The 72,089-nt window shown below is 40.3% G+C and overlaps 1 pseudogene; it reads left to right on the forward strand.

Annotated features, from left to right (window-relative positions):
- The first annotated feature begins 16,987 nt into the window (after window positions 1-16,987).
- Window positions 16,988-18,982, forward strand: LOC101411570 (60 kDa heat shock protein, mitochondrial pseudogene; annotated as a pseudogene).
- Window positions 18,983-72,089: the final 53,107 nt, after the last annotated feature.

Below are 72,089 nucleotides of genomic sequence, written 5' to 3' on the forward strand. Positions count from 1 at the left end.
TTACTTTAGGTCAAACAGCATTTTAAAGTGATGTTATTTTATGTTGACAGGGATATTCTGCTGATCCGCATTGAACCTTCCGTTTAAGGTCATTTTCCAGTTGCATCATCAGTTGGTAGTTGATAGTGGTCCCTCGGTGCCAGGGAGGCTCATCCCCGGGTGTCATATGTCCCACGCTGGGGGGAAGGCATTGCATTTACATGCTGAGTTTGGCTTCAAGACTGGCCACATTTGAGTAACATGAAGGCTGACAGGAGGAAATTCCCAAGCACAATGTTGCTCTAGGCCTTGTTCTTATTTTAGGCTTATCAGCTCACAAGCATAGTCATTAGCATCAGGGGCTCACTGTTGAACCCTCACTCCCTCCCGGTCCCCGCCGCTGTACCTGGGAGACTGTCACTGCTCCCCTAGGGACCACGACAGAGCACCACTGGCCAGGAACCCAGTACACCCCCTGCTTTGGTTTTTAATTGTTGCCACTATGAGTATATCCAAACATTATCATGCACCCTGGACATATGTTCTGTACAGCTCCCTGTCAGCCATATATCACCTGTCATTGGTATCCCATACCAGTATCCCTCCATTGCCATTGTTGAAACACTCTGTGATCCAGAACTCCCCGAAATTTGAAGCCCAATATAATGTCATGGTCCCTTACTAGGGAATGGCTTATAGCGATGAGTTTACAGGTTAGATAAAGAACTTGGATAAAGTTAGATAAAAAACTTAGATAAAGAATGTTGACTTGAAAAAATTCTACATCCTATCTTTTTCTTTTTTTTTTCCCCCTAATTATTGAGCTTCTCTTCACAGGAGTCCTAGACCACAGCAATGCATATATATAATATACAGCACTCCCATACATCCACCACAAAACCTTTTTCCTTCCACAGCGATACTCTTACACCCTATTCACATGATATTTACTTAACGTGATGTACAGAGTCTGAGACATTAGCTTTCTAACAAGGTGACATCTGTGCTTACATTATGGTGCATACTTTAGGATACACAGTTCTTTACATTCTTAGTTATCCTATGTTTTACATTATGGTTTACATTATCAGTCTGTCATCTCCTATATGTTATGGTGTAATATTACATGTTTTATATCCATCCTTGTGTACTCTCAAGAAACTCCTCTCTTACCCCCCATTTACCTTGGTTCCACATATTTAACGTCCATTTTCCCTTCCACCTTGGTGCCCACAGTGACAGCCAACCTCCGTTTCCTGAGGAGCCACTTCCAGAGATAGATGGAATAGTGTTCAGGGCCTAACTTGCTCAACTGCCCCAATGCCTTGGGAGCCACCCTTTCTCTCGAGGGATACAGTTCCCTCTATTTGATGGCATTAGTCCTCCCCAGGATGTGGTCCACCAGCACTCTCACTACTTGGGTTTCTACCCCATGGTGTCACCCACTCTGGCAGAATGAGCATTTAGACATTCCCCAGGAGCCTGTCCTGCATCAGACCCTCCCCTCCGAGCATTCTAAACAGGTAACCCTCTTTATTATATTTTGATATGATTTTCTCGGCATTTTACTCTCCACCAACTCCTGACCCTCTCCTGTGTTCGTATGCTACCCCTCCCTCCCCCCACTTTTGGGCAATGTTACCCATCCGTCCCTCCCCAGCCACCTTCAAACCCGCAAAGCCCCAACCAAAGGCAACCCCTTGCCCCCCTTTTATCTCTTCTTTGTGTTCATACTTACCACCATCTCGTCTTAAATTCCACCCCTGCAGACATCGGCTCATATCCTTCCTCCACCCTCCGATTTCCTGTAAGCCTATCTTTCAGTCTCTTGCTATCTAGAGCAACTTGTTTATTTCATATCATTGAGGTCATGTAGTATTTGTCCTTCAATGTCTGGGTTGCTTCACTCAACATAAGGTTCTCAAGATTCATCCATGTTATCACATGTGTTTGTAGTGTGTTTGTTCTTACAGCCGAGTAGTATTCCATTGTGTGTATATACCACATTTTATTGATCCACTCATCTGTTGATGGGCATATGGGTTGATTCCAACTTTTGGCAATAGTGAACAATGCTGCTATGAACATTGGTGTACATATATCGGTTTGTGTCCTTGTTTTCAGTTCTGCTGGGTATATACCCAGCAGTGGTATTGCTGGGTCATATGGCAAATCTATGGCTAGTTTTTTGAGAAACCACCATACTGTCCTCCAGAATGGTTGGATCCTTCTGCATTCCCACCAGCAGTGGATGAGTGTTCCCCTTCCTTCACATCCTCTCTAGCACTTGTATTCTTCTGTTTTATTCATAGCTGCCAATCTTATGGGTGTAAGATGGTATCTCATTGTGGTTTTGATTTGCATTTCCCTGATAGCTAGAGATTTGGAACATTTTTTCATGTGCATTTTGCCATTTGTATTTCTTCTTTGGAGAAGTGTCTTTTTAAGTCTTTTTCCCATTTTTAAAATGGGTTGTTTATCTTTTTATTTTCAAGATATAGAAGTTATTTATATATGCAAGTTATAAGTTTCTTATCAGATATATGATTGCCAAATATTTTCTCCCACTGTGTGGGCTCCTCTTTTACTTTCTTGAAAAACTCCTTTGAGGTGCAAAAGGCTTTAATTTTGAGGAAGTCCCATTTATCTATTAGTTCTTTTGTTGCTCGTGCTTTTGGTGAGATATTCATAAATCCATTTCCTATTACAAGGTCCTGTAGATGTTTCCCTACACTGCTTTCTAAGGTTTTTATGGTCTTGGCTCTTATATTTAGGTCTTTGATCCATCTTGAGTTGATCTTTTTATAAGGTGTGAGATGGTAATCCTCTTTCATTCTTCTACACATGGCTATCCAGTTCTCCAGACACCATTTGTTGAATAGGCCACTCTCTCCCAATTGAGAGGATTTGGTGGCTTTATCGAATATTATGTGGCTGTATATGTGAGGTTCTATATCAGAGCTTTCAATTCGATTCCCTTGGTCTATGTGTCTTTCCTTATGCCAATACCATGCTGCTTTCACCACCGTAGCTTTGTAGTATATTTTGAAGTCAGGTAGTGTGATTCCTCCAATTTCGTTTTTCTTTTTCAGTATGTCTTTGGCTATTCGGGGTCTCTTTCCTTTCCAAATAAATTTCATAGTTAGTTTTTCTAGTTCCTTAAAGAAGGCTGCGTTGATTTTTATTGGGATTGCATTGAATGTGTAGATCAGTTTTGGTAGGATAGACATCTTAATAATGTTCAGTCTTCCTATCCATGAACAAGGAATAGTCTTCCATTTATTCAGGTCTTCTTTGATTTCCTTGAACAATCTTGTATAGTTCTCGGTGTATAAATTCTTTACCTCTTTAGTTAAATTTATTCCTAAATATTTGATTTTTTTATTTACTATTGTGAATGGTATTTGTTTCTTGATTTCCTCCTGATCTTGCTCCTTATTGGTGTACAGAAATGCTACTGATTTTTGCACATTGATCTTATAACCTGCGACTTTACTAAACTCATTTATGAGTTCTAGAATCTTCGTTGTAGATCTCTCAGGGTTTTCTATGTATAGGATCATGTCATCTGCAAATAATGAAATTTTGACTTCTTCCTTTCCAATTTGAATGCCTTTTTTTCTGGTTCTTGCCTCAGTGCTCGAGCAAGTACTTCTAAGACAATGTTAAATAGGAGCAGAGACAGTGGGCATCCTTGTCTTGTTCCTGAATTTAGAGGGAAGGAGTCTAGGAATTCTCCATTGTAAACAATATTGGCTTTAGATTTTTCATATATACTCTTTATCATGTTCAAAAAATTTCCTTGTATTCCAATCTTTTGGAGTGTTTCTATCAAGAAAGGGTGCTGTATTTTGTCAAATGCTTTTTCTGCATCAATAGATATAATCATGTGATTTTTTTCCTTCAATCTGTTTATATGGTGTATTACGTTGATTGATTTTCTTATGTTGAACCATCCTTGCATACCTGGGATGAATCCCACTTGGTCGTGGTGTATAATACGTTTAATGTGTTGTTGAATACGATTAGCAAGTATTTTGTTAAGTATTTTTGCGCCTAGGTTCATTAGAGAAATTGGTCTGTAATTTTCCTTTCTTGTAATGTCTTTGTTTGGCTTTGGTACAAGGGTAATGTTGGCATCATAGAAGGAGTTGGGTAATGTTCTTTCTGTTTCGATTTTTTGGAATAGTTTCAGCAGGATTGGTGTCAGTTCTTTCCGGAATGTTTCGTAGAATTCACCTGTGAAGCCAACTGGCCCTGGGCTCTTCTTAGTTGGGAGATTTTTATTAACTGATTCTATCTCTCTGCTTGTGATTGGTTTGTTAAGATCATCAATTTCTTCTTTCGTCAATATGGGCTGCTTATGTGTTCCTAGGAATTTGTCCATTTCCTCTAGATTGCCATTTTTGTTGGAATATAGTTTTTCAAAATATCCTCTTATGATAGTCTTTATTTCTGTGGGGTCAGTGGTGATATCGCCTTTCTCATTTCTTATTTTGTGTATTTGCATCTTCTCTCTTTTTTTCTTTGTTAGTGTTGCTAAAGGTTTGTCAATTTTGTTAAACTGCTCAAAAAACCAGCTCTTGGTCTTGTTTATCTGTTCAAGTGCTTTCTTATTTTCTATTTCATTTAGTTCTGCTCTTATCTTTGTTATTTCCTTCCTTCTTCTTCCTGTTGGGTTACTTTGTTGATGTTTTTCTAATTCCTTCAAATGTGCAGTTAGTTCTTCAATTTTTGCTCTTTCTTCTTTTTTGATATATGAATTTATGGCTATAAACTTCCCTCTCAGTACTGCTTTTGCTGCATCCCATAAATTTTGGTATGTTGTGTTATCATTATCATTTGTTTCAAGGTAGTCATTGATTTCTTTTGAGATTTCCACTTTGACCCACTGTTTTTCTAAGAGTGTGCTGTTTAATTTCCAAATCGTGGTGTGAAATCTGGGTCTGTCCCTTGCAAATCTCCAGCTTGACTCACTGTGGTCAGAGATAATGTTTTGTATGATTTCAATCTTTCTGAATTCGTTCAGCCTTTCTTTGTGGCCTAGCATATGATCTATCTTGGAGAATGATCCATGTGCACTTGAGAAAAATGTATATCCTGCTGTGTTTGGGTGTATCGATCTATATATGTCTATTAGATCCAGCTCCTCTAATATACTATTCAGATGTTTTGTTTCTTTGGTGATTCTCTTTTGAGATGTTCTGTCCAGAGTTGATAGTGGTGTATTAAAATCCCCCACTATAAGTGTAGATGTATCTATTCTTTCACTTAGTTTTTCCAGCGTTTGCCTGACATATTTAGAGGCACCCTTGTTAGGGGCATAGATATTTATGATTGTTCGATCTTCTTGACAGATTTTTCCTTTCACTAAAATGTAGTATCCTTCTTTGTCTCTCAGAATTGTTTCACATTTAAAGTCTATTTTGTCTGATATTAATATAGCTACTCCTGCCTTTTTTTGGTTATTGTTAGCTTGTATGATTGTTTTCGAGCCATTCACTTTCAATCTCCATGCGTCTCTGGGTCTAAGATGTGTCTCTTGTAGACAGCATATGGATGGGTCATATTTCCTTATCCAATGTCCCAGTCTGAATCTTTTGATAGGTGAGTTTAATCCATTGACATTCAGTGTTATTACTATCAAGGAATTATTTGTGTTAGCCATATTTTGATTGGATTTGTGTTTGTCATATTTTGTTTGTATATTTTTTTTGTCTTTTTTGTTGTTGTTGTTGGTCTTATACTCTCCTCCAACTCTGCCTTCTCTGTTTTTTCCTTTCTTCCTGCAGAACTCCCTTTAGAATTTTTTGAAGGGGAGGTTTCTTGTTGGTATACTCTTTCAGTTTCTGTTTGTCTGCGAATATTTTGAACTCTCCTTCATGTTTGAATGCTAGTTTAGCTGGATAGAGTATTCTTCGTTGGAAATTTTTTTCCTTTAGTACCTTGACTATATCATACCACTGCCTTCTTGCCTCCATGGTTTCAGAAGAGAAATCAGCACTTAATCTAATTGAGCTTCCCTTGTATGTGATGGTTTTCTTTTCTTTTGCTGCTTTTAGGATTTTCTCTTTGTCTTGAGCATTGGATAATTTGACAAGTATATGTCTTGGGGTGGGCCTGTTGGGGTTTATGACTTGTGGAGTGCGCTGTGCTTCTTGGATATGCACATCTGTCTCTTTCAGTAGATTTGGGAAATTTTCAGCCATTATTTCCTGCAACACTCCTTCTGACCCCTTTCCCTTCTCTTCACCTTCTGGAATGCATATAATACGTATGTTTGAGCGTTTTGCATTGTCATTCAGGTCCCTAAATCCTAACTGGATTTTTTCTATCTTCTTATTGACCCCTTCTACTATCTGTTTGATTTCCGATGTACTGTCTTCCACATCACTAATTCTCTGCTCTGTCTCTTCTAGTCTGCTGATATTTGCTGCAAGTGTATTTTTGATTTCTTGAACTGTGGTGTTCATTCCCATCATATCTGTTATGTTTTTGTGTATGTCTGCAATTTCCCCTCCAAGTGATGTGTTCATGTTGTTAACCTCTTTCATTACTTCGTCAAATTTGTCGGTGATAAATGTTCTGAGATCTTTCATTGCTTGTGCCAAGTTTTGCTCCCCTTCGTGATTATTGCTTTGTTGATTGGATTCAGCCATGTTTTCCTGATTACTGGTTTGGTTTGTAGATTTTTGTTGCTTTCTGGTCATCTCTTTATTTTGACGGATTTAATCAGTTCCTTAGCTTCTTTGTGTGCTCTTGGAGGTTAATTAGCTGTTATTTTTGCATAGGTGTTATATGTTCTCTTTGTCACTTTTTTCTTCTTATTCTAGTTTCTTGTTGTTGGTTAAGTTCACTTTAAAGGAAAGTATTAGTGTTGGGGAAAGGCAATTGTGTAAGCAAGGGAAAAGTGTAAAGTAGTATTGGTGATATATGTTAACAAAGCAAGAATATGAGATCTGGGAGGATGGAGGTTAGATTCATGTAAATTTTGTAGAGGTATAGCAGTAGGTAGAGTACCTATTATGAGGTAGATGATGATTGAATATGGGAGGAATATGGTATGAGCTAAAAAGCTATTGATTTTGTGAGGGAGGGAAAGAGAAAAGAAAGGTAATAGTTTCAAGAGTGGATAACAGACAGAAAACAAAACATAGGTATTAGAAATTAAGACTTAGACCCTTTTTGGATTGAAGAAAGGGAGGTGGGAGGTGGAATATAGGAGAGCCAGTAGATGGTGGTGGATATCAAGATGTAGGGGAATGAGGATAGTGTAGGTAGCCTAAATCAGTTCACACAGAAATGAGGCAGTGAAGGATGAGAAAACCCAGCGAATGTGAGGTGTTTCCTGCCGCACCTATTGTATAATTGAGTTAATATAAACTAAGTAGAATATGAGGGACAAGAGGGAGAGAGACAACAGAATAAAAAGGGAAAAAAAAGGGGGGGGGGGGAGGAAGGGACGAGAGGAAAAGAGTGTGGCCAGGGGTGGGAACAGGTAATGGAAAGAAAAAATAAATAAAAAAAACAGATATACAGGAACCAGAATTAAAACACCCACTACACAGCACCTACCACAAAAAAAAAAAAACCCTTAAATAACTGAGTAAAAAAAGACTTTGGGGGATACGCTGTGAGAGAAGACTAGGGGATAATGCGGTGTTAGCAATCAGGAAATTGAAAAAAGTAAAGAATAAGTCAAAATGAAAATAAAAACAAAACAAAATGAAACGATAAAGAAAAAACGCCAACGTTGAAGGCTAGGGCATTTAAGGACCTCAGATGGACCTCAGTGCGTGATGGATTCAGGGATGGAAAGTCTGAGATATTGAGGACTCAAGAGGTGTGAGTCTCTGTAGTGTGGGCCACCAGAATTTGGGGAATTCAGACCTGGCAGCCTCCAATCTCGTCAACAGGAAGCCTGGGAGCCCCGCAGTGTAACACAGCCCTCAGGGATCCCCACAGCTGGGTGCCAACCCTATGCGGGAAGTCAGATCCGCAAACTCTATATTGTGACTGAACCCTGCAATTCACTTTGCTGGGCTCATTGGTATGTTATCTTTCATTTGAGCTTTTGGACAGCTCCCGTCCTGTGATTCCAAACCACTGCCACTAGAGGGCGCCTCTACACCGCAGCCACTTTACTAGTACAGATCCGAAGCCCAGGCCAGTGACGCGGAAAACGGATTCCAATACCAGAATTCTCAAGCTTTGCATAATATTCCCTAATCTGCTTCCAGACGTATCCCCCCCCCCCCTTGCTGCAGCCTAGATCAATTTTCCAATTACTTCTCTTTATTGCCTACAGCCTATTTGGGTTGGAGAACGGTTGCCGGGCTTTTGGGGGCGGGGCTTCAGGCGGAAGCACTATTGTTTATATTCGCACTCAAAAGTTTCTCCCGCTTCACAACAAAACACCGTCTATCTCTGAAATCGATCCACAAAGGCGATCTGTCACATCAACCTGTCAACAGCTCACCCAGAGCTCCCGAACTCCTTAGCCCTTCAGAGTCATCTAAAAGCGGTGCCACCGGGCTGGACCGCGGTTCCCCCCACCCCCAACAGGGAGGAGCCCGTGCAGAGGGTCTCACCTGCGGGCAATAGAACCCAAATTATATCTACTAGACCAATCCTCTCCATTACCTTTCCACCCAATCGATGTCCCGACACTTCTGCCCTGCAAAAATCCCGAGAAAGCCTCGCCTTGGAGAACCTGCCACCGCGCCCAGCCGTCTCTTCCCGGGACAGACCACAAAGGCAAGTTTAGTCAGCGACCATCTTGTCTCCTCCCCTGATTTCTTCTTTTACCCATTGCTCGTTAGAGTATTTTGTTCAATTTCAACATGTTTATGAATTTTCCATTTTTCCCTCTGTTATTGATCTCTAGATTCATTCTGATGTGGTCAGAGAATATACATTGTATGATATCAATATTTTTTAATTTATTGAGGTAAATGTTCTAACCTAAAGAGTGATCTATGTATGCTTAAGAAGAATGTTTAGGTAAGCAAATGTGGCTCAAGCAATTGGTATCCCATCTACCATATAGTAGGTCCAGGGTTCAATAACCAGGGCCTCCTGGCAAAGACAAGCAGGCCCGTGTGATGTGCTGGCCCATGCAGAGTGCTGGCCTGCAAGGAGAGCTGGCACAGCAAGATGATGCAACAAGAGACACAGAGGAGAGATAAGATATGCAGCAGACCAGGGAGCTGAGCTGACACAAGAAAATGATTACCTCTCTCCCACTCCAGAAGGTCCCAGGATTGCTTCTCAGAGCTGACTAATGAGAATACAAGCATACCAAGAACACACAGTGAATGGACACATAGGGCAGACAATGGAGAGAAGGGGCAGTAATTTAAAAAATGAATGTTTATGTGTCTATTGGGTAAAGTGTTCTATATATGCCTGTTAATTCTAGTTGGTTCAGAGTATCATTACCTTTCTTAAACTAGATATATTATTTATTTAGATGTTGCAAAATGTTTTTATTGTTGTATCACTATAAAACAAAAAAATTGGAAAACCTTTTTTCCAACTGTCTCTTTTCCAATGTACTACTTTATTCTTTATTACTTATATTAATTAGTTCTAATTTTTCTTACAATTTTAACATTTTTAATAATATGCTTTAAATGTCTATATTTGTTTTATAAACTTTAGACAGTAACTACTGATACTGAACCCAAAAAATTCAAGAGATCTATGCAAATGTTTTCCATTCCATGTATATCCCTCAATGTTCTGATATGTTCTTCTCATGTTGTTCATTTAAACTGACACATTAATGCCAACAATATATTTGTTTCTTCTGTCATGTCTGCTCCATCCATTTTATTTTTAGCTCAGGTTATAGTGAAGTTGTTTCTGAATGCTGCATCTCAGTGTTAGTTTTGTTGATTTTGTTATAGTGTTTAAAATATTTCCTCACTTAAACTGTTTGTCTTGAAAGAGAGCCAAACTGAAAAATTCTATTATGGCACTGAAGAAGCATCAGTAAAAGTTCGAAGAATCTTAGTACTAAAACACGATCCACTCTTCAAGTGAGTCAAAGCTTCCTTACACATCATCTGCATGTGATATTACTTCTTTCCTTTAACCTTAAAAAGAAAATAAAATGATGGGGAATTTTCTTGCTCCTTCTGTCTGAAAATTTCGATTTCTGTTGTTGAAAAACAAACACAAAAAAACCTGGAAGGAAAATAAGTTAAAGTAATTGTTGCCTAATTGTTCTGTAATTAATCTTCATTTAACCAGTCTTCCCATTTCATTACACTTTAGACAACAATAAAAACAGGAAAAACAAGGTTTAAAATATAGCATAATAAAAATATTTCCCAAGGGCCAACTATAGAAGGTAATTAAACATGCCTTTTACTTCTCACATAGTATTGGGAGAGAATATAACATTTTTACAGATAAGGAAACAAGTTCAGAAAGGCAAAAGGAATTTTGTCCTTACAAATGTCACTCAGCTCAGATTTGGATTCAACACTATGCTTACCAAGGTATTTCTTTTCTAAAACCCAACAACTTATTGAGATGCATATTACTTATAGGTCCATCTTCAAAATTTACATTTTTTAAGTCTGTAAAATTATGGAAAGATAAATAAAATCTAAAATTATTCACAATAGAAATTACTTGCAAAAACAGGAGGTTGAAAGAAAGGAATATTAGAAAATGACTTAGGTAATCAGAGTATTCTATACCTAAAGTTTTGATTAATTTCAATGCAATGGTAATGACAACTATTAATCCAAGAACAAAGATGTGGGGTTGAATATTCAAAAGCAGTGATCATTTAGCATGACCTCTTGAAGTTTTGGTGAGAACTCTGTTACCAACTCTAAATAAGCAGCAAATAGCTGTTTAGCATGGGCAAAGTCCTTAATGGTACTTCAGCACAAATATTTTTCCCTGATGATGTAAAACAAATCTCCTGTTAAATTGTCTGTAATTCTCAGGATAACACCACAATAAAGGGTAATTACTTCCCACTTATTAGGCATTATTTAGAATTGGTGCTCTGAGGTCAGACCAGTGCCATCTGGCCAGGAAAAGTGCCTGGTTTATCTGCATCAGCTTGTCTGGGGTTTAGAAGTTGAGGGTCTCAAGCTGACTACCCCAGATCTACATGGACAAGGAATCATATTTGGTGGAGTACAGCTGCTGGCCTTTGGGGTAGAAGTGGGAGAGCTGCAGCCAATTGTATTGGAGAAAATTCTTGTCTTTTCCCTTATTCACATATTTCTCTGCATTAGTTTCCAGGAAGAATGACATGTCCTGGTAGCAGGCATCTTCATCGAAGAGAGCAGGCTGGTTAATTAGGAATCAATAGATGGATCTAAAATCTTCCAGGAAAATGAGGGATGTCATAATCCCTGATTCCATTTCTTGCCTTTTGGAAACTTTTGTATCTGATATCAAATAATCAAAACTTTTACTTTTTCCAAGAAACTCCTTAGTGTTACCCTGGAAGGGATGTCCCATGTCCAAGCTCATGGATTTCCTTGCTCAGGGGCTGGTTTGACCCACAACTGAATGGGTGGCTGCAGGGTAACCTTAAGAGCCTTTGGGAGGGGACCATGGCCAATTTCCTTGGCTGTCCTATAGCTTCGGTCACCACGATGAATGAGATATGTATCCATATGAACGTTTTCCATTGAAAAATCAGTAAGAAACAGTCTTTCTATGTTTTAAGCTGCAGAAACTTCAAACCACTTCTTATTTTACTATCTTTGTTTTTTTAAAATGTTACATTAAAAAAATATAAGAGTTCCCCATATATCCCCCAAAACCTCACCCTAATCATCCCACATCAACAACCTCTTTCATCATCATGGCATATTCTTTCAATTTGGTGAACACATTTTGGAGTACTGCTGCACCACATGGATAATGGCTTGCATTGTAGTTTACACTCTCCCTGAGTCCACCCAGTGGGCCAAGGTAGGAAATACAATGTCCAATGTCTGTCCCTGCATTAAAACCTGGGACAAATCCAAGTCCTGAAAATGCCTCCACATCTTTTATCTTCTTCCCTCCTCCTACCCTCAGCAGCTACCATGGCCAGTTTCTCCACATCAATGCCACATTTTCTTTGATTACTAATTATAGTAGTTCATGAATAGAATATCAGTAAATCCACTCTAATCCATACTCTATTCCTCCATCCTGTGGACCCTGGAATGGTTGTGTCTGTGGTCACCCCTCGGGCTGAAGTGTGTTTTGCTGGCCTGGCGAGGGGAGCGGCCGCGGTAGGCCTAATTCCGCTGCCCCCATAATAGGGTGGTTGGTCGGGCCCACCGCCACCCCTGAAGGAAGCTCAGCATGGGCGCAGAGTGCCCTCGGGTCTCCCCTTCTCAGCAGCCATGCTTCCGCGGCCGCCCCTCCTCCCAGATGGTGCCACCCGATGCCTTGTGGGGCGGCACCCTTCTTCTTCCTTCTCCCTGTGCAGGCGCAGGGCGGAAAATTCCAGTCTGCCCTTTTCCCTTCCCCCGACAGCAGCAACAGCCAGGCATGGGCAGGAAACTCAAGTCTGCCCTCCACCCCAGCAACAGCAGCCACCAATCCCTAAATCCTGCCCCTTCCCCCAGCAACAGCGACAGCCAATCCCTAACCACCACCCCTCCCCCGACCAGTACCGCCCACTGACCTTTCGCCGGCAACCAATTAGAACAGGGTGTGGTTTCGACCAATCAGCCTTCCCCAGCCCCTATAAAACTGTTGCCTCTCCCTCAATAAAGTGGACTTGCGTGTTTACCTTGTCTCCGTGGTAGTTCTTCTGCCGTGCACCCTCCAGTCCTGAGAGCCCCCAACAAGGGCCTGGCCTCCCTTGTCCCCAGTTCGTCGCCTGCTTCTCCGGGTGACCCCTTCATCGCCTGCTTCTCCGGGCGACCCCTTCGTCCCTGGCTTCGCCGGGCGACCCCGTCAGCCGAACCGCACAACCCCTGTGAGACCGATCCCTCGTCTGCTGCCGGACCGACCCCTCGTCCCAAGTGCGACCGACCCCTCATCCCAAGCGGGACCGACCCCTCGTCCAGAGCTGGACCGACCCCTCGTCCGCAGCCAGACCCCACCTCTACCAACCGAGCAAACCGTCGCATGTGTCCACTCCACATCTATATCAAGACAGGGGAAGATTCCACATGGATGCTGGATGCAATTCTCCTGCTTTCAGTTTTAGGCATTCTTGGCTCCCTGGTGTGGCGGTTGACCTTCTTCATCTCTCTGTTAGCTGGCCAGGGTAAGTCCAATAAACCAGAGGGTGGGAATTACAAGTGTGCTAAGGCTAAAGGCCTGGTTATCACATGGACAGTGCAGAGTTTAAAGTTTCCTGAGTATACACCAACCCCTGGACCAACCACAAGTCGAGTAAAAGGGACAGAAGAGGCATGTGTAGAAAGGACACATCTGAGTCCAACTCCATCACACTGAGGAACACAAACTCCAAAGTGGGGCCAACTGACATGGCAATGAACTCCAGAGGCATCTGCCATGACCATAGAACATGTGGGTCTCTGTAGTCCTCAGAAGAACCAATACCTGGGGTTGAATCTGCTTTGTAAGTCTCTGGACCCTGCCAAAAAGTGCAAAAGCACCACCCTTCTGATAACCTCCCTATTTTTTTTTTGGAGACTAATAACCATATAAACTCATTTATTTTTCCATTTCTCCCTTTTATTCAAGGTCAAAAAGCAGTTTTTAACACTTGATATTATATATAGGCTAAGATATTCTGCTGGTCTGAATTGACACCTTTATTCAAGGTGTTTTTCTAATTACATCATCAGCTGATGCTTGGTAGTAATCCCTTGATGCCAGGGAAGCTCATCCCTGGGAGTCATGTCCCATGCTGGGGAGAAGGTATTGCATTTACATGCTGAGAGTGACCATATTAGAGCAATACGGAGACTTTCAGGAGGTAACTCTTAGGCACCATGCAGCTCTAGGACTAGTTCATATTTCAGGTTCATAGTCTTGTATGCATAGTCATCAATATCAGGGGATCATAGTTGGACCATCATTTTTTATTGTTCTTTGCCCTTGCATGTGGAGGATTGTTGTTGTTTCATTGGGGAATTGATAGAGTTCCCCTAGCTAAGAACTCAGCACTCCCTCCACTGTCATTTTTAACTGTAACTACAGTGAAAAAATCCAAACATTTTTATGTTCCCTGTATATATGCCCTGGAGAACTTCTTTCCAACCATGTGCTCCCCATCAATAACACCCCATACCAGTGTTACTCTCCTGCCACAGTTAATCTTTCTGTGGTCCAAAACTTCTTTAAAAATGAAGCTTAATATACTGCCAAGTTCCGTTAATAGTAAAATTGAATATAGTGATGGATTTAAAGGTTAGATGTAGAATACGTAGTAATTTAGAAAAATAAAGTAAAAATAAAATGGAGCATCCAAAATGAAAAAATGAAAAAGCTTTGTTTTTTCACACTTTGCCTTTCATCACTTCAATAGGTGTTGCCCTGTGTGTATACAGTGACAAGGCAATTTCTTTCATTTCTTTCTCAGTGTCTACATCGTTTCTTTTTTTTTTCCTAATAGTTTTGTCTTCACAGAAGTTTTAGACCACAGTAAATCACATATACAATATAGGGTGCTCCCATACATCCAACAGCAAACACGTTGTCCCTTCCTCAGCAATGATCTCTTTACATGTTCATATATTTCTTGCAGCTGATATACAGATATTGAACCAAGCTTTAAACATGGTTCCATTTGGGCTTACATTATGGTTCATATTTTGACTATACAATTTTCTAAATTTTTAGTTATTTTGTGTTTTACATTATGACTTACATTTTAGGCTATAGATTTTTACACTTTTTTTTTTTGTAATTTAACATGTCCTATATCCATCATTGCATGATCTTGTGGAATACTTCCTTTGCCCCACAGTTACACTGATTCCTTCTATAAAATACCTACCTCCCCCTCCCCTCAGGGTCCACAGTGACAATCAATCTTCATTACTTGAAGGACCATATTCACAAATACTTGCAACAATGTTGAGGGCTTGACATACTGAACTGCCCTATCCCATTGGGAGCCACCAATTCTCTTGAGAGACCCAAATTCCCTCCGAGAACATCAGTCCTCCCCAGGATGTGGTATACCTTCACACTCATTGTATGATTTTCCACCCAATGATCTAACCCACTATGAAAAAATGAGTGCTCACACACTACTTAGAATCCTACCCAGTGTCAGATGCCACCCCTAAGCATCTTGAATAGGTAACCTTCCTTATTTTATTTTCCAAAGAGTTTTCTCAAAATTACAAGTTCAAACACATACCTGAGAGTCTCCTGGGTTCAAACGTTCCCCCCGTCCTATCCCCAATTTCTTGGGCCATCTTACCCCAATTTCTTGGGCCATCCTGTCATCCCTATCCCCTCTACAGCCCATAAAGCCCTAAGCCAATGGTATCCCTATTGCCCATTTTATCCATTCTCTGTACAAATACCTCCAAATTATAATAGATTTCACTCAAGTAAGTATAACCAAAAACGTTCCTCTCTTCCATCTTGCTTTAAGCCTATCATCCAGTCTTTAGCTCTCTGAGACAGATTGGTTTAGTTATTTCATATCAGTGAGATCGTGTAATATTGGTCCTTCAATGACTGATTTCCTTGCTAAACATAAGGTGCTCAAGATTCACTCATGTCATCACATGTGTTTTTATTGTATTCCTTCTTATAGTTGAGTAGTATTCCATTGTATGGGTATGCCACATTTTATTTATCCATTCATCTGTTGATGGGCATTTGGGATGTTTCCAACTTTTGCCAATAGTAAATAGTGCTGCTATGAACACTGGTATGCATACATCATTTTGTGTCCTTGTTTTCAGTTTTACTGAAGTTGCTGGGTCATATGGCAAATCTATAGTTAGTTTTTGAGAAACTGCCAAACTGTCCTATAGAATGGTTGGTTCCTTCTGCATTCCCACCAGCAATGGATGAGTATTCCCATTCCTCGACATCCTTTCCAGCAGTTGTAGTCTTCTGGTTTTTGGATAGCTCCCAGTCTTATGGGGGTAAGATGGTATCTCATTGTACGTTTAATTGGAATTTCCCTAACAGTTAGTCATTCGAGCATTTTTTCATGTGCTTTTTAGCCATTTCTTTTTCTTCTTTGGAGAAGTGACTGTTTAAATCTTTTTGCCCATTTTATTAAATGGATTGTTTGTCTTTTAATTTTCAATATATAGGAGTTCTGTGTATATGCAGGATGTTAGTCTCCTATCAGATATATGGTTATGAAATATTTTCTCCCATTGGGTCGGTTGTCTTTTCACTTTCTTGACAAACTCCTTTAAATTGCAAAAGGCTTTAATTTTGAATAAGTCCCATTTATACATTTTTTCTTTTGTTGCTCATGCTTTGGGTGTGAAGTTCATTAAGCCATTTCCTATTATGAGGTCCCGTAATGCTCCTTACATTGCTTTCCAAGGTCTTTATGGTATTGGTTCTTATATTTAGGTTTTTTATCCATCTTAGGTTGATTTTTTTATTAGGTGTGAGATGGTAATCCTCTCTCATTCTTTTACATGTAGATATCCAGTTCTCCAGCCACCATTCTCCCACAGTTGAGTGGTTTTGATGGCCTTGTCAAATATCATATGACTGTATATATGAGGATCTATATCAGAACTCTCAATTGGTTTCTATTTGTCAGTTTGTCTAACCTTGTGCCAGTACCATGCCGTTTTCACTACTGTAGCTTTGTAGTATGTTTTGAAGTCAGGTATTGTGATTCCTCCAATTACATTTTTCTTTTCAATATGTCTTTCGCTATTCTGCAACTCTTTCCTTTCCAAATAAATTTCATAGTTAGTTTTTTGAGTTCATGGAATTATGCTGTGTTTATTTTTATTGCGATTGCATTGAATCTGTAGATAAGTTTTGGTAGGATAGACATCTTAATAATATTTATTGCCCTCACTCGCTGCTGAAGGCCTTCCTCGCTACCTGTACGGCCTGCCGCTGCCCCGCAGAAATGCTTCGATTACCCACAGTCCTTCACCAGATGAGGCCAGTGTCCAGGGCATTGGCTCCTCATCTCATTCGGGCATATGCCAAAGATGTGAAATTCGGTGCCGATGCCCGAGCCTTAATGCTTCAAGGTGTAGACCTTTTAGCTGATGCTGTAGCCGTTACTATGGGGCCAAAGGGAAGAACAGTGATTATTGAACAGAGTTGGGGAAGTCCCAAAGTAACAAAAGATGGTGTGACCATTGCAAAATCAATTGATTTGAAGGATAAATATAAAAATATTGGAGCTAAACTTGTTCAGGATGTTGCCAATAACACAAATGAAGAGGCTGGGGATGGCACCACCACTGCTACTGTACTGGCACGCTCTATTGCTAAGGAAGGCTTTGAGAAGATTAGCAAAGGTGCTAATCCAGTAGAAATCAGGAGAGGTGTGATGTTAGCTGTTGATGCTGTAATTGCTGAACTTAAGAAGCAGTCTAAACCTGTGACAACCCCTGAAGAAATTGCTCAGGTTGCTAAAATTTCTGCAAATGGAGACAAAGAAATTGGCAATATCATTTTTGATGCAATGAAAAAGGTTGGAAGAAAAGGTGTCATCACAGTAAAGGATGGAAAAACATTGAATGATGAATTAGAAATCATTGAAGGCATGAAGTTTGATCGGGGTTATATTTCTCCATACTTTATTAATACATCAAAAGGTCAGAAATGTGAATTCCAGGATGCCTATGTTCTGTTAAGTGAAAAGAAAATTTCTAGCATTCAGTCCATTGTACCTGCTCTTGAAATTGCCAATGCTCACCGTAAACCCTTGGTCATAATTGCTGAAGATGTTGATGGAGAAGCTCTAAGTACACTTGTTTTGAATAGGCTGAAAGTTGGTCTTCAGGTTGTAGCAGTCAAAGATCCAGGTTTTGGTGACAATAGGAAGAACCAGCTTAAAGATATGGCTGTTGCTACTGGTGGTGCAGTGTTTGGAGAAGAGGGGTTGAATCTAAACCTTGAAGATGTTCAGGCTCATGATTTGGGAAAAGTTGGAGAGGTCATTGTGACCAAAGATGATGCCATGTTCTTGAAAGGAAAAGGTGATAAAGCTCAAATTGAAAAACGTATTCAAGAAATCACTGAGCAGTTAGATGTCACAACTAGTGAATATGAAAAGGAAAAACTGAGTGAACGTTTAGCAAAACTTTCAGATGGAGTTGCTGTGCTGAAGGTTGGTGGAACAAGTGATGTGGAAGTGAATGAAAAGAAAGACAGAGTTACAAATGCACTCAATGCTACACGAGCTGCTGTTGAAGAAGGCATTGTTCTTGGAGGTGGCTGTGCTCTGCTTTGATGCCTTCCAGCCTTGGATGCACTAACTCCAACTAATGAAGATCAAAAAATTGGTATAGAAATTATTAAAAGAACACTCAAAATTCCTGCAATGACCATTGCTAAGACTGCAGGTGTTGAAGGATCATTGATAGTTGAGAAAATTATACAAAGTTCCTCAGAAGTTGGTTATGATGCTATGCTTGGAGATTTTGTGAATATGGTAGAAAAAGGAATCATTGATCCAACTAAGGTTGTAAGAGCTGCTTTATTGGATGCTGCTGGGGTGGCATCTCTGTTAACCACAGCAGAAGTCGTAGTCACAGAAATTCCTAAAGAAGAGAATGATGCTGGAATGGGCGGAATGGGTGGAATGGGCGGAATGGGCAGTGGTATGGGAGGTGGCATGTTCTAATTCCTAGAATAGTGCTTTACCATTATTAATGAACTGTGATGAGAAGCTCCAGGCAGTGTTTCTCACCAATAACTTGAAGTCATTTGAAGAAAATGACAGAAGAAAAGGCTGGTTGATGTCAGAAAATCGCTATAACCATCAGTTACTGGTTTCAGTTGACAATATATAATGGTTTACTGCTGTCATTGTCCATGCCTACAGATAATTTATTTTGTATTTTTGAATAAAAAGACATTTGTACATTCCTGATACTGGGTACAAGAGTCATGTACCTGTGTATTGCTTTCAAATTAAATCACTGAGGCATTTTTACTGATTCTGTTAAAATCAGGATTTTAGTGCTTGCCATCCCTAGATGAGAAGTTAAGAAGCAGCCTTTCTGTGGAGAGTAAGAATAGTTGTATACAAAGCAGAGAAATACCCAATTATGTGACAAACTTGTGTAATAAAAATTTGTTTAAAGTTAAAAAAAAATAATATTTATTCTTCCTATCCATGAACAGGAAATATTCTTCCATGTATTTAAGTGTTCTTTGGTTTCCTTGGCCAATATTGTATAGTTCTCTGTGTTTAAGTAATTTACATCTTTAGTTAAATTTATTCCTAAGGATTAGATTTTTTAATTTAAAATTGTAAATGGTATTTGTTTCTTGATTTCTTCTTGAGATTGCTCATTATTGGTGTACAGAAGTGTTACTGATTTTTGACGTTAATCTTATAACCTGTGATTTTACTGAACTCATTTATAAGTTCTAGAAGCTTTGTGGTAGACTTCTCAGGATTTTCTGTCTAGGATCATGTCATCTGCAAATAGTGAAATTTTGACATATTCCTTTCCAATTTGGATAGCTTTTATGTCTGGTTCTTACCTCAGTGCTCAAGCAAGTACCTCTAACACAATGTTAAATAGAAGGGGTGATAGTGAGCATTCTTGTCTTGTTCCTGATCTTAGAGGGGGAAATTTTTGGATTTCACAATTGTAAATGATGTTAGCTATGGGTTTTTCTTATATACCTTTGATAATATTCAGAAATTTTCCTTCTATTACTATCTTTTGCAGTGTTTTTATCAAGAAAGGGTGCTGCATTTTGTCAAATGCTTTTTCCGCATCTATAGATATGATTATGTCATTTTTCCTTCAAACTGATTATATTGTATATTACATTAATTGATTTTCTTATGTTGAACCATCCTTTCAGACCAGGAATGTATCCCACTTGGTCATACTGGTCATACTTGGTCATACTTGGTCATTCCACAGTGGTCAGAGAAATTATTTTGTATGATTTTGATCTTTCTGAATTCATTGAGATTTTCTCTGTAGCCTAGCATGTGGTCTATCTTGGAGAATGATCCATCATGTGCACTAAAGAAGAATGTATATCCTGCTGTATTTGGGTGTAATGTTCTTTATATGTCTATTAGGTGCAGCTCTTCTAATATATTGTTCAAAGTCTTTGCTTTACTCATTCTTTTTTGAGATGTTCTGTCCAAAGTTGATAGTGGTGTATTAATGTCCTCCATTATGATTGTAGAGCCATCTATTCTTTCACTTAGTTTTTTTCCAGTGTTTGCCTCATGTATTGGGAGGCACTCTTGTTAGGAGCATAAATATTTATGATTATTCTTTCTTTTTGAAAGATTATCCTTTTCACTAATATGTAGCATCTGTCTTTGTCTCTTGCAACTGTTTTTCATTTAAAGTCTTTTTTGTCTGATTAATATAGCTACTCCTGCCCTTTATTGGTTCTTGTTTGCTTGTAAGATTGTTGTCCAGCCATTCACTTTCAACCTCCTTGAATCCCTGGGTCTAAGATGTGTTTCTGGTAGACAGCATATAAGTGGGTCACATCTCCTTACCCAGTCTTCAAGTCTGGGTCTCTTGACAGGAGCATTTAATCCATTGACATTTGGTGTTATTGCTTTCAAGGAATTACGTATATTAGCCATATATTTTAAACTTTGTGTTTGTCATATTTTGTTTGACGTTTTTTCTCTTTTTGTCATTTTAGTTGCTCTTTCACTCTCCCCCAATTCTGTCTGTCCTGATTTTCTTTCCACCTTCAGAACTCCCTTTATTATTTCTTGAAGGGCAGGATTCTTGTTGGCATACTCTCTTTGTTTTTGTTTATCTGTGAGTATTTTGAACTCTTCATCATTTTTGAATGCTAGCTTAGTTGGATTGAGTATTCTTGGTTGGAATTTTTTTTTCTTTTGGTACCTTGACTATGTCATATTATTGCCTTCTTGCCTGTATGTTTTCAGTTGTGAAATCATCACTTAATCTTATGGAGCTTCCTTTGTATGTGATGGTTCTCTTTTCCCTTGCTGCTTATAGTATCTTCTCTTTGATTTAAGCATTGTATAATTTGACAAATATATGTCTTGGGATAGGCCTATTGGTATTTATGCTCTTTGGAGTGTGTTGTGATTCCTGGACGTGTACTTCCATCTCCTTCAATAGGTTTGGGAAGTTTTCAGCCAATATTTCATCCAACACCCCTTCTGTCCCCTTTCCCTACTCTTCACCTTCTGGGATGCCTATAATGCATATGTTTGTGCCTTTTCCATTGTCATTCAGGTCCCTAATTCCCTGCTGGATTTTTTTTATCTTTCTTTCAATCATTTCTACTATCTGTTTTATTTCAGATGCACTGTCTTCTACATTAATAATTCTTTCCTCTGCCTCTTTGAATCTGCTGTTATTTGCTGAGAGTGTATTTATGATTTCTTGAATTGTGCTGTTCATCACTGTCATATCAATTATCATTTTGTATGACTGCAATTTCTTCTGTATTCTCTCCAAGTGTTTTCTTCATATTCTTAATCTCTTCTTCACTTCTTCAAATTGACCCCTAATATATGTTTTGAGAGCTTTGATTACTTGTTCAATGTTCTGATCATCTTCCTGGTTTTTAGTTTGTTCATTGGATTGGGCCATGTTTTACTGATTATTCATTTTGTTTCTAGGTTTTTGTTGCTGTCTGGTCATCATTTTTTCTTGGTGGTTTTATTCAGTTTCTTAGCTACTTTGTCTATTATTGTGTATAATTTGTTGTTGTTTTGTGTGCATGTTAATTCTTCTCTTTGTCATTTTGTTCTTATTCTGTTTCCTTGTTGTTGTCTAAGTTCACTTGAAGGAAAATGTTAGGGCCAGATGAATCCAAAGGAGTAAGAAAAGAAAGTGCATAATTGTAGTATTGATAGTAAAAGTTAACAGGGATCCTGTGAGCTCTAGGAGAATTGATATTATATTCATGTAAGCTGTGTAGAGTTATAACAGTAAGAAAAGTGGAGGGCCTAGAATGAGACATTAAAATGAATATGAAGAGGAATGTAGTATGAAGTAAAAGGCCAGTGTGGTCAGGAAAAAGGACAAGAGAAAAGAAAGAACAATAATATAAAAAGTAAATAAAGACAGAGAATAGAACAAAGGTATTAGAAATAAAATGTCAGAAAAAATTGGGGGCCAAAAAAGAGAGGTGGAATGTAAGAGAAACAATAAAAGATGGAGGATAAAAAGATGTAGAGGAAAGGGGATAGTGTTGTTAGCCAAAATCAGTACACACAGAAAAGAGGAAAACGAGAATGAGGAAACAAAGCAAATATGAACTGCTCGCTGTAGCACCTAATATAAAAAAAAAAAAAGGAGAGAAAGAAAAAAAGGGTAAAAAGCAGGTGAAGTAATCAAGAAAAAGAAAAGAGAAAAAAAGAAAAAAGGCCATGAAGGGATAAAGATGAAGGAAAAACAAGAAAACAAGCCAACAAAATATACCAGACAAAGTTGCAAGCAAGGAATCCTCTTTACAGTTAAATAAAATGATTAGGAGTCTGACCTTCCCACTTTCTCCCATCCTAAGTTCCCTCTCTCCCAGCACAGCAAGAAAGCTGTGTGAGGGATCCAGTACAAGATTCAAGTGGGTCTTTGGTGAACCAGCTCACCACAGAAACCAATGACTCAATTTCCAGAGAGAGCACATCCAAACCTCACCAGGAACCCCAAATATGCTATAGAATGCTTGGAAAGCACATCCTACAGTCCCTCTCCTTAGCTGTGCTACAGGAGGGCTAGTTGATTTTCTGACTCCACCTTCTCCCAGACCACGTCTCCTATCCCAGTGCATTCAGGTAAATTGGGCTTTCTCAGCAGATTCACCTCTCCTTTCTTCCCAGGCTCTCCCCAAGCCAGCTGGTATGCTACTTCAAGTGTAAAAAAAAAGGAGGGGACCAGAAAATTGAAGCCACACTTGCCCAGTCCCTCTGTTGACTCTCCCACCAAATCCCTCCCACTCACAGAGTCTGTCCAAAACTGGAGGGCTAGGTTAATCCTGAACCTCAGGGAGTGCTGGATTCAGGAATGAGAAGTATAGGATATTGCAGGCTTGGGGTATGTGGGTCTGTGGAACATGGGCTATGGGGTCTTAGGGAATACGAAACTGGGGATCATGCATCTGGAGAGCATGGGGCTTGGGAACACTACTGCACAACCAAAATTTGCAGGGAACACTGCAGCCATCAGCCCTAGGGGGAAGGGTCACCCCTCCCCACAAGTTCTGATCTCAGTGCTATAAACTGGCAATTTTACCTTTGGCAAGCAATACTTCTGTCACAGTCTCTCCAGATCCATGTCCAGAGACTTCCTGCCTTGCAAGTCCCTGGAACAGCTTGCTCCAGGAAGATTCCAGCCTTACACAACTGGTCCTATGCAGGAGAGATTATGAGGTGCTCTCACTCAGACACCATCTTGTCCCACCTCTCAAAACTCTTCTGACACTGTTAGTAAACCTTCTAAATAAACTACACTTTTGCTTCAAATTTGTCATAATTTCTGTTTGTTAACCAGAGTTAACAATGTATGCACAATTCTTACTGTTCTGGCAACAATAGCAGGTGAAGGATGTCTGTACCCTTTTAAGTAGTGTCCAAAGAGTGCATAAAGTTAGAGTTGAAATTGAGTACAACAAAAAGATCCATTTGCTTGCAATGCCATTCCAAGTGATTCTGCATTTACATAATTACTTCTTAAGGACTCTTGTCATTGAATATATGGAAACTACCCAAAGTGTGCAGGTTTTGTTCAATAAGTGCTGTGCCTGCTGAGTACAAGTTGGCCTCATTGGGTGGTGGCACAGCCACAGATACAGAGGGAAGAGCTCTGTGTAGAGGGGAGTCATTTTTAAGAAGAGACTGTAATTTGGTTGATGCAATTACTGTAGCTTCTATTTGAGTGGCTGTTGTACGTGTCAGGTACTTTTTGAAGTAATGCAAAGTTATGCAGTGTTTCAGGGACATCTTTTCACCAAATCTTGGTGTGCTGGGTATGGAGTCAGACTGCAACAGCTCCCATTCACTTCTGGATGTGAATGGATTTACATTGCTTGTGTGTGAAGGTCTCCACACAGCATTTGATTCAGGACTATGTGAACTCTTCCTTTCCAAGTCCAAGACAGGAGGTACCTGAAGAATACCAACTGGGTGATTTTATCTACTGGAAATCCTTCAAAAATTGGTGGAAGACACCCTTGAACCAGTTTGTAAGGGCCCTCACATGGTCACTCTTTGGGCCTCAGCTGCTGTAAAACTAAATTCCTTCCACTCCTGGGTTCACAACCCCCATGTTAAATGATTTATTGTTACAAGCCCTGCTGCTGTATCTCCAGGGGCCCCCACCCTATTACTGTGAGACCATTGATCTCAAATTCCTTTTTCTGGAAAATGTCTGCTTGATATTGGAGACCCTGACCTCCTCCTTGGTGGACCTTTCTGTGAAATATTTAGTGTTCCTCTTGTGTATCTTTCTCTTTCTTTAAGTGCAGTTATGCTTCTCTTGCTTCTCCCTAGTCTTGATAAGAGTGACTTTTGGAGCCACTCTACACTCTCACCTCTTCTCCCTAGTGGCTGCCCTTCAATGTCAGCCTGTACTCCAAACTACCTTGGGAAACCTGGATCAGGCCACTAGAACATTTGCTCAATCCCCTGCTCCAAAACCACTTTTTCACTATTCCCTCATACAGCAAGAAGTAGCCAGATTCAGAAACTGCACCCCATCTCCCATAAGAGAAAAATGGATAATGAAGGAGTCAGCTGTTAACTGAGCCTGGGACCAATGGGCAGAGGGATCTTGAGTCAACCAATAGGATAAGAGAGTTTGCAACCAATAGAAACCATTACCTTAATTAATAGCCAAACAAAACCTCCTATAAAGAGCCAATTACACTTCCCAGTTAGGATACCTGATTTATATAGTAGGTAAAACTAGTTTCCACACCCTAACCAATGCCCTCACACAGACTCAATGATTGATCAATCAAAACATCACAACTGGTGGCACTAACCCCAGGGGAAGTGACACAATGAACCTATATCAAGCTGAGTACCAAAGGCCTGAGCATGCATTTCATCTTTACACCAGCCAAAGGAACATGGAGCTACAATGCTGAGCCAAGCTGCAATGTAAAGTTGAGCTGCAATGCTGAGCCACGTGAGACATGAAGCTGAGCTGCGAGGCTGAGGTGAGCTACACTGAACTGTGATGAAGAACATTGAGACACTGATCCAAGCTACAAGCTAAGCCATGTGCCTCCATTTTCTCCTCAAGTGTCTTTCCACCAGGGCCTAAGCCAGGCTTAGCTCAAGCTTGAGGTGTAACACTGAAGACACTTTCACCTGTGCCTTAGCCAGGCTTATTATGCCTTGGCTAGGCTTGAGCTGCAACACCAGAGGGAATTTCCATCATCACTGTGACAAGGTTTGAACTGCAACACTGAGCTGTGATTAAGTAAATTTTGATTGTACTGAGGTCACATTTCTTCATTCTGATGCCCATCCAAACCAGAGAATAAAACTGGTGATAAAAGTTATAATCTGCCAATCTCAAAGGAATGAAGGCAGAAAGAGACAATTTCATATTGTGAAATTTGCTCATTAAATTTACCGTATGCACTCAGTTGAATGTCAGATAGATTCTGAATTTTAAAATCTTACCAATCTTTTGCTTGGATTTATTTTATTTTAATTTTAGGATTTATCAGGATTGAACACTGAGGTCTCATACATGCAAAGCAGGCACCCAATCACTGGTATTTACTTATGCTTTTTTAAAGGTTCTATATCTGGTCATTATGGTAAGGCACATGGAGGGATTGTTTTAAACCAATTACTGATAAGTGTCTGCATAAGGTTCTAGAATTTTTATGTCTAAGAGGTAAATTTTCCTACTACACTGAAAGGGGTCCTTGAGCTCCAAGAGATAACTAATAATAATATGTAACAAATTTAAACCTAAACCAATGCAATCTGGATATCTAACAACATCTAATTGTCTGCTGTGTACATATTTTCATTTTCATTAAAGAATTGGTGCATAAGTGATTGAAGTTAATACCTAGTTTTTCCCTTATTAAAGTCTAATACAAGATGATCATTATAAGTCTTCTAATATTAAAATACCCACAAATGACTCTCTAAAGTCTGACAAATGAATCATTCCTTTCTAACTCATTTATTAGTATCAACTATAAGCAAGATTGAATGAAACAAAAATAAAAAATACTAGGCCCTGTACTCTAGGAGATTAATACTTAAAGGAGAGATAGTTGTCTACACAAATGTGAAACATGACAGACAAAAATATAGGAAACAACATTTGTTGCTCTGAAAGACAGTGTTTGTAGTACCAGTTATGGAAGAAAAGTCAGTTTAATTAAATAGAATCAGGAGAAATTTCAGAAACCTGACATTTTTGTCCTGATTACTGTCCCCATAATTTAAGAGATAAAGGATAAGACAATTTTGACAAAAGGGCAGAGTATTCAAACTTGATGTAAAGAGAAGCTGGATGTAGATTTCCCATATGGACTGACTTTGTTCATTAACTGGTAGTGCTTCCTTAGTTTCACTGCCGTGATTATTTACCTTGGGAGGAAGAATATAAATTAAAGATAACTGAGAACAAGGATAGTAAAAAGTTTCTTTGCTATTGTTACTAGAAAAAGTGCTTGGGTATCTCATATTTCTTGAGGATTCCTGCCTTTCCAAGTCTTACCTGGACCTTCAGCCATTGCAAATGGGAAAGAGGTAGGTAAGAAACAAGGACTGGCAATGAGGGATAATGAAGCCTTCCAGGCAACACTACAAGGAGGAAAGAAGGGTAAAAGGAAAATAATCCAAATATTCAAATGTATACTACTTTAAAGCTTTATCATCTAAGTACTCAAATATTGAACCAATCCATAAATTTCCACAAAATACCAGCTACTACAAGCCAGCAGTAATTGCTCATACTTTACTGTTTATCTCCTCCCACTCCTTTCACATCTATTTTTCCCAACTAATTTTGAAGAATTAGTTGAAAATACATAGACATATGCTTACTTCAGCCTTTTAAAAATATTTTGTATTGAAAGTCATCAGAGTACCAATTTAAAAGCTATTTTCTTCAAACTATTTGAATAAAAGATGTAGAAAAATTGTCACATTTTCAAATTTCAAGAATTCTGAGATCATATAGGTCATATTAAATTGATAGAATACCTGAGAAATAGAGTCAATATGATGAAATCCAAAATAGATCACATGAAATAGCTCATGTGTAATACAATCCCAGATTAATAAATAAAGGATTATACTCCATGACCAAGTGGGTTTCATCCCCAGTATGCAAAGATGGTTCAACATAAGGAAATCAATCAATGTAATATACCACCTAAACAGATCAAAAGGAAGAAAAATCACATGATCATATCTACAGATGCAGAAAAAACATTTGGTGAAATACAGCACCGTTTCCTGATAAAAATACTGCAAAAGATACTAATAGAAGGAAACCTTCCAAACATGACAAGGATTTATATGAAAAACCCACAGCTAACATCGTTTACAATGGTGAGACTCTAAAATCCTCTCCTCTAAGATCCAGAACAAGACAAGGATGCCCACTATCACCACTTGTATTTAACATTTTTTTAGAAGTACTTGTTCAAGCAATGAGGCAAGAAACATATTTAAAGCATCCAAATTGTAAAGGAAGACTCAAAATTTTACTATTTACAGGTGACATGATCCTATACATAGAAAGTGCTGAGAAATCAACTACAGAGACTCTACAACTTATGAGTTCAGTAAAGTTAGTTTATAAGATCAAGGTGAAAAAGTCAGTAGCATTTCTGTACACCAATAATGAGCAATCCAAGGAAGAAATCAAGGAAAAAATACCATTTACAATAGTAAATAAAAAATCAAATACCTAGGAATAAATTTAACTAAAGGTGTAAAAGACTTACACACAGAAAACTACACAACCCTGTTAAAGGAAGTCAAAAAAAGTCTAGAGTAAATGGAAGAATATTCCCTGTTCACGGATAGGAAGACTAAATATCATTAAGATGTCTATTCTACAAAAATTGATCTACAGATATAATGCAATGCCAATATAAATCAACACAGCATTTTTTACTGAACTAGAAAACTAACTATGAAATTTATTTGGAAGAGAAAGAGACACAAATAGAAAAAAGACATATTGAAAAAGCAAAATGAAATTGGAGGAATCACACTACCTGACTTTAAAATATTGGTCAAAATAGCAAAGTATTGGCACAAGGATAGACACACTGACCAATGGAACCAAACTGAGAGTTCAGATATAGATCCTCACATATACAGTCATCTGATATTTGACAAGGCAACAAAGCCAACTCAACTGGGAGAGAATGTCCCCTTCAACAAATGGTACTTGGACAACTGGATATCCATATGCAAAAGAATGAGAGAAGATTACCATCTCACACCTTATACAAAAATCAACTCAGGATGGATCAAAGATCTAAATATAAGAGCCTAGATCATAAAGACGTTGGAAGAAAATGTAGGGAAACATCTACAGGAAGTTTTTATGGGAAATGGCTTCATGAACTTCACACCCAAAGCACAAGCAGCAAAAGAAAAAAAAAGAAAAATGGGACCTCCTCAAAATTAAAGTCTTTTGCACATCAAAGGAGTTTATCAAGAAAATGAAAAGACAGTCAACACAATGGGAGAAAATATTTGGTAACATATATCTGAATGGAGTCTAATATCCAACATGAAGAAATCCTATAACTTGAAAATAAAGACAAACAACCCATTAAAAAATGGACAGGAAATTTGAACAGATGCTTCTCCAAATAAGAAACGCATTGATGTCGAGAAAGGGACCACCGTAGCTGCTGTTGGTAGGGAGAGGGGAGAAGAGATATGATGTGGGGGCCTTTTCAGGACTTGGAGTTGTCCTGGATAGTAATGCAGGAACAGATGCTGGACATTGTATGTCCTGCCAAAACCCACTGGGCGGCCTGGGGAGAGTGTAAATTACAATGTAAACCATTATCCATGTGGTGCAACAGTGCTCCAAATGTATTCAACAAATGTATTCAACAAATGCAATGAATGTGCTGTGATGATGAAAGAAGTTGTTGATGTGGGAGGATTGGGCTGAGGGGGGTGGGGTATATATGGGTACCTCATATTTTTTTAAATGTAACATTTAATAAAATGAGAGAAAAAATAAAGTAGAAACACAAATGTCTAAAAAGCACATGGAACGTTTTGCGATATCACTAGCTATTAGGGAAATGCAAACCCAGACTACAATGAGATGAACCTCTTACCAAAAAGAAGACTACAAGTGTTGGAGAGCATGCAGAGGAATGGGAACACTCATTACTGTTTTGGGGCATGTAGAAGGATCCAGCCATTCTGGCGGACAGTTTGGTGGTTCCTCAAAAAATAGCTATGGATTTGCCACATGATCCAGCAATTCCACTGCTGGGTACATACCCAGAAGAACTGAAAATAAGGACACGAGCCAATATATGCACACCAATGTTCATAGCGGCAATATTCACTATTGCCAAAACTTGGAATCAACCCAAATGCACATGAGCAGATGAATGCATAAACGAAATATGGTATATATATACAATGGAATCCTCAGCTTTAAGAAGGAATACAGTACTAACACATGGAATAGCATGGATGAATCTTGAGGACCTTAGGTTGAATGAAGAAACCAGGCATTGAAGAGCAAATACTACATTACATCTCTGATATGCATTAAGGAAATCAAACTGTCTCAGAGAGCTGGAGACTGGACAGTAGGCTTATAGGAAATATGGGGGAAGGGAAAGGTTGTGAGCTGATGCCTACATGGGTAAAATCCATGATAAATTTGAGGAAAGTAATCGTGCAGTGAAAGGATAAGACAGGGGCCTAGGCATAATATTGGGTGTGGCTTACACAAACCCCAGTGCCAATGACAGGTTCAGTAAAATTGACAGAAGAATCATGTGTAGAGAGGTCACATCTGAGCTGTACTCCATCACAATTAGGAGCACAAATTCCACAGTAGGGCCCACTGGCAAGACAATGAACACCAGTATTTGAATGGACTTGCTCATAGTCTACTATAGTACTGTCGTGACTCTAGCAATGGAAAAAATTGTATCATTGATGTGGAGACTGTGGCCAAGGGAGTTTGCTGATGGCAGGGACTTGGTGTTGTCCTGAACAATATTGCAGGGATAGATGCAGGATATTGTTTATGCTGTCATAATCCACTAGATGGACTGAGGTAGAGTGTGAAATAGAATAGAAACTGTGGTCCATGTGTTTTGGCAGTGCGCTAGGGTATACCCACCAAATGCAATGAATGTGCCTTACTGATGAAAGGGGATGTTGATGTGGGAGGATTGGGAGGGGGTTTTGTGGAGTGAGGTATATGGGAAACCCTTATGTTTTTTAATGTAACATTTTGTGCTATCTATTTATCGTTTTAAAAGGACAATACAAAATAAAAAATAGCAGTTGTATAATTTTTACATTCTCAGGAACAATATATAAGTGTTCCTTTTCCTCTGCATCATCACCATCACAGGTTATTTTCCTTTTTTTAATACTAGAATTTCTAGTTATTGCAAGGTGTTATCCCATTGAGGTTTTTATTTGAATTTCCTTAAGTGGTAATAATACAGAGTAATTTGCATGTGCTTATTGGAATTCTTATATCTCCCTTGGAGAAATGTCTGCTCAAGTCATTTTTTTAAATTATTTATTTATTTTTAAAAATTACATTCAAAAAATATGAGGTCCCATTCAACCCCACTGCCCCCACCCCCCACTCCCCCCACAGCAACACTCTCTCCCATCATCGTGATGCATCCATTAGATCTGGTGAGTACATCTCTGAGCATCACTGCACCCCATAGTCAATGGTCCACATCATAGCCCACACTCTCCCACGTTCCATCCAGTGGGCCCTGGGGGGATCTACAATGTCCCGTAATTGTCCATGAAGCACCACCCAGGACACCTCCACGTCCCGAAAACACCTCCACATCTCATCTCTTCCTCCCATTCCCCAAACACAGCAGCCACCATGGCTACCCTTCCCACACCCATTCCACATTTTCTCTGTGGACATTGGATTGGTTGTGTCCATTGCACATCTATGTCAAGTGGGGGCTTAGATTCCACATGGATACTGGATACACTCCTCCTGCTTTCAGTTGTAGACACTCTAGGATACATAGTGTGGTGATTGACCTTCTTCAACTCCATGTTAGCTGAGTGGGGTAAGTCCAATAAATCAAAGTGTAGGAGCTGAAGTCTGTTGAGGCTCTGGGCCTGGGTGTCATATTATCAGTCCAGAGATTCAAATCCCCTAAATATATCTTAAACCCCAGCACCAAATACAATTCCAATAAAGTAGCATGCAAGTCTTGTGAAAAGAGATCCCCTCTGAGTCCAATTCCATCACACAGAAACACCAGCTCCAAAGAAGGGTCATCTGCCATGGCAGTGAACCCCATCTGACATGACCATATAACCCGTGGGTCTCTTTATCCCTCAAAAGAACCAATACCTGGAGTTGTATCTATTTTATCTGTCTCTTAGACTCTGCTCAGTTGTGCATAAGGGCATTCCTTCTGACAACCTCCAGACTCTTTTTTAGAGACTCATAGTCTTATAATCTCATTTCTCCTTTCCATTTCCCCCTTCCATTAGGTCAAACAGCATTTTGAAGTCATGTTATTATATGTAGACAGGGATATTCTGCTGATCCGTATTGAACCTTTAATTCAAGGTCATTTTCTAGTTGCATCTTCAGCTGGTATATGGTAGTGATTCCTCGGTGCCAGGGAGGCTCATCCCCGGGTGTCATGTCCCATGCTGGGGGGAATGCACTGCATCTACATGCTGAGTTTGGCTGTGAGAGTGGCCACATTTGAGTAACATGAAGGCTGTCAGGAGGAAACTCCCAGGCACAGTGCTACTCTAGGCCTTATTCTTATTGCAGGTGTATAGGCTCAAAAGCATAGCCATTAGTATTAGGAGCCCACTGTTGGGCCCTCCTTCTTTCCTGGTTCTTGCTGTTGCACCTGGGGGACTGCCGCTGCTCCCCCAGGGTCCACGACAGTGACCCCCGGGCCAGGAGCCCAGTACCCCCACAGCTGTTGTTTCTAATTGTTTCCACTATGAGTATATCTAGACATTACTATATACCCTGGGCATATGCCCTGTATAACTCCCTGTCAACCATATATATCCTGTCAATAACATCCTATATCAGTATTCCTCTGCTGCCATTGTTGAACCACTCTGTGATCCAAAACTTCCTGTAAAGTGAATCCCAACATAATGTCAGCTTCACAAGAGTCTTATGTAGGGTGGCAACGTGTGGGAGCGCGGCGACAGCAAGGGTCGGCTCGTCTCCAGGCGCCGGTGTGAGTCGGACCTGGGTGGCGGGAATGGGCGTTAAGGCCCTCCGCTTGGGGTTCAGGCGCACTGCCCGCCCCTCTGCCCAGCTGCACCCGCTTCCCCCTCAGTGGCCTAACCCCGCCTCTCCCCCGAGGGCCACCGCCGCGCCATGACAGCCCCGCCTCGCTGCTGCCGAGAACCCTGGCTACCTCGTCTTCTGCCCGCAACCAGTGATGCACCCCTGCACGAACCTATCAGCCATCTGCCACCCCCTGGCCACGCCCCCTGTCCCTCCCCCGTCTTCACCCTATATTAATGGCTGTACTTCCTGAATAAATCAGACTTGCGCACAGATCCTGGTCTCCTCGGTAGTCTTCTTCCTACCGTGCATCCTCCGCACCTTGCCAGCCCTGGAGTGCCTTCTCGGAAGGCCCCTTCGTGTGTTGCAGCCCTCCGCCCGAGCCCACACTGCCCCTGCAGTGGCCCTCCAGGCGAGCCCACACTGCGACATTTGGCGTCCAACATGGGGGCAACAACTTCCCGGCCGGACCCCCACCCACCTCGCCCACAAGGTAAGGACCCCCATCTTCGCTAGGCCCCGCCGTTGGCACCATGGGCGGCTGTCTTTCCTCCCGCCAGGCACCTCAGGTTAGGGCCCTTGCCGGCCTTTTAGACACCAATCATATGAATGTCTCAGTAAAGCAGCTCCAAACGTACTGCGACCTTTTGCTGCCTTTCAACCCCTGGCTCTCCACTTGCCAGCTGTGGGACCCGGACACGTACACTAACCTCACTGACCGCGTCACGGCGGCTATGGAGTATGAGAACAAGCGTTTTCCCCCCAGCCTTCTCCCCACGCTCATCGCCATTCGCTCGTGCCTCCAGGGCACCCCCGTCAATCGGGACGCTTTCCACTGCACCTGCGGTAAGAGCAAGGGAGAGGGGTCTCAGTCAGACAGTGATTCCGACACCGAGTCCTTGTCCAGCCGCCTCAACGCCCTGGACTCTTGCCCGCCCAAACCGGACGCGCCTACCTCGCCCCAAGATGGCGAACTTCCGCCTTCTTCTTGGGAGGATAAAGGGAAGTCCCTCCCCCTATACCCGCCCCCTCCGGCCACGGCGCCATCTTGGCCCCCGCCAGAAGAGGAGCGGCTGCCATCTTACAAGCCACCTACCCCCTGGGGCAGTCCGCCATCTTGTAAGGCGCCACCATCTTGGGACGAGCCATGTTCTCGCCCCACCCCCTGGGCACCCCCTGCCTAGGATCCCTCATCCGCCAGAGGGCCCATGGGTACTTGGCCCCCGCGGGCAGAGGCCCCCGTGCATCAGACGCCGCTCTTATACCCACTGAATGCCGCCCCCTCGCAGCACCGTCCACAGGATTGGTACCCCTTTACAGCCGACGAAATAAAAAACCTCCACAAGGCTGTTAAAGAGGACGGCCTCGGTAGCCCGTACGCCCAACATTTGCTTGAGGAGCTTAGCACTCAGCTCGCGGTTCCGTATGACTGGGTTTCCCTCGCTCGGGTCATTCTAACCCCCGGCCAATTCATCAACTGGTGTGCTCACTTTACATCAGAGGAAGAAAAGCAAGTGGCATACAACGCCCGTGTCGGGGCTCACCATCCCCCGGACACTTACACAGGCACGGGCCAATTCGCCAATCCGCCCAATATCACAACGCCCCCCCTGAGTTCTGGCTCCAACTTCACGAGCTGGCTTTCCGCGCTTTCCGCAGCTGCTCCGCCACCATACTTGAGCCACTTGCCAAGCTAGTCCAACGAAAAGACGAAGACTTCACCGACTTCGTATCCCGGGTTCAGGAGGCCTGCAAGCGCAAGGTCCCTGGCAAGCGTGCGCAACAAGCCCTTGCCCGGGAACTCATTCTGGAAGGGGCCACCAATGCCTGCCGACAAGCCATCCTACCAATGAAGGAAAGGGGAGTACACGACTGGATCCTGACCTGTTCCCACATAGACCTGCAGGCCACCGCGCTGGCTCAGGCCATAGCCACGGCCATGTCCCTCTCCTCCGACTGCTTCAAATGCGGAGAAACCGGACATTTTGCCCGCGAATGCCCTCATGCTGCCCGACCACGACCATCCACGAACACGCCTCAAGACACCAGAGGAGCCAGACCACACGCGCCTCCCACCCCATGTCCCCGCTGCGGCAAAGGATACCATTGGGCCCATGACTGCCGCACCACCAACAGCCAACGGCAGCCTTTAAATGCGAGAGGGGGCAGGCCTCAGCCCCACCAGCAAGAGGCCGCTCATCCACGCCACCACCCCCTGCCATAATGTGGACCGTTCCACTGGGACCCAAGAAACCAATAATGGAGTTAGAGGTTGAAGGCCAATGGTTCGAGGGAATCCTTGACACCAGGGCAGAAATATCCTGCTTCCCAGAAACAGCCGCACACAACTGGGGTGTGCTCCCCGGCCCCCACGTCATTGGAGCCACCAGAACAGCTCCCTCATTCCAAACCAGCCAAGATCTTATTTAGAAGGACAAGGAAGGCCGCCAAGGCACCTTCCGCCCCCTTGTCCTGCCTGGCATTGACAATATCCTCTGGGGCCGGAATGTCCTCTCAAACTGCGGAGCCATTCTATCCACAGCTCCCCCCCAATGATATACGCCACTGCTCGCATTACACCTCCAGCACCCACTCCTTTTGAATGGGATACCGAGGAGCCCATTTGGGTGGAGCAGTGGCTCATCTCATCCCAGAAACTGTTAGTTCTCCGAGCTCTTGTCTATGACCAGCTCGACGCAGGACACATTGAGCCATCCACCACAACGTCCTCTGCTTTGATGAGGATGGCCTTTCCCCAGTACATGCTCATTGGGGTCCGTCCTACCGGCCCACACAGGCCCCACCTGTTCAGTGGAAAGACCCCAAGACTAACATCTGGTCAGGGCCTGCCCCCCTCCTTGCCCAGGGAAGGGGTTTTGCTTGTGTCTTTCCAGATGATGCCGCCCAGCCCATCTGGATCCCAGGACGCCTCCTCCGGCCCGCCACCGCCGAACTGCCTGACCCGGAGAGAGAAAAGTTGCCAGCGACACCTCACCCCTCAGATGGCCATGATGACCCTGAATGCCGAGCCCGACCCTCTCCACCAACAAGTTCTGCAGCTACTCCACCTAGCCCAAGCTGAAAGGGCCCGGTGGCCACCGCCACCCACCTTCACCCCCCCAAGACAGGCTTCTCGAACACGTTGCCTGGTGAGGCCCCCCCCAACAAAATGAGCGCTGGCCCTTCTTCTTCCACCTTCTTTGGCGCTTAATAAAAGAAAAGGGGGAAATGTAGGGTGGCACCGTGTGGGAGCGCGGCGACAGAAAGGGTCGGCTCGTCTCCAGGCGCCGGTGCAAGTCGGACCCGGGTGGCGGGAACGGGCGTTAAGGCCCTCCGCTTGGGGTTCAGGCATACTACCCGCCCCTCTTCCCAGCTGCACCTGCTTCCCCCTCGGTGGCCTAACCCCGCCTCACCCCCGAGGGCCACCGCTGCGCCATGACAGCCCCGCCTCGCTGCCGCCGAGAACCCTGGCTACCTCGTCTTCTGCCCGCAACCAGTGATGCACCCATGCACGAACCTATCAGCCATCTGCCGCCCCCCGGCCATGCCCCCTGCCACTCCCCCATCTTCGCCCTATATTAACCGCTGTACTTCCTGAATAAATCAGACTTGTGCATAGATCCTGGTCTCCTCGGTAGTCTTCTTCCTACCATGCGTCCTCCGCACCTTCCCGGCCCCGGAGCGCCTTCTCGGAAGGCCCCTCCATGTGTTGCAGCCCTCTGCCCGAGCCCATACCACCCCTGCAGCGGCCCTCCGGGTGAGCCCACACTGGGACAGTCTTAGATCACCGAAATTCATATATACAATATACAGTACTTCCCCAGATCCACCATAAAACCTTTTCCCTTCCACAGAAATAATCTTTTAACTTATTGATATCATATTTCCTGAAACTGATGTACACATTCCGAAACAATAGCTTTCAATCAAGGTCATATCTGTGCTTACTATGTGGTCCATATTTTAGGTTGTACAGTTTTCTAATTTTTTAGTTTTCCTATGTTTTGCCTTATTGTTTACATTCTTAGTCTGTCGTCCCCTATATGTTTTTGGTGTAATATTACATGTTTTATATTCATCCTCGTGTACTCTCACAAAACTCCTCTCTTGCCCCCATATTTACCTTAGTTCCATCCATTCCACATCCATTTTCCCCTGCCTTTGGGGCCCACAATGCCAGCCACTCTCCATTTCCCAAGAAGCCATGTCCAGAGATACTTGCAGCAGTATTCAGGGCCTGACTTTCTCAACTGCCCTAATGCCCTGGGAGCCATCCTTTCTCACGAGAGATACAGTTCTCTCTATTTGACAGCATTAGTCCTCCCAAGGATGTGGGTCCACCCCAACTCTCACTACTTGGGTCTCTTCCCAATGGTACAACCCACCTAGGCAAAATGAGCCTTCAGCTATTCCCCCGGAGTCCATCCCGCATCAGACCATACCCCCTGAGCATCCTAAACAGGTAACCCTCCTACTTATTCTTTGATACAATTTTCTCAACATTTTGTTCTCAATGAACACCTGACACTCTCCCATGTTCGTATGTGGCCCCTCCCTCCCCCCAATTTTTGGACACTATTACCCCTCTGCCCACCCCCAGGCCCCCTCAAACCCACAAAACCCCACCTGAAGGCAACCCCTTGCCCCCATTTTGTCCATTCTTTGTGATCAAACTTACCACCAGCTCATCACAGATTCCACTGCTGCAGACGTTAACTCACATACTTCCTCCACCCCCTGATTTCCTGTAAGCCTCTTTTCCAGACTCTAGCTCTCTGAGGCAGTGTGCTTATTTCATATCATTGAGGTCATGTAGTATTTGTCCTTCAATGTCTGGGTTGCTTCACTCAACATAAGATTCTCAAGGTTCATCCATGTTATCACGTGTGATTGTAATGTATTTGTTCTTACAGCCGAGTAGTATTCCATTGTGTGTTTATACCACATTTTATTGATCCACTTGTCTGTTGATGGGCATTTGGATTGATTCCAACTTTTGGCGATCGTGAACAATGCTGCTATGAACATTGGTGTACATATATCTGTTCATGTCCTTGTTTTCAGTTCTCCTTGGTATATACCCAGCAGTGGTATTGCTGGGTCATATGGCAAATCTATGGTTAGTTTTTTGAGAAACTGCCAAACTGTCCTCCAGAATGGTTGGATCCTTCTGCATTCCCACCAGCAGTGGATGAGTGTTCCCCTTTCTTCACATCCTCTCCAGCATTTGTATTCTTCTGTTTTTTCATAGCTGTCAATCTTATGGGAGTAAGATGGTATCTCATTGTAGTTTTGATTTGCATTTCCCTGATAGCTAGAGATTTGGAGCATTTTTTCATGTGCTTTTTAGCCATTTGTATTTCTTCTTTGGAGAAGTGTCTGTTTAAATCTTTTTCCCATTTTTTAAATGGGTTGTTTATCATTTTGTTTTCAAGATATAGGAGTTCTTTATATATGCAAGTTATAAGTCTCTTATCAGATATATGGTTGCCAAATATTTTCTCCCATTGTGTGATTTCCCTTTTTACTTTCTTGACAAATTCCTTTGAGGTGCAGAAGGCTTTAATTTTGAGGAAGTCCCATTTATCTATTTGTTCTTTTGCTGCTCGTGCTTTTGGTGTGATATTCATGAAGCCATTTCCTATTACAAGGTCCTTTATATGTTTCCCTACACTGCTTTCCAAGATCTTTATGGTCTTGGATCTTATATTTAGGTCTTTGATCCTTCTTGAGTTGATCTTTGTATAAGGTGTGAGATGGCAATCCTCTTTCATTCTTCTACATATGGCTATCCAGTTCTCCAGGCACCATTTGTTGAATAGGCCATACTCTCCCAGTTGAGAGGGTTTGATGGCTTTATCAAATATTATATGGCTATATACATGAGGTTCTGTATCTGAAATTTCAATTCGATTCCATTGGTCTGTGTGTCTCCCCTTATCCCAATACCATGCTGATTTCACTACTGTAACTTTGTAGTATGTTTTGAAGTCAGGAAGTGTGATTCCTCCTATTTCTTTTTTCTTTTTCAATATGTCTTTGGCTATTCGGAGCCTCTTTCCTTTCCAAATAAATTTCATAGTAAGTTTTTCTAGTTCCTTAAAGAAGGCTGTGTTGATTTTTATTGGGATTGCATTGAATGTGTAGATCAGTTTTGGTAGGATAGACATCTTAATAATATTTAGTCTTCCTATCCATGAACAAGGAATAGTCTTCCTTTCATTTAGGTCTTCTTTTATTTCCTTGAACAGTCTTGTATAGTTCTTGGTGTATAAGTTCTTTACCTCTTTAGTTAAATTTATTCGTAAGTATTTGATTTTTTTATTTACTATTGTGAATGGTATTTGTTTCTTGATTTCCTCTGGATCTTGCCCATTATTGGTGTACAGAAATGCTACTGATTTTTGAGCATTGATCTTATAACCTGCAACTTTACTAAACTCATTTATGAGTTCTAGAAGCTTTGTTGTAGATCTCTCAGGGTTTTCTATGTATAGGATCATGTCTTCTGCAAATAATGAAACTTTGACTTCTTCCCTTCCAATTTGAATGCCTTTTATATCTGCTTCTTGCCTCAGTGCTCGAGCAAATACTTCCAGGACAATGTTTAATAGGAGCAGAGAAAATGGGCATCCTTGTCTTGTTCCTGAGTTTAGAGGGAAGGATTTCAGGATTTCTCCATTGTAAACAATGCTGGCTGTAGGTTTTTGATATATACTCTTTTTTTTTTTTTTTTAAATTTATTTTTTTTATTGACTTTGTAATAATATTACATTAAAAATATATATGTGAGGTCCCATTCAACCCCACCCCCCCACCCCACCTCTCCCCCCCCCCGCCAGCAACACTCGTTCCCATCTCTTTATCATGTTCAAAAAGTTTCCTTGTATTCCGATCTTTTAGAGTGTTTTTATCAAGAAGTGGTGATGTATTTTGTCAAATGCCTTTTCTGCATCTATAGATATAATCATGTGATTTTTTCCCTTCAATCTGTTTATATGGTGTGTCACATTGATTGATTTTCTTATGTTTAACCATCCTTGCATACCTGGAATGAATCCCACTTGGTCATATTGTATAATTCATTTAATGTGTTGTTGAATATGATTCGCAAGTATTTTGTTAAGTATTTTTGCGTCTAGGTTCATTAGAGAAATTGGTTTGTAATTTTCCTTTCTTGTGGTGTCTTGTTTGGCTTTGGTACTAGGATAATGTTGGCATCATAGAACGAGTTCAGCAATGTTCCTTCTGTTTTGATTTTTTGGAATAGTTTCAACAGGATTGGTGTTAGTTATTTCTGGAATGTTTTGTAGAATTCACCTGTGAAGCTGTCTGGCCCTGGGCTCTTCTTAGTTTGGAGATTTTTAGTGACTTTACTTGTGATTGGTTTGTTAAGATCATCAATTTCTTCTTTCGTCAATATGGGCTGCTTATGTGTTTCTAGGAATTTGTCCATTTTCTCTGAACTGTCATTTTTGTTGGAATATAGTTTTTCAAAGTATCCTCTTATGATAGTCTTTATTTCTGTGGGGTCAGTGGTGATATCATCTTTCTCATTTCTTATTTTGTGTATTTGCATCTTTTCTCTTTTTCTCTTTGTTAGTCTCGCTAAAGGTTTGTCAATTTTGTTGATCTTCTCAAAAAAACAGCTCTTGGTCTTATTTATTTTTTCAAGTGCTTTCTTATTTTCTATTTCATTTAGTTCTGCTCTTATCTTTGTTATTTCCTTCCTTCTTCTTCCTGTTGGGTTACTTTGTTGTTGTTTTCCTAATTCCATCAAAAGTGCAGATAGTTCTTCAACTTTTGCTCTTTCTTCTTTTTTGATATGTGAATTTATGGCTATAAATTTCCCTCTCAGAACTGCTTTTGCTGCATCCCATAAATTTTGGTATGTTGTGTTATCATTATCATTTGTTTCAAGGTAGTCATTGATTTCTTTTGAGATTTCCTCTTTGACCCATTGTTTATCTAAGAGTGTGCTGTTTAATTTCCTAATTGTGATGTGAAGTCTGGGCCTCCGTCCCTTGCAAATTTCCAATTTCACTCCACTGTGGTCAGAGATATTGTTTTGTATGATTTCGATCTTTCTAAATTCATTCAGACTTTCTTTGTGGCCTAGCATATGGTCTATCTTGGAGAATGTTCCATGTGCGCTTGAGAAAAATGTATATCCTGCTGTGTTTGGGTGTAATGATCTATATATGTCTATTAGATCCAGCTCTTCTAATATACTGTTCAAATGTTTTGTTTCTTTAGTGATTCTCTTTTGAGATGTTCTGTCCAGAGTTGATAGTGGTGTATTAAAATCCCCCACTATAATTGTAGATGCATCTATTTCTTCACTTAGTGTTTCCAGCGTTTGTCTCATGTATTTAGAGGCACCCTTGTTAGGAGCATAAATATTTATCATCGTTCGATCTTCTTGACAGATTGTTCCTTTCATTGAAATTTAGTATCCTTCTTTGTCTCTCACAATTGTTTCACATTTAAAGTCTATTTTGTTTGATATTAATATAGCTACTCCTGCCTTTTTTTGGTTGTTGTTTGCTTGTATGATTGTTTTCCAGCCATTCACTTTCAACCTCCATGAGTCTCTGGGTCTAAGATGTGTCTCTTGTAGACAGCATATAGATGGGTCATATTTACTTATCCAGTGTCCCAGTCTGAATCTTTTGATAGATGAGTTTTATCCATTGACATTCACTGTTATTATGTTTAGAAAATTATTTGTGGTAGCCATATTTTGGTTGGATTTGTGTTTGTTATATTTTGTTTGTATTGTTTTATTTTCCCCTTCTATTTTTGTCTTTTTTGTTGCTCTTACACTCTCCTCCATCTCTGACTGTCCTGTTTTTTCCTTTCTTCCTGCAGAACTCCCTTAAGAATTTCTTGAAGGGGAGGTTTCTTGTTGATATACTCTTTCAGTTTCTGTTTATCTGTGAATATTTTGAACTCTCCATCATTTTTGAATGCTAGTTTAGCTGGGTAGAGTATTCTTGGTTGGAAAATTTTTTCCTTTAGTACCTTGACTATATCATACCACTGCATTCTTGCCTCCATCGTTTCAGATGAGAAATCAGCACTTAATCTTATGGAACTTCCCTTGTATGTGATGGTTTTCTTTTCTTTTGCTGCTTTTAGAATTTTCTCTTTGTCTTGAGCATTGGATAATTTGACTAGTGTATGTCTTGGGGTGGCCTGTTGGGGTTTATGACCAGTGGAGTGTGCTGTGCTTCTTGGATATGTACATCTGTCTCTTTCAGTAGATTTGGGATGTTTTCTGTCATTATTTCCTGCAACACTCCTTCTGACCCCTTTCCCTTCTGTTCTCATTCTGGGATGCCTATAATACGTACGTTTGAGCATTTTGCTATATCATTCAGGTTCCTAAGTCCTATCTGGATTTTTTCTTCCTTTTTGTTGACCACTTCTACTATCTGTTTGATTTCCAATGCACTGTCTTCCACATCACTAATTCTCTGCTCTGCCTCTTCTAGTCTGCTGATATTTGCTGCAAGTGTATTTTTGATTTCTTGAATTGTGGTGTTCATTTCCATCATATCTGTTATTTTTTTGCACATGTCTACAATTTCCCCTCCAAGTGTTGTCTTCATGTTGTTAACCTCTTTCATTACTTCATCAAATTTGTTGGTGATAAATGTTCTGAGTTCTTTCATTGCTTGTGCGAGTTTCTGCTCCACTTCCTGATTTTTAGTTCGTTGATTGGATTCAGCCTTGTTTTCCTGATTACTGATTTGGTTTGTAGATTTTTGTTGCTGTCTGGTCATCATTTTTTCTTGACGGATTTAATCAGTTCCTTAGCTTCTTTGTCTAATCTTGGAGATTAATTAGCTGTTGTTTTTGCGTAAGTGTTCTATCTTCTCTTTGTCACTTTGTTCTTCTTATTCCAATTTCTTATTGCTAGTTAAGTTCACTTTAAAGGAAAGTATTAGTGCTGGGGAATGGCAATTGTATAAGGAAGGAAAAAGTGTAAAGTAGTATTAGTGATATATGTTAACAAAGCAACAATATGAGTTCTGGGAGGATGGAGTTTAGATCATGTAAATTGTGTAGAGTTATAGTAGTAGGAAAGTACCTATATGAGGTAGACGACTGAATATGGGAGGAATATGGTACGTACTAAGAAGCTATTGTTTTCGTGAGAGAGGGAAAGAGAAAAGAAAGGTAATAGTTTCAAGGGCAGATACCAGATGGAAAACTAAACAAAGGTATTAGAAATTAAGAGTTAGACACTTTGTGGTGGAGATTAAAATGCCGAGAAAATCATATCAAAATATAATAAAGAGGGTTACCTGTTTAGAATGCTCGGAGGGGAGGGTCTGATGCAGGACGGGCTCCTGGGGAATGTCTAAATGCTCATTCTGCCAGAGTGGTTGACACCATGGGGTAGAAACCCAAGCAGTGAGAGTGGGGGTGGACCCACATCCTGGGGAGGACTAATGCCATCAAATAGAGGGAACTGTATCCCTCGAGAGAAAGGGTGGCTCCCAGGGCATTGGGGCAGTTGAGTAAGTTAGGACCTGAACACTATTCCATCTATCTCTGGAAGTGGCTCCTCAGGAAACGGAGGTTGGCTATCACTGAGGACACCAAGGTGGAAGGGAAAATGGACGTTAAATGTGTGGAACCAAAGTAAATGGGGCGTAAGAGAGGAGTTTCTTGAGAGTACACAAGGATGGATATAAAACATGTAATATTACACTATAACATATAGGAGATGACAGACTGATAATGTAAACCATAATGTAAAACATAGGATAAATAAAAATGTAAAGAACTGTGTATCCTAAAGTATGCACCACAATGTAAGCACAGATGTCACCTTGTTAGAAAGCTAATGTCTCAGACTCTGTACATCACTTTAAGTAAATATGATATGAATAGGGCGTAAGAGTATCACTGTGGAAGGGAAAAGGTTTTCTGGTGGATGTGTGGGAGTGCTGTATATTATATATATACATTGCTGTGGTCTAGGACTCCTGTGAAGAAAAGCTGAATAATTAGGGGGGGGGGAAGATAGGATGTGGAATTTTTTCAAGTCAACATTCTTTATCTAAGTTCTTTATCTAACTTTATCCAAGTTCTTTATCTATCCTTTAAGCTCATCGCTATATGCCATTCCCTAGTAAGGGACCATGAAATTATATTGGGCTTCAAATTTCAGGGAGTTCTGGATCACAGAGTGTTTCAACAATGGCAATGGAGGGATACTGGTATGGGGTACCAATGACAGGTGATATATGGCTGACAGGGAGCTGTACAGAACATATGTCCAGGGTGCATGGTAATGTTTGGATATACTCATAGTGGTAACAATTAAAAACCATAGTAGGGGGGGTACTGGGTTCCTGGCCAGTGGTGCTCTGTCGTGGTCCCTAGGGGAGCAGCGACAGTCTCCCAGGTACAGTGGCGGGGACCGGGAGGGAGTGAGGGTTCAACAGTGAGCCCCTGATGCTAATGACTATGCTTGTGAGCTGATAAACCCAAAATAAGAACAAGGCCTAGAACAACTTTGTGCCTGGGAATTTCCTCCTGTCAGCCTTCATGTTACTCAAATGTGGCCAGTCTTGAAGCCAAACTCAGCATGTAAATGCAATGCCTTCCCCCCAGCGTGGGACATGACACCCGGGGATGAGCCTCCCTGGCAACGAGGGACCACTATCAACTACCAACTGATGATGCAACTGGAAAATGACCTTATACGGAAGGTTCAATGCGGATCAGCAGAATATCCATGTCTACATAAAATACCATGACTTTAAAATGCTGTTTGACCTAAAGTAAGGGGGAAATGGAAAGGAGAAATGAGTTTATATGGCTACGAGTTTCTAAAAAAGAGTCTGGAGGCTGGCAGAAGGTTTGCCCTCATGCACAACTGAGCAGAGTCAGAGAGACAGATAAAGCAGATACAACCCCCAGATATTGGTTCCTTTGAGGGCTAAAGAGACCCATGGGAGTTATGGTCATGGCCGATGGGGTTAACTACCAGGTCAGATGGCCCCTCTTTGGAAATGGTGTTTATGTGTGATGAATCTGGACTCAGATGGGATCTCCCTTCATAAGACTTTCATGCCAATGTGCTGGAGGTGCAGTTAATGTTGGGGTTTAAGATATATTTAGGGGATTTGAATCTCTGGACTGACAATGTGATAGCCAGATCCTGAGCCTCAACAGACTCCAGCACCTACAATCTGATTTATTGGACTTACCACACTCAGCTAAGATGGAGTTGAAGAAGGACAACCACCACACCATGGAGCCTAGAGTGATTACAACTGAAAATGGGAGGATTGCATCCAGCATCCAGGTGGAATCTGACCCTCCTCTTGACATAGAGGTGCAATGGACACAACCAATCCAATGTCCACATAGAAGAGGTGGCATTGGAATGGGAAAAGTGGACATAGTGGACGAAGGGTATGGGGAAAGGCAGGAAGAGATGAGAGGTGGAGGCGTCTTTGGGACATGGAGCTGCCCTGGATGGTGCTTCAGAGGCAATCACTGGACATTGTAAATCCTCACAGGGCCCACTGGATGGAATGGAGGAGAGTATGGGCTATGATGTGAACCAATGTATATGAGGTGCAGAGGTGCCCAAAGATGTACTTACCAAATCCAATGGATGTGTCATGATGATGGGAACGAGTGTTGTTGGGGGGGGGGAGAGGGGGGGTGGGGGGATGGGGTTGAATGGGACCTCACATATATATTTTTAATGTAATATTATTACAAAGTCAATAAAAAAATAGTAAGTAAAAAAAAAAAAAAAGAGTTAGACACTTTGTGGATCAAAGAAAGGGAGGTGGAATATAGGAGAGATAGCAGATGGTGGAGGATATCAAGCTGTAGGGAAAAGGGGATAGTGTAGATAGCCTAAAACTATTCACAGAGAAATGAGGCAGTGGATGATGAGGAAACCCAGCAAATGTGAAGTGTTTCCTGTAGGACCTATTGTATTGTTAAGATAAAATAGAATAAGAAGAAGATTGGGGACAAGAAAGAAAGGATTAAAAAAAAAAGAAAGAAAAAGAGACTTTGGGGGATACACTGGGAGAAAAGACTAGGGGATAATGCAATGCCAGGAATCAGAACATTAAAAAACTAGAATAAAAAATAGAAATAGAATAAAAATATAAAGAAAACAAAATAAAACAAAGAAGAAAAAATGGAAACATTGAGGGCTAGGACATTCAAGGGCCTCAGATGAACCTCAGGGCGTGGTGGATTCGGGGATGGACAATCTGAGGTATTGAGGCTTCAAGAGATGTGAATCTCTGGCGTGTGGGCCATCAGAGTCCAGGGAACTCAGACCTGGCAACCTCGAGTCCAGTTAACAGGAAGCCTGGGAGCACCACAGTGCATCACAGCCTTCAGGGATCCCCGCAGCTGGGTGCCAGCCCTATGGGTGAGGTCTCATCCACAAGCTCTATCCTGTGTTCTGTGTCCTACAATTCACTCACTTACTAGGGTCTATTGAGTGGATATATCACCAATTGACTTCAGGAACCCTCCCACCCTGTGGTCCCTGGGAACATCCACCTGGGGGCTCCTCTAGGCTGCAGCGAATTTAATGACTCAGATCAATATCCAGGTCCGGAGGAAGGGCTCCAGCCAGAAACGCTAATAACAGAGTCCAAACCCAAAATTCCCATGCTTTGCAAAATATTCCCCTAATCAGTGTCCAAACGTCTGCCACCCCGTGAGACCCTGGCAGCGTCCCTCCGCCGCCACCACCCTGAGACTGCTGTAGGTCAGCAGCCGGGCATGGGGGGAGGGCATGGCTCCAGGCGGAAACGCCACCGTTTGTGTCCGCAATCAAAAATTCCCCCCACCCCACCCCAAAACCCCTGTCTGTCTGCCCAAATGGGTCTGCAAGCACCTCCCTTCCCACCAATCCCCCAATAGGCCACCCAGGGCCCACGAACTCCCCAGTACTGCAAAGCCTCCAAAAAAAAAAATAAAGAACAGAAACCCCACCGCTGGGCCCGGCCCGGCTCCCCCGGCCGCCGCAGTGCTAGATGCCTCGGCTCTGCCTACCCAAGGAGGGAATCCACCACACGTAGCTGGGATCTCCGTGTATATTTCACAGACGGATCCTCTCTGTTACCTTCCCTCCAAATCAATGTCCAGACACCTCCAGACCAGCAAAAATCCCGAAACAACCCGGTCCCAAAGAGTCTCCAATGCCGCCCAGCCGACTCCCTGTGGGAGACACCAACAGGGAAGTTCACTCAGCCACCATCTTGCCCCTCTCTCCTCAAGTCATTTTTATCTTTTTTTTTAAATTGAGTTGTATGTATTTTTAAAATATTTTCTAGATATTAAAATGTAAGGGATATTTAGTTTCTGAATATTTTCTACTATTCTGTAGTTTATCTTCACATTGTTATTTTGTCAATACATGCATAAAACATATTTTGAAGAAATTCAGTTAACTGATTTTTAACAAATCAATTGTATTGATACACAATAATAAAGCAAAAATCCATCTGAACTGCACAATTAATGATATTTGGTATAATCACACAGTTGTGCAATCATCAATTCAATAGTTTTAGAGCATTTTCATTATTACAATAATAGTGAAAATAATAAAAAAAAGAAAAAGAAATAATCACCTTTCATTCACTCTATGCTTCCTCTACCATAAATAGTTGCTATTTGTTTCCTTCTCTGAAGTACATACTTGCATTTATATTCTGTAAAACCAGACATATTTGCAATAAACCAAAATTTTTATTTTACATGATGTTCCAACAAGGTATATAGTCCCATATTATATTTTTATCTTTCATTCTAGTAATATACATGACCTTATTCTTACCCTTTTAACAGCTCTCATACCCATATAGTATGCCTGCTAGTTACAAAAACTATGATGTGCTTTCACTATTTCTATTCATTCCAAAGATTTACAACATTTGACCAATTCTATACATAATTTGTGTATAACTTTCAGTTCAGTATCCTAATGTTGTTTTCTTATGATGTGCATTCTAATTATTAACTCCATGATGTTACATAACATGTTTAGTTCATAATAGCAAAATCATGCTATATTTGTCCTTTTGAGTCTGGCTTGATTCACTCAACATGTCTTCCAGGTTCAACTATGTTGTCATATACTTCATGAAATCGTTTCTTTTTTTTGAAGTTTAATGTTTTATTGTCCTTTTAAAGATACATAGATCACAAAAAGGTTACATTAAAATATATAAGAGGTTCCAATATACCCGACTCCCTACCCACCACCACTCCTCCAACATCAACAACTCTTTCATCCGTTTGGCACATTCATTTTATTTGAAGAAAAATTTTTAGAACACTGCTACACTGCATGGAATATAGTTTAAATTGTAGTTTACACTCTCTCTCTGTCCATTCAGTGGTTTTGGCAGGATATATAATGTCCTGCATCTGTTTCTGCAATATCATTCAGGAGAACTCCAAGTACCCAAAATGCCCCTATATCATACCTATTCTTCCCTCTCCCTACCCTCAGTCACTCTTGTGGAAACTGTCTCTACATCCATGATACAATTTCTTCCATTGCTAGAATCACAATATTTCTATAGTAGAATACCAATAAGTTCACTCTAATCCATATTTTATTCTTCCATCCTGTGGACCCTGTGATGGTGATGTCCACTCCACCTCTAAATTGAGAGTGGACTTAGATCTCACATGACTAATGCACACAATTCTCCTGCTTACAGTTGAAGAAACTCTCACTTCCCTGGAATGGTGCTTGACCATCCTCAGCTCCCTGTTAGCTGATCTGGTTAAGCCCAAAGAACCAGAGAGTAGGTTTTGCAACAATGTTTAGGATGAGGGCCCAGCAGGCCAATGGACAGCCCAGAGATTCAAGTCTCCTGAACATGCACAAACTCCAACACCAACAATAGGTTCAGTAAAATTTACTGAAGGGGCATGTGTAGAGAGTTCACATCTAAATCCAACTCCATCACATTCGGGAGCACAAATCCCAAATTAGGGCCTAATAGCAAGGTACTGAACTGGAGAGCCATCTGCCATGGCTGTAGAACTTGTGTGTCTTTGTAACCCTCAGTATCACCACAAACAGGGTTTATATCTACTTTGGCTGTCTATGGGATCTTGCAGAGATGTGCATAAGTGTGACTCTCTGATGAACTCCCGATTCATTTTGAAGTCTCTTTGTCATATAAACTCATTTTTTTTTTTACCATTTCTCCCTTTTATTCAAGGTCATTTTACACTTGCATCACTAGCTGGTGATTGGTAGTAATCCCTGCGTTTGAGGGAGGTTAATCCCCAGGAGTCATGTCCCACACAGGGGAGAAGGTAATGTATTTATATGCTGAGTTTGGCTTAGAGATTGGTCACATTCTAGCAACATGGAGGCTCTCATGAGGAAACTCTTAGGCACCCTACAGCTCTAAGCCCATTTGAAAGGTCAAGCACACAGGTCCATAAGTAAATTCATCAGTATCAAGGGCCCTTCCTTAGACCAACCTTCTTCATTAGTCATTGTCCTTTCACTTGGGGGATTGTTGCTGTTCCATTGGGGAATGTGGCCAAACTCCTCTTGATAGGAACTTAGCACTCCCTTAGTTTTCATGTGTAAGGTACATGGTTGAAACAATAATATTTAGAAAACTCATTAGAAAATATAGCAAAGGATTAATGTTTAAGGTGTTTGAGGGTGTGCATCTGGTACAGGGTGCACCTGGAAAAGGATTCTAGGGAGTGCATGTGTACTCATCTTGTCATAGTGTGTTATTTCAGTGTGTGGAGAACCATACAATGATTGGGAAGTTGTTGTACCCCCATACTGGTGAGGTCTGATGTTCTAAAACTGAGGGGAGATTGACTCTTGTTAACACAGGTGGTTCCCAGTGAGGGTGGACAGGCTACTCTGTCACACCCTCAACATTATTACAAATATCTATGAATCTTGTCCTTCAAGTAGTGAAGCTTGGTTGTCACTGTTGGCCCCAGGGAAGGGGGAGAGAGGAATGGATGAGATGGAAGAGGGGGGCAGTGGAAGTGTTCCACAAAATCGTGAATGATGGATATAAGCCATGTTAAATTTCACCAAAAATTTTAAAATGTATATAGCCTAAGATGTAAATCATAATGTAAACCATAATGTAACAAAAATTTTATAAAAGTGTACAGTCTGAAATAGAATCCATAATGGAAGAATGTTTAGTATCTATGTTTCAATAAGTATACATTGGATGTAGCAAATATAATAACCACATGTAAAAAGATCATTGCTAGGGAAGGGGGAAATGGGTTTGATATTGGGTATATGAGATTCCACTATATGGTATATGTTACTTTACTGTGATCTAAAACTCTTATGAAAGAGGAAATCTCAAAAGAAATTAATAACTACCTTGAAACTAATGAAAATGATAACACAACATATCAAAATTTATGGGATGCAGCAAAAGCAGTATTGAGAGGGAAATTTATAGCCATAAAGTCATACATCAAAAAAGAAGAAAGAGCAAAAATTGAAGAACTAGCTGCACATTTGGAGGAATTAGTAAAAAACAACAACAAAGTAACCCCAGAGGAAGAAGAGAGAAATAACAAAGATAAGAGTGGAACTAGATGAAATAGAAAATAAGAAAGCACTTGAAAAGATAAACAAAATGAAGAGTTGGTTCTTTGAGAAGATCAATAAAATTGACAAACGCTTAGCTAGACTAACAAAGAAAAAAAGAGAGAAGATGCAAATATACAAAATAAGAAATGAGAAAGATGATATCACCACTGACCCCACAGAAATAAAGACTATCATAGGAGGACACTTTGAAAAACTATATTCCAACAAAAGTGACAATTCAGAGGAAATGGACAAATTCCTAGAAACAAATAAGCAGCCTATATTTGATGAAAGAAGAAATTGATGATCTCAACAAACCAATCACAAGAGATAGAGTCAGTGATTAAAAACCTCCCAACTAAGAAGAGCCCAGGGCGAGATGGCTTCACAGATGAATTCAACAAAACATTCCAAAAATAACTAACCCCAATCTTGCTGAAACTCTTCCAAAAAATCAAAACAGAAGGAACATTGCCGAACTCATTCTATGATGCCAACCTTACCCTAGTACCAAAGCCAAACAAAGACACCACAAGAAAGGAAATTTGCAGAACAATTTCTCTAATGAATCTAGACAGAAAAATCCTCAACAAAATACTTGCTAACTGTATTCAACAACACATTAAAAGAATTATACACCATTACCAAGTGGGATTCATTCCAGGTATGCAAGGATATTTCAACATAAGAAAATCAATCTATGTAATATACCATATAAAAAGATTGAAGGACAAATATCACATGATTATATCTATAGAAGGAAAAACATTTGACAAAATACAGCACCCTTTCTTCATAAAAACACTGCAAATGATCAGAATACAAGGACATTTTCTGAACATGATAAAGAGTATATATGAAAAACTCACAGCCAACATCATTTAAAATTGTGAAATACTAAAATATTTCCCTCTAAGATCAGGAAAAAGAAAGGGATGCCCACTATCACCACTTCTATTTAACATTGCCTTAGAAGTACTTGCATGAGCATTGAGGCAAGAACCAGATATAAAAGGCATTCAGATTCAAAAGGAAGAAATCAAAATATCTATATTTGCAGATGACATGATCCTATACATAGAAAACCCTGAGAAGTCTACAAGAAAGCTTCTAGAAATCATAAATGAGTTTAGTAAAGTAACAGGTTATAGGATCAATGCGCAAAATTCATTAGCATTTCTGTACACCAGTAATGAGCAAGCTCAGGAGGAAAACAAGAAACAAATACCATTTACAATACTAAATAAAAAATCAAATACCTAGGAATATAATTAACTAAAGATGTAAAAAACTTAGAGAACTACACAACACTGTTCAAAGAAATCAAAGAAGACCTAAATAAATTGAAAAATATTTCCTGTTCGTGGATAGAAAGTCTAAATATTATTAAGATGTCTCTCCTACCAAAAGTGATCTACACATTCAATGCAATCCCAGTAAAAATCAACACAGCATTCTTCAATGAACTAGAAAAACTAGCTATGAAATTTATTTGGAAAGGAATGAGGCCCCGAATAGCCAAAGACATATTGAAAAATAAAAATGAAATTGGAGGAGTCATACTACCTGACTTGAAAACATACTACAGTAGTGAAAAGAACATGGTATTGGCACAAGGAGAGACACAGAGACCAATGGAACTGAATTGAGAATTCTGATATACGACCTCATATATAGAGTGATATAATATTTGATAAAGCCACCAAACCCTCTCAAGTGGGAGAGAATGGCCTATTCAACAAATGGTGCCTGGTGAACTGGATATCCATATGTAGAAGAGTGAAGGAGGATTACCAACTCACACATTATACAAAAATCAACTCAAGGGAATTGGACTTGGCCCAGTAGATAGGGCATCTGTCTACCACATTGGAGGTCTGTGGTTTAAACCCCATGCCTCCTTGACCTATGTGGGGCTGGCCCACACACGGTGCTGATGTGGGCGAGGAGTGCTGTGCCACACTGGGGTGTCCCCCGTGAGGGGGAGATCCACGGGCAGGGAGAGCACCCCATGGGGAGAGCCAATGAGTGCGAAAGAAAGTGCAGCCTGCCCAAGAATGGCACCACAAACACGTAGAGCTCATGCAGCAAGATGATGCAACAAAAAGAAACAGATTCCCGTGCTGCTGACAACAACAGAAGCGGACAAAAAAAAAAATGCAGCAAATGGACACAGAGAACAGACAACCAGAGTGGGGTTAGGGAGTGGGAGGAGAGAAATTTAAAAAAATCAACTCAAGATGGATCAAAGACCTAAATATAAGAGCCAAGACCTTAAAGACTTTGGAAAGCAGTGTAGAGAAGCATCTACAAGACACTGTAATAGGAAATGGCTTCATGAACTTCACACCAAAAGCATGAGCAGCAAAAGAACAAATAGATAAATGGGACCTCCTCAAATTAAAGCATTCTTCACCTCAAAGGAGTTTGTCAAGAAAGTGAAAAGAGAGCCTGCACAATGGGAAAAAGTATTTGGTAACCATATATCTGATAGGAGACGTATAACTGCATATATAAAGAACTCCTATATCTTGAAAATAAAAAGACAACCCATTTCAAAAATGGGAAAAAGATTTAAACAGACACTTCTCCAAGGAAGAAATACATATGGCTAAAAAGCACATGAAAAAATGCTCCAAATCTCTAGCTATCAGGGAAATGCAAATCAAAACTATAATGAGATACCATCTTACTCCCATAAGTTTGACAGCTATGAAAAAAACAGAAGACTACAAATGCTAGAAAGGATGTGGAGAAATGGGAACACTCATCCACTACTGGTGGGAATGCAGAAGGATCCAGCCATTCTGGAGGACAGCTTGGCGGTTTCTCAGAAAAATAGCTATAGATTTGCTATATGACCCAGCAATTCCACAACTGGGCATATACCCAGTAGAACTGAAAACAAGGACACAAACCGATATATGCACTCCAATGTTCAAAGCAGCATTGTTCACTATGGCCATAAGTTGGAACCAACCCAAATGCCCATCAACAAATGAATGGATAAATAAAATCTGGTCTATACATAAAATGGAATACAACTCAGCTTTAAGAACGAATGCACTACAAACACATATGGTAACATAGATGAATCTTGAGAATCTTATGTTGAGTGAAGCAACCCAGGCATTGAAGGACAAATACTACATGACCTCAATGATATGAAATACGTAAATCAAGCTGCCTCAGAGAGCTAGAGACTGTACGATAAGCTTAACAGAATTTGGGGGTAGGGGAAGGATGTAAGCTTACACCTGCATGGGTGAAATCTATGATAAGTGTGGAGGTAAGTATTTGTACAGGGAAGGGGTAAAATCGGGGCATAAGGATACATTTCGGTGGGGCTTTGTGGACTTGAGTGTTGCTAGGATTGGGAAGATGGGTAATATTGCCCAAGAAATTGGGGGTAGTGTGGGGAAATGTATGGCCATAGGAGATTGTCAGATATTTGGTTGAGAGTATAATGCTGAGAAAACCTTTTCAAAAATATAATAAGGAAGGTTATCTGTTTAAGATGCTTAAAAGGGTAATCTGCCTCAGGAGAGGCTTCTATCAAATGTGTCAGTGCTCATTTTGTCTATCACCGGATAGATATCCATAAAATGACATTGAAGGTATACCCACATCCTGGGGAGGACTGATGTTCTCAAATAGAAGGAATTGTATCTCTTGAGAGAAATGGTGTCTCCCAGTGCATTAAGGCAGTCGAGCAAGTCAAGCCCTGAATATTGTTGCAATTATCTCTGAACATGACCCTTCAAGCAATGAAGATTGTCAGTCACTTTGGGCAATGAGGGGAGGGAGAATGAGGTATTGAATAGATGAAATCAATGTAACTGTGTGGGCAATAGAAGTGTTCCACAACATTGTGCAAGGATGGATATAAGACATGTTAAGTTACACCAAAAATATTTAGAAGCCAATAGGCTAAAATGAAAATCATAATGTAAAGCATAAGATAACTAATTTTTTTAAAAAAGATTTATTTATTTATTTCTCTTCTCTTCTCCGCCCAGCCCCAGTTGTCTGTTCTCTGTGTCTATTTGCTGTGTGTTCTTTGTCCGCTTTTGTTGCTGTCAGTGGCATGGGAATCTTTGTTTCTTTTTGTTGCATCAACTTGTTGTGTCAGATTTCTGTGTGTGTGGTGCCATTCCTGGGCAGGCTGCAGTTTCTTTCGTACTGGGCAGCTCTCTTTATGGGGCGCATTCCTTGCACATGGTGCTCCCCTGCACGGGGATACCCCTGCGTGGCAAGGCATTCCTTGCGCACATCAGCACTGTGCATGGGCCAGCTCCACATGGGTCAAGGAATCCCACAGTTTGACATGTGGTGATGGATGCCCTAACCCCCAGGCCAAGTTCATTCCAAAGATAACTAAAAATTTAGAAAATTGTATAGTCTTAAATATAAACCACCATGTAAACCCAAATGTTACCTTGTTTGAAAGCTATTGTTGCAATATCTGTACATCAGTTTCAGTAAACATAGTATGAATATATAAAAAGATTATTGCTGTGGAAGGAAAAAGGTTTTTATGTTGGATATATGGGAGTACTGTATATTGTATATATGAATTACTGTTATCTAAAACTTTTGTGAAGACAAGCTTAATAATTAGGAAAAAAAAAAAGAAAAAGAAAGGACATAGACATTGAGGAAAAGATGGAAGACGTTGCCTTGCCAATTCGCATACATGCAACACTTATTGCAGTGATGGAAGGCAAAACATCAAAAACAAAGCTTTTGCATTTTTAAATTTTTTGATACCCCAATTTATTTTTACCTTAATTTTTCTAAATTAATATGTGTTCTATATCTAACCTTTAAACTCATCCCTATATTCCATTTTACTAATAATGGAACCTGGCAATATATTGGGCTTCATTTTTGAAGTTTTGGATTACAGAGAGTTTCAACAATGGCAGGGTAGGAATACTGGTGTGGGATGTTATTGAAGGGGACGTATGGTTGGCAGGAAGTTCTCCAGGGCATATATCCAGGCTACATAAAAATGTTTGGATATTTTCATCATGGTTAAAATTAAAAACAACAACTGAGGGAGTGCTGAGTTCCTAGCCAGGGGCGCTCATCACACTCCCTGAAGTAACAGCAACTATCCCCCAAGTGCAACAGCAAATACCAAAAAGAAGGAAGGTCCAACAATGAGCCCTTAATACTAATGATTATGCTTGTGAGCCTGTGCACCTGAAATAATAACTAGGCCTAGAGCTGCAGGGTGCCTAAGAGTTACCTCCTGAGAGCCTCCATGTTGCTCAAATGTGGCCAGTCTCAAAGACAAACTCAGCATATAAATGCATTGCCTTACCCCCAGTGTGGGACATGACTCCCAGGGATGAGCCTCCCTGGCACTGATGGATTACTAACAAGTACCAGCTGATGATGTAACTAGGAAATGAATAAAAGGGTCAACTCAGATCAGCAGAATATCTCAGTCTACATATAATACCAGGAGTTAAAAATGCTTTTTGACCTGAATAAAAGGGGGAAATGGAAAGGACAAATGAGTTTATATGGCTATGAGTCTCCAAAAAGAGCCGGGAGGTTATCAGTGGGGTCACCCTTATGCACACCTGAGCAGAGTCCCAGAGACAGATAAAGTAGGTACAACCTCAGGTATTGGTTCTTCTGAGGGCTACAGAGACCCACAGGTTCTATGGTCTTGGCAGACGGAGTTCAATGCCATGTCAGTTGGCCCTACTTTGGAGTTTGTGTTTCTGTGTGATGGAGCAGGACTCACATGTGATCTCTGTTCACAAGCCTCTCCCATTACTTTTACCAGATCTGTATTTGGCACTGGGGCTTAGTGTATATCCAGGGGACCTGAATCTCTGGACTGACCAGGTGATAGCCAGCCCCTGAGCCTCAACAGACTTGTACATCCTATAGTCTGGTTTATTGGACTTTCCCCACTCAGCTAACATGGAGGTGAAGAATGTCAACCACCACACCAGGGAGCCAAGTGTGCCTACAACTGAAAGCAAGAGAATTGCATCCATCTTCCATGTGGAATCTAAGCCCCCCCTTGATATAGATATGGAGTGGACACAACCATTCTAAGGTCCACAGGATACAGGAATAGAGTATGAATTAGAGTGGACGTACTGATATCTATTCATGAACTATTGAGATTAGTAATCAAAGAAAAGGTGGCATTGGTGTGAATAAAGTGGCCATGGTGCCTGCTGGGGGTAGGGAGTGGGAGGAAGTGATGTGATGTGTGGGTATTTTCGGGACTTGTAGTTGTCCTGGGTGGTGCTGCGGGAACAGTTACCAGACACTGTATGTCCTCCCATGGCCCACTGGGTGGACTGTGGGAGAGTTTGGGCTATGGTGTGGACCATTGACCATGAGGTGCAGCGGTGCTCAGAGATGTATTCACCAAGTGCATTGTATGTCTCATGATAATGGAGGAGATTATTGTCATGGAGGGAGGAGTGGGGTGAGGGTGGTGGGGGGTATATGGGGGTCTCATATTTTTTGAATGTATCATTAAAAAATAAATAAAGACAAAAAATAAAACTCTTTTTAAGACATAATTTTAAAATTTATGAAAAAGGAACGGAGAAACTCAGGAAGAAATGGGAGAGAATACCTTGCCACTGTACATACAGGGCAATACATATTACAGTGATCAAAGGTGAAACATCAAAAATAAGTTTTATGATATTTTTCATGTTTTAATACCCCAATTTACTTCTACTTTATTTTAGTTTTTATAAATTACTATGTATTCTGTTTGTAATCTTTATATCTTTCATTACTATTTCCTTATCCCACTATTTGAATTTGGCAAAATATTAGGTTTCTTTTTTTAAGAAGTTTTGGATCTCACACTGTTTCAACTATGGCAGGCGAGGAGCATTGCTGTGGGGTGTCACTGTTGGTGTATGCATGGACGGGAGGGAGTTCTCCGAGTATGATATAGAGTGGGTGTATATATTTATATATATGTTCAGACATTCATTGGATATTGTCATAATACATAGAATTACTTCATTTCTTCTTTCCACTGCATAGTATTTCCTCATGTTTATACACCACACATTTTTTACCCATTCATTAGTTGATGAACACATGGTTTGTTTCCAACTTTTTGCAATTATGAATAATGCCACATTGAACATCAGTGTGCTAATGTCTATTTGTGTGAAGGCTCTCAGTTTTTCTGGGAATATACCTAATAATGGTATTGCTAGGTCACATAGCAAGTCTATAGTCAAATTTCTTAGGTAGTTCCAAAAAGTCCTCCACAGTGTTTGTAACATTCTACATTCCCACCAACAGTGAATAAGCATTCCTATCTCCCCACACCCACTCCAACTCTTACAGTTTTCTTACTTTATAATAGTGGCCAGTCTAATATGTTTGAAATAATATCTCATTATAATTTTTATTTGCATTGTCCTAATCACAAGTGATGGTGAGCATATTTTCATGTGTCTTTTGTTATTTGTATTTCTTCTTTGGACAATACTTTTTTCTAAGTCTTTTGTTGATTTTTAATCACATAATTTGTCTTTTTATTGTTGAGTTGTATGATCACTTTATATATCATAGATATTAAACTCTTATCAGATATGTGATTTCCAAAACTTTCTCCCATTGTGTTAGTTGCTTTTTCACACCTTTGACAAAAGTCATTTGAGGTGTGGAAGAGTTTAATTTTGAGAATGTCACATGGATTCATTTTCTTTCTTTCTTTGCTCATGCATTAGGTATAAATTTTAAGAAACTACCACTTACCACAAGTTCTTGAAGATATTATTGCTCATGCCTGGTGTAAGTTTTAAGAAACTACCACCTACCACAAGATCTTGAAGATATTTTCCTATATTTTCTTCTAGAAGTTTTAATGTTGTTGCTTTTGTATTTAGATCCTTAATAAACTTTCATTTGATTTTTGTAAAAGGTGACAGATAGCAGTCCACTTTGCTTCTTTTGGATATGTATATTCTGTTCTCCCAGAACTATTTGTTACATGGACCACTCTGGTGCTTCTTGGTGTATTTGACAGTCTTGTCAAAAGTCACTTCACTGTAGAAGGGAGGGTTTATTTCTGAGTTTTCAGTTCAGATCCATCCGTCAATATGTCTGTCTTTATGCCAGTACCATGTTGCTTTTTTTTTTAAACCATTGTGGCTAAGTAATATGCTTTAAAGTCAGGAAACAAGAATCTTCCAACTTGCTTTTTCACTTTTAAGACATATTTTGGCTTTGGGAACTTTTGACTTCCAAATATATCTAATGATTGGCTTTTCCATTTCTGCAAAAAAAGATATTGAGTTTTTTTTGAGCTTGTGTTGAATCTGTAAATTATTTTTGGTAGCACTCATAGCAATATTTATTCTTTCAATATATGAACATGAAATATTTTTCCATTTATTTAATTATTCTTCATACTTTTTAGCAATGTTTTGTTGTTTTCTGAATACAGGTCCTTTATTTACTTAAGTTTATTGCTAAATAATTAGTTGTTTTAGTCACTATTATAAATAGTATTTTTTTCTGATTTCTACATCAGATTGCATATTAATGTATAGAAACACTTTTGAATTTTACCTATTAATCTTGAATCCAAACATTTTGCTAAAAACTTCTGTTAGGTCTACTAGCTTTGCTGTGGATTTTTCAGGATTTTTGTGATAAAGAATCATATCAGGGAATAGTGCAAGTTTTACTACTTCTTTTCATATTTTGGAGCCTTATTTTTTTCTTTAGCTAACCTAAGTGCTCAAGCAAGAACTTTTAGCATAATATTTGAATAACAGTAGTGATAGGGCCATTCCTATCTTGTTACTGATTTCAGCTGAGATGTCAGTCTTTTAACTTGAGTGCAATACTTGCTGTAGGTTTTACAAATATACCCTTTAACATGTTGAGAATGCTTTTTTCTATTCCTATTTTTGGAGTGTTTTTATAAAGAAAGTGTGATCTATTTTTGTGAAAAGCATTTTCTGCCTCAGTAGAGAGGATCATGTGATTTTTATCCTTAAATTTATAAATCTGGTTTATTACACTAATTAATTTTCTCATTGTTGAACCACCCTCGCATAACTATGATAAAATATACTCGACTATGTTGTTTATTTCATTAATGGGATTTTCGATTCTGTTTGCAAGTGTCTTTTGGAGGATTTTTGCATCTGTATTCATTAGATATATTGGTCTGTAAGTTTTTTCATAGCATCTTTATCTGGTTTACATAAAATATTGGGGATCCAATATGCCCCACCCTCTCCCACAGTTTTGCAAATTAACATCTTTTATTAGTGTGGTACATTTGTTACAATTGATAAACACATATTGAAGCATTGCCACTAACTGTTTATTGTGGCTTACATTATAGTTTATACTCTGCCCCATGCAATTTTGTAAGTTATGACAAAAATATAATGGCTTGTGTCCATCATTGCAATATCTTGCCAAACTAGTCCAATGTCACAAATATGCCCCCATATTACATCTATATTCCCCTCTCCATCCTCTCAGAAACTCTGGTGGCTTCTGCCTTCATATCAAACGTAAAATTTCCTTCATTGCTAGAATAAACCAAGTCTATAGTCGAATAATAGTAAGTTTACTTAAGTCCGTTTTTCATTTATCAATCTTGAGGATTTGGGGATGGTGATGCCCAATCTGCCTCTAATTGAGGGGACTTACATCCCATGGGGAAGATGGATATAACTATCTTGCATGAAGTTAAAAACTCTCTCTGTTCCTTGGGATGGGTATATTCCATCACCATTACTTTGTTAGTTGTCCAGGGTGAATCAAATGAACTGGAGAGTGGGAACTACAACTCTGCTGTGATTCAGGACCCAACTGGAACATGGATGGACCAAATATTTAAGTCTATTGGACATACATCTAAGAAGTATAGTACTCATTATAGGTTCAAATAGAAGGGGCAGAAGAGCCATGTATAGGGAATCCACAAATGAGTCCAACTTTGTCACATTGGAGAGTATAAATTCCAAGAAACTCTCATAGGTTGGCAGCCAAGCTCCTTACCTGTATGGCCTACCTATACTGTCTGGATTTCTCTATAATATTCAGGAACACTTCTATTTGATGCAATATTTACTGGGGCAGTCAATGAGATCTTGCTGAGATATGCATAAGCACAACTTCTGGAATTACCTCCCAGCTCACTTTGAAATCTCTTCACGATAAAAATTCATTTGTATTTACCATTACTCCTTATGTTCAAGGTCTTTTTCCAGGTGCATTGCTAATTGCCCCTTGGTAATAATCCCTTGGTGCTGGAGCCCCAGGAAGTAAACATACAGAGAAAGAGAAGTAAAGAAAGAGAGGAGGCTCTATTACTGAGGTCCCAGTAAAAGAGATTAGCTATTTACCTGAAAGTATACATCTGGGATGTTGGAGAGAGCAGAGTAGCTGAGCGCAGAATGAAATGAGCCCCAGGAGAGAGACTTTCCTTATCCTTGGCTACAGATGAGTTTGGAAGCAGTTGGGACAATGGAGCCCTAAGAAATAAAGGAAGGCTAGCCACAATAGTTCTATAGTAGAATACCAGTAAGTTCATTCTAATCCATATTTTATTTCTCCATTATGTGGACTCTGGGTTGGTGATGTCCACTCCACCTCTTTATTGAGAGGGTGCTTAGATCGCACATGGTTGATGGATGTGATTCACCTGCTTGGAGATATAGTCATGCTCGGTTCTCAGGTCTGGTGTTTGGCCATTTTCACCTCCCTGTTCAAGTCCAACAAACTGGAGGGTAGGAATTTTTTAAAAAGATTTATTTATTTATTTATTTATTTATTTATTTATTTATTTATTTATTTATTTATTTATTTTCTATCCCCTTCTCCCCCCACCTCGGTTGTCTGTTCTCTGTGTCTAGTTGCTGCGTCATCTTTGTCAGCCTCTGTTGTCGTCAGCGGCACGGGAATCTGTGTTTCTTTTCATATGTCTTCTTGTTGTGTCAGCTCTCCGTGTGTGTGGCACTATTCCTGGGCAGGCTACACTTTCTTTCATGCTGGTCAGCTCTCCTTATGGGGTGCACTCCTTGCCCATGGGGCTCCCCTATGCAGGGGACACCCCTGTGTGGCAGGGCACTCCTTGCGCACATCAGCACAGCACATGGGCCAGCTCCGCAGGGGTCAAGGAGGCCCGGGGTTTGAACCACGGACTTCCCATGTGGTAGTCAGATGCCCTAACCACTGGGCCAAGTCCGCTGCCCAGGGGGTAGGAATTTTAACTCTGCTGAGGCTCAGGGCTCAGCTGGCACATGGCCAGTCCAGATAATCAAGTCTCCTGGGTATACACCATCCCCAGCATCAATGACAGGTTCAGTAAAAGTGACAGAAGAGGCATGTGTAGAAAGTTCACATCTGAGTCCAACTCCATCACACTCAGGAACACAAATCCAAAGTAGGTCACACTGACAATGAACTGAAATCCTGAGGCAAATGTAATGATTGTAGAACCTGTATTTCTCTATAGCCCTCAGGATCACCAGTATATGGGGTTGTATCTACTTTGGCTGTCTCTGGGATCCTGCTGAGATGGGCATAAGTGCTACCCCTCTGATGACTTCCTGATTCTTTTTTGAAGACTCATCCATATATTCTCATTTGTCTTTGTCATTTCACCCAAGGACTTTTTCTAGTTGCATCACCAGTTAGTGATTGGTAGTAATCCCTCAGCATCAGGAAGGCTCATCTCCAGGAATCATGTCTCATGGTGGGGTAAGGTAATGCATTTCCATGTTGAGTTTTTCTGAGAGAGTGGCCACATTGAGCAACTTGGTGGTTCTCAGGAGGTAACAGTTAGGAACCCTGCAGCTCTAGCCCTAGTTCAAATTTCAGGCACACAAGTTCATAAGCATAGACATCAGTATCAAGGGCTCATTATTGGACCATCATTCTTCACTGGTGTTTGCCTTCACACTTGGGGGATTGTTGATGTTCCTTTGGGGAATGTGGAAGAGCTCCCCTGTCTAGGAACTCAGCACTCCCTCAGGTGTCATTTATAACTGAATGCTATGAAAATACCCTACATACATCTGAACAATGGATGAAACTGTAGCACTGATCTGGAAAAAGTAGCCATGGTAGTTGCTGAAGGCAGGGAGAGGGAAGAAGTGATGAGATGTGGGTTCATTTTGGGACCCGGAGTTGCCCTCAATGATATTACTAGGACAGATGCTGGACATTATATATCCTGCCATTACCCACTGAATATACTGGAGGAAAATGTAAACTACAATGTAAACTATAATCCATATGGTGCAGCAGTGCTCCAAAATTATTCACCAATGCAATGATTGTGCCACAATGATGAAAGAGGTATCTGATGTGAGGGGAGTGGGGGAGTGGGGTGTGGGGTATGTGGGAATCTCTTATATTTTTTATTTTAACATTTTTTGAGATAAATGTATCTTAACAAACAATTTTTAAAAATTAAAGAGTTTAAAATTTGGAAAAAATAAGGAAGGCTAAACTCTTGCAGACATCAACCACCATCTTGCATCAATACGTGGCAACAGACTCTAGATGAGAAAGTACATCTTATGTTATCTTGAGCTGGATTCTTTAGAGTCTTGTGATTGTAAGCTACTACCACAATTAAATACCCTTTATTAAAGCCAATTTATTTCTGTTGTTTTGAATCAACACCTCTTTGGCAGAATAATACACCTAGATCTTCCTCTTTCCTAGCATGGTTTGTGATTTTTCGCTAATGTCTAGGCACCCAAATATGTTTGTGAATTTATTCTGAAGACCAATTTCTCACTCTTGCCTAATGTGATTTTTTGGTCACAACTCTTTTTAATATTTTGTTTGACTTATCCTAAATTTTAAAAATTGCCCCCCTTAAGTTACGAAAATCATGGAGGTACTCACTAATGTCACAATTTTTTTCCAAAGGATTAGAGTACAGTGTGATCCAAAATCAGTTGTTTTCCCCCCCTACAATATATAGACCTACAAGCAGATGGTGATCATTGGCAAACCTTTCCTAGGAAGTGTACCTCTCTCAGTTTTCCTGGGTTTAGTTCTGGCCAGAGCCAAGATTTAAATTTGTCTCTGTAGTCTGAATTAACTGAAGAAAAACTCTCCAACACATCCTCCCTTTTCCCTTGTTACAGCTGACAGGGAGGAAGGTGTTTTTTCCACCCTAAGCTGCAGTGAGCCTGTGGTTTTACTCCAGCTTAATATCTTAGGAGTAGGATAAGGGAGCCATGACCATTTGCCAAGTGAGTATGGAAACTCACATTTGTTATTTTGGCTTATTAGTATTTCTGTCCCTCATCCTACTGGAAGATGTGTATCACTGTTCTGCTTTCCTGATCTCCAAAGCAGGACTCTAAGACAGGTTTTGGCTCTTTTTCTGTTCTTTTTGTGGGAGAATTGAGCACAGAAGTCTATTTGAATGTCATCTTCCCACAATTCTCCCAACCTGATAAATTTGACTTAAATAAATTAAGAATATTTTGATAAAAAGAGAGCATTAAGAAAGGAAAACGCATTACACAACTGAAAAAAAGATTTACTACACATATATGACAGAGATTTCCTTTGTGGAATATATTTTAAAATAAGTTTTTAAAATCCTAAAAATAAATAGGGGAAAAATAAGCTACCTAAAGGACCAATAGACACAATTCATTTTTTTAAAAAAATGTTTTCTACAAAGCAGAAACCATGTATGGCTAATAATAATTTGAAAAGATTTTCAACTTTGTGAGTAAAATGCAAATTAAACAAAATCAGACACCATTTTACACCTATTATAACAAAAATTAAAATTGGAGACAATACTGTTAGCAAAATATATAGCATCTGTATTCTTTATAACTTAAGTTGATAGTGTAAGTTGTTACAATTTATTTTAAAAATTTACTTAGTAAGTTTTAATATGTACACATCCTATGTCTTAACAGTTTCATTTATTTACTTCAAATACATATTTTACAAGTGTTCAAGTAGACATGTACAGCAAAATGCTAACATTAAAACTTGAAACTACACAAATATCTACAAAAGAAATTGTGGTAAATTCATATAGTGAAATATAAGCAATAAAAATTATTCTGTCATAGTAGTATACATCATAATTTTGACTGATGTAAGAAATTTACAGGATAAATCAATATAGTTCTCTCTAATTAAGAAAACTAGCATTTAAAAGTCTAAATAATATTTTATAGGGAAACAGAAATTTTTTAAGAAGGACTGGGTAAATAAAAATTAAAATAGTGGTCACACCTCCAGGCAGGGAGGGATGTTCACTTGTTGAAAGACTAACAGGAAATTTCTAATTTTGTGGTATTACTCTGTTACTAAAGTTAGGAGGTGCCATTCAGGAATTCATGATTTTTATTCTTTAAACTTCACATGTACATTTTAGAGATCCTTTTGTGCATATCACATAGCTCACCATGGAAGGTACAGAAATAGGTAAATAAAAATAGAAGAGAGTGAGGAAGGGAGGGAGGGGAGAGAGAGAGCGAGAGAGAGAGAGATTTTCATTTTGATCTGTCATATTTTCATTTTATTTTATTTTGATCTACTATTTCATAAATTTCTTATTCCCTTTAATTTTCTTATTTTAATATAAGTCAAAATTGTGAACAATTTTATGCTTACAAATATGACATAGTTAAATTGGACATATTCTTTTAATGGAAAACCATAAAACACACATAAGAAGAATTTGTGTCCACAGTAGATGCTGAGGGCAGGGAGAGGGAAGAAGAGATATGATGTGGAGGCATTTTCAGGACTTGATCTTGTCCCATATGATACTGCAGGGACAGATACTGGACATTATATATCCTGCCATAACCCACTGAATGGACTGGGGGAGAGTGTAAACTACAATATAAAGTATAATTCATGTGTTACAGCAGTGCTCCAAAATGCATTCACCAAATGAAATGAATGTGCCACACTGATGAAAGAGGTTGTTGATGTGGGACTAGTGGGGTGGGGTGGGTGTAGGATATATGGGAACCTCTTACGTTTTTTAATTAACATTTTTGTGATCTATGTATCTTTTTAAAAAAGACAATTAAAAATAAATAAATAAATAAAATAAGTAGATCGTCTGAATAGCTCTATAACTTTTATTTAAATTGAATCACAGTTAAAAGTCTTCCCACAAAAAAATCTTCGGTGACAGATGACTTTTATGGTGAACACTATGTAATTTTAAAGGAATAAATACCAATTCAACCATTGTAGTGGCTGAAAAGGAGACTATCAAGTGATATGTCCTTGGTTCCACTTTCAGGGACATCCCCGTCTCATTGTGTTTAAGGACAGACACACACCAAATCTTGGGTTTCTCCAAAATCGTCATTCCCTGACCATGGCAAAAAGCAGGAAAAAGTTATTTTTTAGCTTCCAGACAGCCAGAGTAATGATTTAGATGCTGAAGCAATTTTTCAGAGAACTAAAGTTCTCCAAAATGCTGACTGCTGATAAATAGTGGTTGATGTAGAAGGTCCATATATTTCTGTAAGTCTGGACCCATCATTAAAGAGATTGTTTAATAAAGTGGGATCCTTGGTCAGAGATGTCATATGCTTACCCAAAAAGGTGGCAGTTCTGCTTATCCAACATATTCCATGTATGTCCTCTGTCCATACAATGAACTGTATGGCAAAGTCATAGCTTGAATAGGTGTCTACTGCAACCAAGGTGTAGGACATAACTTTGGATGTTGGGAGAGAGCTGATGTTTATACTTGCTATGAAAAACTGAGTTTGGCCCCTCTGTGAATTGCCCCTAAGTTCCTTTCTCAAGCTCTTGCCTGTAGTTGACATTTCTCACATTGGTAAATGACAGACTGGGAACTCTTTTAATGAGAAAGGTACTCCATGTTCCTGTACTCAGAATTTCATGGTGTTAGAATTTCCATGCCCAGAATGCTTGTGGTTCCACCCAGTGGTGGAAGCAACCATGGGAACTTGAGCTATTTCATGGATGTCACCAAGGGTAACATTTTCCTCCTCCTCCAGACAGATCATATCTGCCTCTGACCCAGGAAGATATCCAGGGTTTTCAGATGAGAGAAGCAGCTCAGTGAACCCTTTATAGGTTAGGTCATTCCAACGATATTCTTCATGATAAGGGCTCTTGTTATGCACATCAACATGGCTAACATAGATGGTGCCTTTGCACAATACTAATTGTTTTTGAAAGGTCCTTTACCCACATGGGGGTACTTTTATATTTTATTTTTTAAACTTTTTAAAATTTTTATGGGGGTACTTTTGATTGTCAAATTGTGTTCCCTACATGAACGACCCATGAGTCTGTAACAAGTACATGGGAGTTCTTGGGTCTGATTGTTTTAGGGCTAAAAGAACAACTTGCAGTTCATCCCATTGAGCATTTTTTTTCTAATATGAGCATGGTGTATAATCTTCCTAAGGCAAGAGAAACATTGGCTGTTGCCTGATGAATGCCAGATAGTTTCATCTTGGCTAATCCATCAGTGCACCAGCACTTAGCACCTGGTGGGGCATCCTTGAGTCAGCATCCCCAAGATGCCAATGTAGGAAGGGAAGGACCTTTGTCTGTTGTTGAAAATGACTTTTGCCACCTCCTTATGATACTATTCCATTACTTGGAAGACTGGATGGGCACTATCCTGAATGTGCCAAATCCATTTGAGGATTCTCTGTTTGGTATTCTCCTTATCCAGGATGTAACTAGGACATGAGGGATCTTTCTGGCCACAGGAGGACCTGGGAGCTTGTGTTAATCCTTACCATTTCCACAATGGCCCAATACCATACCAAGTTACCTCTCAAAGGGGGAGTAGTAATGGACTACATCTGGGGACTTTTTGGCCCAAAAATCCAGGGGTCTGAGAATTCCTGTTGCTTCCTCCTTCTGCCTGAGAGCCCAGTTGGCATGAGACTGGGTAATGGAAAACTGTAACTAAATAGAATGGAAATCTATGGTCTAAAGGTCCTAGAGGCAGGGCAGCTGAAATAGCCACTTTTACCTATGCCAGGGCCTGCTCCTCCTCCATTCCACAGTCTATCCTGATTTCCATAACACCCAATGTAGAGGAACCAGGAGGATACTGAGATGAGGAAAATGCTAGTGCCAATTTGTAAAATGCCCAATAAACCACTGGGCCACCTTTTTGGAGGTAGGTGACTTTAGGGACAGTAATTTGTCCCATACTGACTGAGTCAAGAATCTGGAGCTGGGATCCAGCGCATATGACACCTAAGAAGGTGACTTGCTGGGCTGGGCCTTATATTTTGTGAGGGTTTATGGCCCAGTTAGCAATGCATTCAGCCCCTGGGATGTTGCCCCTCTCTCTGGTTCTCTAACATAAAAGTCATCAATATAATTGAACACTTGGAATCCCTTGAGCAGACTAGCTTACTCGAATCTTGTCATACCCATTGGCAGTAGTGAAGGAGTTTAAATATCCCTGCAGCTGTACAGTGAAGGTATACTCTAGGCCTTGTCACTATGAAGTGAATTGATCTTGGTCCTCCTCTCATAATCAGATGGATTCTATGGAAGTCAGAATATCTGGGACCATGGGTACCAAAGGGGGCACTTCTGCATTCAAGCACTTAGAGTCAATACTTAGGCACCATGCTTCACTAACATTTTTTACTGGCCACACTGCACTATTAAAGAAGAGATAATGGAGAGGAGGACATCTGCAGTTAAAAGTTTAGTAATGTCTTTTTCCTCACAATGGAGGTGGTATTGCTGCTGTTGGACAATGTAACAAGGAGATGGGGGAACTGGGGATGCATGGTCTGTCACTCAACCAGCCATGATGACAAAAATATGCTGGAATGGGGGAACATATCCTTGCAACTGTCACTAGGATGTGCAGTGGTGTAGGATATCAATTCTTATAATGCATTCCCTGGCAAGAAACATGACCATAGCAGCAGCCAAAGAGAACAACTCACTGGGTTGTGGTCCTCCTGTGTGGAATGCTGGAAACCTCCAATACTATTCATCACTTCTTCCCTTCTGCATCTTCTGGAATGATAGTTACCTGGGTGTTCATATCCAAAAGTGCTATAAAGTTTGTTCACTGCCTCTAAATTATACATGTTTTGTTACATATGGCCTTTAGTCCTTGGGGATTGGTAAAAGTCCTTAGCCCCAGCCCTAAGTCAGTTTCAATGTAGTCAAGTGTAAGGAGGTCCTTCCTGGGTGCCAGTCTCCTCAGTCAAAGCTAAAAGGAGAAATGTAGGATCTGCATGATCCTCCTCTTCATCTCCTGCCCATATCTAGATATTGTTGGGAGGGAATGGGACAGGGGCAGATTGTCCTTGCCAAGTCCCAAGACTATGTACTTCCTTATAGTTTATATTTTCCCCATATATAGTGTCATTTTGAACCCCTTGATCTAGTAGCCATAAGAACATAGCTTGGTGAATGGGGGCCCCAAGAGGAAGGCATGTCTGCTAACCCATCATGCAGGTCTCAGAACCCACAGAATTAAGAGATAGGTGCTGCAAGCCATCATTCTGGTTCCTTTGTCAGTTACCACAGGGGCCACCCTCTTAACATGGAATCCCTTGTTCCAAGTAGAGAGCTTATAATAAAACTGCTCAATCACATCTCCTAGAGGAATTACTGGGGTAAGGATAACCAGCCTGTCATTCCACCTAGGAGTCCTATTTCTAATAAAATGATAAAAGTCCCACAGGAAAATAAGAATCTAATGAGGGGTTAAATCCCTCTGGTAGAGGTGGAATATCCATATGCCAACACCTAGTTGTTGCAGCCTTATCATGGTTTCCTCTTATTCACCCAAAGACTTGTTGAACTTGATGGGCAGTCACCCAGAGATGGATATGCTTGTCTAACTCCCTGAAGCCTCCAGTCAAACAGAGACTTTGGCCACAGTGGGCCCATGCCTACACCATCAGGGGCTTTCTTCCCCACCTCCACCTCTTCCTCCCTTAACTCAAACTTATAAGTGTATCTTGGAGCATAGAGTTGGACCTGAGGTGGCCAAAACTCCTTCATTCAGCCTGGCTGATCAGGATCATAGTGGCACCATCATTTTTATTTGAGACAGCCAAGAAAGAAAATCCTCTCCAGTCTTCTAGTCTTACCTTTCTTTCATATACCATATTTTCTACTCTGCAAATGCTTGTAATTTCATCTTCACCTCCAGAGCCCCATCTTCAGTTCTAATAGACTCCTGACTGCCTTCACATTAACCTAAAGATAAGTCTGGAGATACTGAGTTTGGGTATGTCTGTTTCCAGAATGAGAACAAATATAAAAAGACTTGAGGCAGAACAGTGCACACTGGATGGTGGAATCCCCAATATCATGGATTTCGGCATGGAACCAGCCAGTCAACTCTGACAGTTGATGGAAGGATTCTCAAAGTTCATTTATCATTGCCCTTCCCCCAGGGGTTGAATACTGCATGCCCTGGGTTCCCCAGCCACTGGTCAACACTGCTACCCAGGCTAGTAGGATGGAGGTGACTCTTCAGTTTAGCCCACAAAGCCATAAGTCCTCTGCTGCCCTTGATACTCTTGCACAAAATGAATGTGAGAGCAATGAAAAGAATGGCAAATAAATAAACACCCTCCATAATTCCCTAAGCATCCTGCTCCTTGAGCAAAAATCTGTTGAGAAAGTTGATGTATGGTATGTCCTGGGAACACAGTCTCAGGCTGTAGAATTTTGATATGGTTTATGAATTTCAAAAACAGAGGTTATGTTTGTAAACTGGTCTGTACCTGGGCATGATTAAATTGTGATTAGAGCTTTGATTGGGTCACATCAGTGAGAAGTTTTGTCCCTGCCCCTTGGTGGGCAGGGACTCACGGATAAAACTACAAGGCAGAGCAAAGGAGTTATTTGGAGATTTGATATTGGAGTTTTTGAATGCTGAAGTTTTGAGCTGGAGCCTGGGAAGTGAACACACAGAAGTATGCTGTGTAATAGAGATGGCTCCTTAGACACAGCAGAAAACTTGGAAAGAGACAGAGCAATTTGCCTCATACACTGCAGCTGACCTTGTGGAGAGGGGCAATGCCTAGAGAGCCTTATAGTATACAGTTGACCTTGTGGAGAAAACAGACAAGCTGAGCCTGGAGAAAAATGAACCCTGAGAAGAGAGGAGCCCAGGAAGTATGAAGAGTGGGCTCCTCTCTTCTCAGGGCTCATTTTTCTCTGATAGAAATCGACAAACACTTTGCTCTAACATGTGGCAAAAGACTTTGGTGAGGGAAGTAATTTATCCTTTATGTCCTGGTATCTGTAAGCTGCTACCTCAAATAAATACCCTTTATAAAAACCAACTGATTTCTGGTACTTTGCATCAGCACCCATCTGGCTGACTAATACACTGGCACAACAGAAATTTTCAGCAAATCACTGATTTATTACTTACACAGCGAAAAGGGTCCAAAAGAAAAAGGAAAGAGAGAGCCCATTAGGTTGTTCTCCTGCAGGGATAATTTCTCACATTAGGTTCAGTGGACGGCAGCTCTACAGACCCACTTTGAGTCAGAGAGAAGAGACAAATCTGTATTGCTCAAGAAGAGGTTTTTTTAGGCAATTTGGGGGGAGGGTCTCGTGCCACTGGGAATTCCCAGTCTGATAATCAGCTGGGTAACTTGTTCTAGGTTTCAGGCATGTTCAGGCCATTCAATTAGATCTAGCATCTCATCCAGGCTACAGAATGGAAACATATTGAAATATCTGTACACAATAGAAAAGGGGGTGGATAGATTAGGGCTGGGAGATGGCCACTTGGTGTGTCCATGACTTCTTCAGCAACAAGGTAATAAGATACATGAAAAATATATGAAATTCAATAATTTCCCTATTTTGGGTTGAATGGTGACCCCCAAATATATGTTGAAGTCATAATCCAGAGTAACTCAGAATGTGACCTTATTTGGAATAATGTTTTTATAGATAGAATTAGTCAAATTAAATGAGGTCATCCTGGAGTAGGATGAGACCTTAATACAATATGACTGGTGTCCTTCTAAGTGGAAATTTGGATACAGAGAAAGAAATAGGAGAATGCAATGTGAACCAAGGAAAAGAATGCTATGGATTGCTGGCAAGCTACCACTAGAGGTCACAATAGAGTTTAGTCCCTGCAGGATTAAGAGGAAGCATGGCTTTTTGGACACAGTGATTTGGACTTCTCACCACCAGAACTGAGAGACAATAAATATCTGTGTTTTAAGCCACCCTATGTGTAGTAATTTCTTTGGGCAGCCCTAGGAAACTAAGACAATTTCTGTACACTAGCAACAAACAATCAGAAATGGAAATTTAAAAATACCATTTAAAAAGACATAAAATATGAAATATTTAAGAATAAATCTGATTAAAACTGTGAAACATTTTTTCACTTAAAATTGTAAAAGAGTGTGAGAAATTGTTAGAGATCTAAATCAATATAAACATTTACGTTGTTATTAGATGGAAAGACTCAGTATTTTTATAGCATCAATTTTCCCCAAATTGATATATAGATTCTACTACTATACTGGGGGTAAAATAAATGAGCCACAGCTATATGCATCACTACGAGTGACTCTTAAGAGATAATATTCAGAGGAAGGAAACAGCCACAGAAGAATAAATACATTCTATTTAAAGTATAGAACAGAATATTATAAAGGATATTCTGTTTATATATATATGTATATTGGTGTTTAAACTGTAAAGAAAATTTCATTAAATGTTAATCAAATATTGGGGGAGTGACTTACTCTGAGGAAAGGAGTGCAATGTGAACTGGGCAAACAGGAAGGTTGTTTCTAAGGTGTTAATATTTTCTAATCCTATATGGTAGATGGATGAATGTTTGCTTTTTATTATTTGTAAAGTTTACACATGTTTATTTTGCTCTTCTGTATGCATGAGATACTTCAAAAGAA

The sequence above is a fragment of the Dasypus novemcinctus genome, chromosome X (assembly GCF_030445035.2).
Source record: "Dasypus novemcinctus isolate mDasNov1 chromosome X, mDasNov1.1.hap2, whole genome shotgun sequence".
Lineage (NCBI taxonomy): Eukaryota > Metazoa > Chordata > Mammalia > Cingulata > Dasypodidae > Dasypus > Dasypus novemcinctus.